At 44.9% G+C, this 72,089-nt stretch overlaps 1 protein-coding gene across 1 annotated transcript; it reads left to right on the top strand.

Moving 5' to 3' along the window:
• Positions 1–33,620: 33,620 nt before the first annotated feature.
• Positions 33,621–66,621, top strand: LOC147716994 (protein HEXIM1-like). Its single transcript, XM_086923866.1, has 3 exons — positions 33,621–33,727; positions 64,099–65,018; positions 65,749–66,621. The coding sequence occupies exon 2, from the start codon at positions 64,153–64,155 to the stop codon at positions 64,999–65,001; it is 849 nt and encodes a 282-aa protein (XP_086779992.1). The 5' UTR covers positions 33,621–33,727; positions 64,099–64,152; the 3' UTR covers positions 65,002–65,018; positions 65,749–66,621.
• Positions 66,622–72,089: the final 5,468 nt, after the last annotated feature.

The raw sequence follows: 72,089 nt of genomic DNA, 5'->3' as shown, positions 1-72,089 counted from the left end.
ATGAGTGACATTTCAACGACTATGAGTGACACTTTTTGGCGAGCAACATCAAGCAATAAAGACGAGGGAAACATATAAATAAAAGCAATTACAATCATCTCAGCAATGAGAAACTCCATGAAGAGTTACATCATATGCCACAGGCTGTATTATTTCAAAAGGAAATAAGCTCATCAAACAAATTAGCTGACCAAGTGGTCCACCTCAATCCAACGCCCACCTGCTGAGCCCGCGGGCAGCAGTCACCATCGAACCAGCCGCATCTTGTTCCTACAGGCTCTACTGACTTCGTTCGGCATACTAAGAAGTTAAGTTGACAGGCACCACAGTGGCTCTCACATTCACCCGACCCCAAACGAGTTAGTGGATGCGACTACTAACAAAGCCTAAAACTGTCAGTGAGCAGTTCCCAGCTGTAACAGGGCAAGATGGAAACAGCTCAGAAGAGGGTCGAGACTGTCACCGTGCTTGCTGCTGAAGCACATTTTTATAGCATGATTAATAACACCGCCTCGTCATGTTAAGCAACAGAAATAACACTGCTCTTTAAAGTGAAACTGTAATAGAACATTACACACCGGTCACCAGTGTGGTTCATCGGAATATACCGATGTGCCGGTGACCATGGCAGACGTGTATGTAAGACAACATACACAAACATGAAGGTCACATGGCGGGGGGCTGCCCCAACTGGGAATTATACATGCACATCTATACAATAACATCATACAAATATGCAAATTGGTCGCTGCTGATGGTGTCTGCTCTAACTCCCTCTTTCACTCTGTTAGTGTTAAGCCTTATTAATACATGCAGGATTCGAAATTTAGGCCTAGGAGACATGAAGCTAAATTGAGGTCGCAATAGCTGCGAAAATGCTATTGCGGGCGCAATTCCCATAATCAGAATTCACCATGAAAAAAGCGAATTCGCAAACACAGAATTGCAAAATCGCTAAAATATTCGCAGAATCCCAGTAGTAGACCATTTGCAAATCGGAAATAGCGAGAAATCACGGATTCTGCGAAAATAATAGCGAATTTGCAAATTCATCACAATCGGGATTCATGAAAAATCGTGGACGTTCATTAGTTGCATGTATCTGTCACACGTGCAGTTGCTACATGCATGCTGGGTGACATTCCCTGACTGCCTATGGCTTTGCGTACTTTTGAACCTGTCTGGCTGCATTGGGGTGCTTCTACATTGTGGCCACACTACATGTCCCACAATGCTTTAGGGCATTACCTGATGTGCACCGATGGCATGACTATGGAACATTATGGGAGGCTATATGGTCATGGCCATTCATAGGGGACAGGGTCGCAGTCGCATGCAACTTACCTTGGATGTCTTGGGTGGGGCGGGATGAGTCCAGACGGGTCACTCCGATGCACTCCTCAGCCTCCAGCGTGTCTTCTAGAAGTTGGGAAAATGTAATCCAAGCTGACTTGCAGGAGCTCTCTCTGTGGCTGCCTCGAGGTCTGCCTCACTGTGGTGAATGGGGGTGGGAACTGGCAGCTTCCTGGTTGTGATGTCATCACTATGCTCGAAATGCGACTTCCCGTTTTCCCGATCTCGCGATTTTGCGTTCTCGCTTTTTGCGATCTCGCAATTAGCGATATCGCTATTTGCGATATCGCAAATCCGACACGGATGTAGCCGGAAATAGCGATTTTTCAGCGATTTTCGATAATCGCAAACGGTTTTTGCGGCCGCGTGCGAATCGCTTTTTTTTAATCGCAAAACATCATGAATCCCGTTCTGCGATTTCTCAATTGCGATTCGCAGTTAATCGCTAATTGAGAATCACAGAATCCGGTTTTCATGAATCAGGCTGTATCTCACTGAGGCGAGCCTGAGCCAACAGCAATTGGCTGGCCGTGGCCACAACGACTTGTGGACTTCCGCCGTAACGCCCGGCAGCAGTCCGGCTCAACTGTATGTGTCTCTGGGCTGCTAAGAACCGCTCGGGTTGGGTCCGGTCGCGGAACCACTTTACTTCGGTGTGAGCACAGCAGCCCTGCGCTGCCATGATTGTTAGAAAAGCACTCACTGGAGGTTCAAGTCAGCCACCTACAGCGGAGGCTCAAATCGAGTCACCATTACATCCAAAATAAACTGATTGCAACTTCTGCCTGCTAAGCTCTCGCGCTGCAGGCGGCAGGGCAAACCCGCCTATAAAAGTGCGTCTCTCCAACTGATACTCTCTCATTGGGCACTGTCTCCTGGCGTAATTCCTCGCTTTTGAGTGTTATGTGTAACATTATAGCTGCGCAGCATCTTAGTCACCCCCTTAGTCTGCCGGGAACAGTGCGCACTGCGGGCTGCCACAACTTTCAAAGCAGTATCTGATTATAGCAACCTCAGACTTGACAGATGCACAGGCGCTATAATGCTGACTTTGCATTTCAGTGGGGTGATGGGCGCACCACACTGAAATGCATTAGTCTAACGCCTGTTGCGTGATACTTGGCAGGGCTGTATAACTCTGACTGTTGTCCTATTGTTTCCAATTCCCTAACCCCCAATCCTTGCTTTTTGCGCCCATTCCTTGCTTTTTTGCGCCCATTTCTTGCCTTTGCATAATGCTGTACGTAATGCGTTTATCCCTGTAAAGCGCTCTGATACACTAACGGGTCATGTTCACGCTCTATAAAACCTAAAATAAAATAAAATAAAATTAGAGTGGTCTATTCCAGTGATGCGGAACCAGGTAGGAGAATGATCTTCCCCCATATCAGTCTGTCCTTATTCGGTGAGGGCGTAGCAGAGCTAACCCACTGGACCTAAGGTTGTGCGTTGGCAGGTAGAGCTGCAGCTTGTTTTGCAGGTAAAGGGGGCCAGAAAGAGACCTGTGGACTAGAGAAGTTTGAAGAGGAAACTCTTTTTTATTGGAAGCCAGTGCAGGAGTTTGAGAGTAGGTTCAGAGGGGGTACGCAGTGGAAGGTTACAAACAAGGCGGGCCGCAGTATTTTGTACTACCTGAGGTTTAACTAGAAGGGTTTCATGTGCAGCTACCATGAGGACGTTGCCATAGTCCAGGCGACTCACAAGGAATCCTTGAGTAAAGGATTTTCTGGTCTGAAGGGGCAGCCACTGGAATGCCTTCCTAATTAGGAGCATTATCCCAAATCAGGTGCCTTAGGTGGAATTTACCTGCTCTTTCAGAGAAGGCTTATCATCTATCAATATGCCCAGATTTCTTACTACCTTTTTAGGGTTGGGACTGGCCCCAGTTCTCTGGACTACCAGTCCTCTGACCAAAAGATGTAGGCCTCGCCGAAGAGCAGGATTTCTGTCTTTCCACTGTACAATTATAGGCAATTGGACAACATCCAGTGAGCAACATTTTTCATGCATTCCCTGAATCTGGTTTTGATGGATTCAGGATTTTGTCAATGGAGATGATTAGTTGTGCGTCATCAGCGTGGATATTACTTTGAACCCACAGGATCTTACCACTTGAGCCAAAGGGGCTACACAGATATTAAACAGAGTGAGGCTCAAGGATGAGCCCTGTGACACCCCCTTGTCTAGGGCCATCATTAAGGAATTGAAGGACTCCAGCTGCACAGTTTAAGTGCAATCACTCAGGACGTGTTTAAACCAGTTGAGGGCTATTCTGATGACACCAATCTCCACAAGTCTTTGAATCAGAATTGAGTGTAAGATGGTGTTGAATGCAGCAGATAGGTCAAGGGATACCAGCATAGTTGGAAAACCTTCATACAGGGCGAGTTTGAAAGTGTCTAGTACTGCCACCAGTGCAGTTTCTGTGCTCTATGCAGCACGAAGACCTGACTGGGAGGGGTCTAGCAGGGATTGATTTTCCAGGAAAGATGTGCACTGGTTGTTGACCAGTGTCTCCATTATTCTGCCAAGAAAAGGGAGCTGCAATATCGGTCTATAGTTAGTAACCTCTAATAGGTCTGCCGTAGGTTTCTTTGTGATAGGTCTGACCTGGGCTGCTTTCCATTTTTCAGGGAGAGTTTCTATGCTCAGAAACTGGTTATACAGACCTGTGATCTTGGGGAGAAGTGCTAGGGCCAGGGTTGCCATGATGTGGATAGGAGAGGGATCCACTGGTGAGCCTGATTTTGTTTCCTATTCATTAAGGCCAGATTTGCTCGGAGGTGATTGGATCAAGTTCTCTAAGAGGGATTGGTGGTTAGTGATTGGAGAGGTGGGTAAGGACAGTTCTACCAGTGTAATATCATTTGAAAGAGTGCAGTAGATTCTGGATTTTTTTTTCCTTAAAGTGGTCTGTGAGGCAAAGAGACTGGAATGCTGGAATGGGAGAGGCACAAGCAGAGGGTTTGGTGAATTTGTTAAGAAGCTTATAGAATTCTGTTGTTGAGTTTCCTGCATTGTTAATTCTGTCCACTATTTGGGTCTTTCGTGCTTCTCTAATCTTTTTAAGATAGGTGCTGAATACAGCTTTATAGGCAAGTTTATTGGGTGGGACTTTGTGGTTCTCCATTTCCGTTCAAGCTTTGTTCAGGCTGCTTTTTCAGTTTTGAGAGACTCCGAAAACCAAGAATAGATGGCTTTATTAGGTTTTGGGTGGCTAAAGTTGGCAGGAGCAATGTAAACTCCAAAGCCCGATTGAAAGTGCTCTGGAAATCTTCTAGAGCAAGATTGATATTTTAGTGCAATGTGGAGGGTATGGTGGAAAAGTGCATCGTAAAGGATGGGAGTGATACCTTCATCAACGGTCTCATCATTCTAGGTGTGACTGTCTTCTGGTCTGAAGATTTTCCTACTTGGAGATGGAAGTTTAATGAAAAAATGGTCTGTCCAGGCCTTCGGGATAGGAGGGTCTACCTGTAGATTTGGCAAATTAGTAAATATAATGTCCAAAGTATGACCTGCTATATGAGTGGAGCCTGAGACTTTTTTAAAAAGTCCCAGTGATTCAAAGTCTGACAACAGCTGTAGGGTTTCTGAATCTAAGTCCAGCTCTGCATGGTAGTTAAAATCTCCAACCAACATGAAATTGTCTGATGCCAGGATGTGTGGTACCAGACATTTAATCAGTTTATTACTGAATTCCTTTTTTGGACCTGGAGCATGGTAGACTAAAGATTACATTTGTGTGTGAGCTCCAGTTTGAAAAAACATAGCTCTGCCCAGTCGGTAAGAAGTGAGTCCAGTACAGCGATTTTAGCGGGGCTGCGAAAGGCATTTGGACTCTCTATCTTGTCTGATCAGTCTGTATTCGGGGAAATGCTATCGGAATACAGTGAAGTGCTGCACGAAGAAGCCATGTTTCAGAAATGAAGCAGATGGCTGGTTTGTCAGGTGCAAGGAGATCCCATAGTTCTACAGCTGTTTGGGATGGGAACGGGTGTTACAATAGAGGCCAGGCAGCTGAGGTTGGTTTGTTTCGATGGTATGTGGTAGTTCTACTGCTATGTCCTGGAAGGAAGAAGCTAATTTGTGCTCTGGCTGACTGAGATTATTCTCACTAAAACGCTGGTAGATCTTCGTTGGGGAGAAGGGAGCACACATGAAGTTGCAGTGACTGCATGCATGAGGGCCATCACGATCCACATGTAGAAATGAGGTGCAAAGTTGACTTGGGGTCTGTGAGAGGATGGACTGATCCCTAATATCTTTAAGGTTTGAGCTAGAATAAAGAGTGGGAGGCATTTACTTATTATTTTTTTAACCACATGGCTGCTGGGCGTTTTCCCCCCCTGTGCTGGAAAATGCCATTTTAGTGGCACCATGACGAGCTCAGCTCGTCATCAGCACACAACACCTTTTGGTGATGACGAGCTGAGCTCGTCATCAGCATCGAAAGGGTTAAAAAGGAAACTTTTAAATGTCTGGCTCAGCTTGAGGTCCTCTTGGAATCTCATCCCCAAATCAAGGACAGCCTTCATGATGCTTCATTGTCCAAGGCTCTGTTGTATAAACTGAGTCTCTAGCTCTGCTTTACTAGGTTTGTTTTCACACCCACAGGTGACACAATCATCTTAGTTCAATGCATCAATTGCTGAATGTGACAGGTTTTTGTATTCCCGCAAAACCCCACCCAATACATAGTTGAAGTGGCATCAATGCTTTTGGGTTACCTACAATCCCTAAACAGGGATCCAGGGACACTGTGGTGATTGGAAACAAACCTATTTCGTTCTCACCAATATCACACACACAAACTGCGGTAAGACAATACACTTGAAGTAAAAAGCATGTTTATTTCAACAGGTGCACCCTGTAGCTCAATACATGTAAAACCAACACACAGAATATGATTAAACAGCCAATATTCATGTTGCGAACAACGAGAATAAAATTAACCTTTCTATCATGGTGAAAATGCCATCTAAAAATGTAACACCCTAAATCCTACTTTTAGGCGCTACTCAGGAAGAACATGGAGTAGAATAACCTGCACCTAGGTTTTCTTAGGGAGAATCAATGCCTAGGAGGAATCAACTCACCGTACACCTGTTTAGAGCCAAGCACTGTAATTATCAGCTGTATGGAAGACAGTTCTTTCATACTATATCTTATCTAAGATGGAATTTTCAACATCACTTTAAGAAAGGTAAGAATACGTCAACACCTGCTTCAAAGCAGACAAGTTGATGATTCTGCAAAAATCAGAGTAAAATGGAGTGTCAGCCCAATTAAAATGGAGTCAGCCTTATAGTCTTTATGTCAGTTGCCCCAACTCCTTTGGCAGCAGAAGTGCTGCCCAGCTCTGTGATCGTTTTACACATGGCAAGATGCTGGAGACCAGTGGAGAAAAAGCTGGAATTGCTAATGATTTTTCCAGTGTGTTGGAAAATCGAACTATTGCCTCCAGTGGCGGCCGCTACAAAACAAAAGTGTGGAGGCAGGGGGAGGGACTGGGAATTTAGGGCAAAATAATTATTAAAAAAGACTTACCTTTCACTGCTTCTGCCTCCCAAATAGACAGCCATCTCGATCCTTCAATCCCAGCAGTCTCTGGGAAGGCACAGGTTCCCCACCCAATCCAGACGCTGCTCTCATGTGCATGTCTGTTTGGCCGGCCTAAGACGACCGGCCAAACTTACTTGCACACTGGGGCATGGCCACGCAAGTGTCCAAGATGGCCGCTTACTACTGAACCTCCGTCAGCTGATGCAACATTGTCTGCATTATCCCCCTAATGCCCCGACGTCACTGTCCTGTATGCGACATTGCTGAACGCATGAGGGGATTCTGAATCTGGCGAGCCGAGTATTGAGATGGGCGAGACCTCCGTTCCTTGTTTCCGGCAGCGGCGTTCTGAGGCCGCAGAGTGTTGAGGAGCGATGCCCTGGACCCAGCTGAGGACGCCTTACGAATTAAGATCCGCCCAGACGGAGGTGAGCGGGGGTCAATGGTCGTGGCGGCCGGGCCGGTTACGAGCTGACCGATTTGATTTCCCCCCTGCTGCGCAACATCGTAGCACTTGAATCGTGTTGCATAGCTGCACCCGCCTTGCATTAAGCATTATCATTGAGGATGGGAGACCGCATTGGGTACAGGGCCCATCGGTCTACATGCCACACCACTGTGAGCGGGTGCAGGGGCGCAGGAGACAGAGGGGCAGCCCGGCTGATCACGTCCTGGTATTCGCCTCGGCCGGCTGTGCGACTACGCAGCTCCTTCTCCCTCCCCCCATCCGAGGCCTAGTTGCTGAAACGAGCCGCCGCCATTGCGCCACTACTGGATCGAACTCTAGGGCCTGACTAACTCTCCTGGGCTCTTATCGCTGGACCTCCTAGAGCCCGGGACCTCCCACGAAGACAATATTCTGCACCTAGCGGCCCCGGCATGCCAGCTCTCTTGTGGCAATCTACCTCCGCAGACAGGGCACTCACGGCCACCCTGCCTATGATGCCGCTCCAAGGTTTGCGAAGAATAGGCTAGCGACATGCCCCCTGAGTTTCTTGGTGCACCACCTTCAGAGGCTCCTGGCGGTAGGGTGAAACAAACAGCAATGACGGGCTATGGACACGCTGTCTGCTCAGGTCACGGGATCCCTATTATCTGTAGCTGTACTCCGCTTGTGACACTCGCGGAGCTCCATCAACGCGACTGAGATTCATGGTGCTGCCTTTCTTCTCCTCTTCTTCAGTTCTTCTGTACCACCCCGCTTGTGAATGGCCTCAGGCGCGATCTCAAATTCACCTATTCCATAGCATTCCCTCCTAACTCAAGGCCCTCCGTTGAAATATAACGGGGTCACAGGTTTCTCCTTAAGCCACGGCTGCACTCATCCTGCTAGGTGCCTGGTTGGGTTCTGGCCCTGCTGACTGAATCCGGAGCCTTGCTGCCACTCTGCCTCCGCATTACATTCCTGTGCCGCAGCAAGGGCCGTAAGGACCTTAAACAAAGGACCACACCCTTCAAGAAAGTAGCGGACAACACCTCTGAAGAGACCCCCACCATGGCGAACAGTGCCCAGAGTGCGGACAACGTGGATGATCTTTCCTCACTGTCTGGATCGATGCTCCAGGAGATGAGAGCAGGTTTTAGGGCTCTTGATGGTAGATTTGACGTGCTGGACAAAAGCTTGGTCGATATGGGTGCCAAAGTTCAAGCACATGACCAATGCCTTGATGTGGTGGAGGCCCGCGTATCGGACATTGAGGATAGCTCGGCACAGTCACTGAAACGCCTGGACAGGGTGGAATACATTTTGAAAGAGGCGCAATTAAGAATGAGGACTTGGAGGCACGCAGTTGGCACAACAACGTGCGCAAATAAGTAGATGTGGGGGGTTGCTCTTGCATATTCGACACTCCGACAGAGGCACAGGAATTTTGTCAGACTCAAGATGAAGGTCCTTTCCCCACCACATAGCGGTTTGGATGCTAGTATGGAACTCTTTTCGAATACAGCGACTGGCTGAAGTAGCATTCCTAACCTTTCATTTTGACTCTGTGGTAATATGGGATAATGCTTACTATTCATCTGTTTTGTCATAAGTCAGTTGCCCGGCCGGCATGGCGTTGCCACCCCTAAAGGTGTACACCTTATTCTAGTTTGTGTTTCAGTGTGTATGGATGTGTTTTTCCAATGGTTGTTCACACATTCGTAAAGTTAGTTGGCACTTCATGCTGATTATTGGGTCATGGTATTGCCTTACTTGGGATTGGGTGAGGATGGGTAGTGGGAGGTGGGGGGGAACTTTGCGATGGTTAGGTATTTTCAATGATTATACAAAACGGTCACTTTCACATGGCGATTTCTTAGTATGAAATTTGTCCACATATTTTTTTCTGTATACCCGCTATGGCTCAGCTAGATAATACTGTTGGACCCTCTGGTTTGTCCCTTATGTCCTGGAATGTACGAGGCCTTAACAACACCCACAAGTGACGCCAGGTACTCAATTATTTATTGCGACATAAGATCGACATCGCTTGTCTACAGGAAACACACTTACACAAAGCCGATGCCACCCACAAGGCTGCTAGTTGGGGGGCACACAGATACTTTGCCAATTATAGTAGCTACGCTAGGGGCATCGCTCTCCTCATTCATCAAAGGCTCCCCTTCAGCCCTGGCAAAGTGGCTGAGGAAGGTGAGGGCTGGTTCCTTATTGTCACAGGCACACTCATGGGCCATTTTACAGCCTTGATAGGCGTCTATGACCCAAATGTTGACACTCCGGACTTCTTCCACTCCCTAAATGTACACTTGATGAAACTCGAACTTAGCCTAATTATCATGGGAGGGGATTTCAATGTACTATTAGACCCCAGGCTTGATAGCACTTCCTCATCCCCTGACTCTAAACCACGCTCCCGTCGTGCACTGCAGGAAATTTGCAAGCAATTTTCTTTAATAGACATCTGGCGGAAGCACAATCCCAGCAACATGTCATATACCCATTACTCTGGTTACCATAATACATGGACCAGGATAGATTATTGGCTAGTTTCTCTGGGAATTGCTGGTTGGTTTCGAGACCTAGAGATATTACCACCAGAGGCATAGCTAGAGCTTGTTGCGCCCGGGGCTATCCTTCAGATTGACACCCCCCTGGGGGGGTTCTGGGGAAAAAGGACAGCGAGCACCTGAAAGAGGTCCGAGAGACACGGAGTATCTCCGCTAATAGTTACCTCGATCGTGCAAGTTACATGCACATATATGACACGGCCCAGGGCTAGACAGCCCTGTCCCCAAAACAGTGCCGCCTAGGACAGACGGCCCCCACCTAGCTGCGCCGATGAAGGAAAAGCAGAAGGAAACCCAAAACTTATATCAGTTCTACCTACACTGTTTGTGACATCTCATTCATAACATCACAGCTTGTGCAGGACCCATGTACCCTATCTGCCTCATCCATGACCTCAGCAATGTCTGCAGACCTGTCCACCACACTGGGTTTGACCACAATTCTCCTGGCAGCACCTTCAGGATACTACAGGTGAGTCCAATGCACCTGATCACTAGACCAACTTGAGTTCTGCAGATGGGACAGTACCAGGCCGGATGAGGGTGAAGAGGGTTGGGAGGGGCAGTAAGTTAAAAACAAAGCTGGAAGGACAAAATATATTTATTCTGTCCCAAGTTTCGATTGTCTTCACCTTCAGGTAACAGCATATAAAATAAAGGCACACTGTATGTTTAAAGATAAATCAAAGTTAAAGTAATCGGTAGGAAATGCATTTGTTTGCATTATGATATTTAATTGATTAATTCAGTTACTACAGATGAGTGTAACCAGACAGTAAAGGAATAGATTCCTGGTGGTGGTGGTGGGTAAGGAGTGGTGGTTAACGACCTCTGTATTTAAAGTGCTACGATGTCCCAGCCTGGGACTTAAAGCACAATGAATATGCAACTCATTATTTTAACACAGTATAAAATGTTTTTGAAGTGTCACATTTCGCTGTGGAATGTCTTTCATAAGTCTGCATCAATGGAAATGTCACATAAGGAATGCAAATACTTGGCATCTAAGATATTACCACCTGCGCTACCTCACACAATTGAAACCTGCCACTAGATGAAACTCCCATCTCTCTACAGCAGGTAAATTAATCACCAGAGTTTACTTGACACTGTGTGTTGCCCGATAACTGCTCAATATACAAGGAACATTGTAGTACTTTTAACACCTCTGTAATGCTACAAAACTCAGATTCCGAAGCAAAAGTTCCGTTACTGAAGAGAAGAGTATTTTGAAGTGAAGGCCCATTTAAAACACTGCCTCTGTTACTGTGCCGGTTTGTCACTGTGTCCAAGGCCAGAGCCTGCAACCCACTCCCTCTACACATAACAGAGAAAGCACCATAGCTGCCAAGGTTTCAGACGGCTATGTGTGACGTTTCATAATTTCAGTCAAATTATGAGTGACGTTTCACTGACAATGAGTGACATCCTTCACAAGAGTAACATTAAGTAATGAAAACAAGGGAAACACGCTGGGGTTGAATAAAAAAATGCTACATAAATGAGTAGAAATGTTTTTTTCCAAAAGCTAATTTGACTCCAACCGTGATAAAAATCATTAACCCCGAGAGGTCTGCGCCCGGCCCTCCCCAGTTAGGGAACCTCTATCTGCCCAAGGCACAGATCACACCATGACTCCCACATGCTGTCAGAGCTACACTAGGCTCTATTGACTTAAGTGACACATGGTGGCTCAGAAACCCCGAGGGTCTAACACGATTTTAGTGCGGGTGTATGTGGAGTGGCACGTCTCGTGAAAACTAGGGATTCAACAGACACAGGCTGTGAGTGACTGCAAAACTACATCTTGTAACAGAGCAGGCAGCTGAAGATAATCATGACTGCGCACTAGGCGCTGCTAGTTTAAAAGGCAAGCACATCTTTAATTTTATGAGAAACTAGCAGAGTGAGAGATACCATTACTTCACTCTATGCACTGACTCGAGATGTGCGGCAAGTGGAAGGGCTTTCAAGTGACCCGGCAAGAAAAGGTGCAGCACGTGCTGCCTCGCGATGTCTGTCACGCTTCACAGTACTTCATGTAAAAGTAGAACCTGGCTGTAATAACACAGACAGGCAGCACTGGATGAAGTTAAACAATAAGTCCCACAACCCTCTGGATGCGAAGTTCACTCCCGACATACCCTACACAATCTGCTAAATTAAACAGCGATTTCCTTGGACACATACCTCACAAAACTACAAGGCCATGTAAAATAGAATGGAATATAATGTATTGCATTTAATATGGAGTAGACAGGACTTCATATCCCAGAATGCACCTTACATCTCTCATAGAGCGTAAATATGTTCAGAAACCTGGGTTAGTATCATACACAAGATGGGAATTGACAAGTCACGACCTGACACCAAATACTACATGACGTGTGAACTCTCCTTTTCTTTGAGCCACATAATTATTACACCTCCTCTGGCTGTTAGGGACCGCCCTGCTTTGGTCAACTAAGCTCTTTTTCTGAAGTTGTGTATGGAAAGGCGGAGGCCTCAGACGGACACAAAGCACAGGGAAGCTTCAGGAGGCGTGAGAATCCTCCTAACATGGCCACTAAAGGGGCGCAGATGCAGAGAAAGGGCGAGGTCTAGCTGCAGGGGGCTTGGGGGAATTCCAGTGGCTCGAGACGGCCACACTTCAGTCAGACTCTGTGCTTTATGTCCATGATGCTTCACACAATCGAGGGACCATCGGAGAGGTAAACTGAGTCCTAGTGAAAAGCACTAATAAATGTGTGTGGAAAGTGGGGGTGATGAAAGCTCCAAGCCATGGTGTGGAATGAATATATTCTAGAGTAAGGAGACTTCTATCAAGTCATGAAAATAATAAATTCCAAAACAAGCATCCCCTACCTGGGTCCACCATGTCACGGGCAGCTCCGCGCATCACCAACGCACCCTGGCTGTGTGTCCTTCGGCACCGGTGGTCACCGAGTGCATCAGGCGGGCGGTGGTCGGTCTCCCACGCCAGGCAAGCAGCCCCAGTCAAGACCGAAGGGATCTGATGCTCACACTCCGCTGGGACTGCAGCATGGCCGAGTGCCCAAGGTACCCAAGAAGATGGACCGCAGCTAATCAAACAGGTGACCCGGGTACTGGCCTCGCCCTTTGGCCTGCCAGGCGACAAGCACAGGCCAGGGCAGGACTTTCTGCTTGTTTTTGCCAACACTCTGGGCAGCGCCGCCATAGCTGCCAAGGTTTCAGATTACGGTGTGTGACATTTTCAGAATTTCAGTATAATTATGAGTGACATTTCAACGTCTATGAGTGACACTTTCTCAAGCGCACAACCAAGCAATGAAGGTGAGGGAAACATATAAATAACACCTATTTGAGCAACCATAAACTCTTATGATCATTTTAAAACTGCAGCAAATCACCAGAAATGGAGGAGCTTGACATCAGGGTTTTAACTAAGTTGGTTGAAAGAAGGGGGGGTCTCTTAAAGGGGCATGCATGGCTTATGTAATTAAGGGTATGGCTTAAATACAAACTATATTCCTCCACTGGCAGCACTTTGTAGAAAGAATTACTTCTAAAACTATTTCATTGACAGCTTATATAACACTCCACAACTGAGCAGGAAATGTACATGGTGCAATCACAACAGAATGCCTAATTTTCAAGAAATGCTTAGAAATTCTTGCAGTGTTCTGGTGGCAAAAAGGTTGCCTCTTAACTACCATGGTCTGCAACTCTTCCTTATGAAAATGAGAGAATGAATGAACATGTCAAGTTCACAGGAGCTTTAAAGTGATTCCTATCTACCCCATTTTACTCAGCTGGGACACGTACGGAGGCCACCAGCTGGAAACTATAGCGCTGCCGCTCTAGCAAATCCCTTTTGTCATTAAAGAACAATTTACTGCCAAGACAGAAAAACAAGGGGAAGGGGGGATTTTTTTATAGGGCTCAGTCTATTAGTGTACTAGCCAACAAAACGTTACCAATCAGAGGGGTCAGGTGACATTTATCTCACTCGCTCGAGGTGTTCAGTACTCAACTTCCCACCAGCTTAGATCAAACCTTAGTTAGTTTTAAAATGTGTGCTAATGTAGAGGTGCAGAATTGAAATATTAAAACTGGGTACTTTTAAAAAACATGAAGCACTATCCAGGGTATAGCGTGGAAAAGCAAAGCATGTTGTTTATGTCTCATTTTAATCACTCGACTATTGTGACAATAGTAGCCTCATTTATGTCAAAAGGGTAATTTAATTAAATGACACAGAGTGTCAAACATCAGACCGAGAGTGCAGTAGGTTCATATCAAAAAGTCGAGAAGTGGTTTGTTACTTAGTCTAGTGACTGTTCAACGGCTGGTATGATCAAGCAGCAATATCACCTCAAGTAAACCACGAGAGCGAGGCAGAAGCGAGTGCCTTTCTGTTGTATTTGGGAAAGACACGCACGCTATGTCAAAGCAGTTTTGGCTGAAATGCTTCCATATCTGAAACCGCATTTTCAGTACAGATTGGAACACTTTTAGGGCCAGATGTAGGTAGGCTTTTACCGGGTGGTAACGGCCGAATTCGGCCGTTACCACCCGGTAAAAGCAATTTGACATGTAGGTCCCTGTAATTTACAGACTCGGTAAATTTACCGATAGGTAAATTTACCGAGTATGTAAAATACCGAGTCGGTAACATTATGGATACCGGTAAATTGGTATGTAGGTGGGACTCTTCTGAGTCCCACAAGCAGTACAAAATCGGTATTTTACCATCAAATAATACTTGATGGTAAAATACCGTTTCAGGTGTGCATGCACATGTGTGCATGCACACCTATGCCATATGACAGGCAGACCTGCCCTTAGGGCAGGTATGCCTGCCACATGGCACCCGAGCCTCTTTTGGGGGTGCCAGAGGGTGTCAAAGTGACACCCCCTGCACCCTTGTGGCTATCGGTATTTACCGATGTGGTAAATACCGACCGGTAAATGCCCGTTCATTCCTATGGGCTTCAAAGCCCATAGGAATGCATGGGCATCAACTGGTCGGTATTTACCGCATCGGAAATTACCGACTGTTTCCGATTCGGTAATTGCACATCTGCAATTACCTACATCTCGGTATTTTTATTTTCCGACCTCTGAAATACCGAGTCGGTATGACTCGGTATTTAAGAGGTCGGAAAATAAAAATTACCTACATCTGGCCCTTAGTTTCTAAATGCCGGCGTGCCTTCCGAAAACAGAGAGAACCACATGCTGGGGTTGCGGATATGTGCAATGTAATGCAGCTTTTCAAGCGATATGGCTAAAAATGGGGCCAAGGGAAGTATTTTCTTACTGTGATATACAGCCGAAAATGCGAACTGCCATTTTAGAATGATCAAAACCCTGTTTGTCGAGCAATACAAATCTGATTGTACATAACTCAGTACGATAACACCATTCAAAAGTAATTATTTAAAATTAACCTGCAGACCCTTCGCCGCCACAAGGAAGCCCTCACCTGGCAGGCTCGAGCGCGTTTGAGCCTCACTGGGACTGGAGGCAGAGCTGAGGAACTCGGGAGCTTCCGTAGTTAACTAATGCGCGTTGGAACTCTGACCCAAGTCAAGTTGGGGTCAGGAAAGGCGCTCGAGGGCTCCTGCTCTGACGTGCGGTGCTGCTGCACCTGCGCAGAGGAACAGCATGATTGTAACCGAAGCACAAGCATGCTGGAGCAGACCTTGCAAAACGGCGGCCGCGGGGCACTAGCCCGTTGCGGCGGCCTTTATAATTTATTTGAGGACACTGACTGACAGAAGTCAATGTCCCCAAATAAATTATAAAGGCTGCCACAACGGGCCAGTGTTGCGCGGCCGCCGCCCTCAAAATAGTGCCGCCTGGGGTGGACCGCCCCACCCCGCCCCCCACTAGCTACGCCAGTGATTACCACAGACATATTCTGACCATTCACCAGTAACACTTCGCTTAGATGTCCCTCGCCCTTAGGGCTTCGAGCGGCAGTAGCAGTTTCCATGCAGGGCGCTGCAGGCCGAGGTCTTTAATGCGGAGGTACAGTTGCCATTGAAGAGTATTTTACCATAAATACTGGATCTGTGGATACTTGGGCGGTCTTGTGAGATGGCTTTAATGCCTACATATGGGGTGTCTGCATCGCTAAGAGTGCTGAGGTGCTAAAAGACTTGCGTACCACACTGGCCCGCATTGAACAAGACATATCCACACTACATTCTGAGTTACTTTATAATGCCACAGCTGACGCTGAAAATCGACGTTTAGCACTCTTGGTAGATTTTCGCGAAGCCGCAGACAGGGAAATGTTATATCTGGGTAAATACCAATCTGCTAGAAGATACGGAGAAGATGAAAGACCAGGAAAAGTACTGGTGCAAATGCCCCGGCCCCCCCTTCATCAAGGCATACATAACAGAGATATGCACCCTGCCAAATCAGCCGGTCTCCTCCACCTCGGAGATCCGCGATACTTTTATAGAGTATTTTTGGGGCCTTATACACATCTAGGATTGGCTGTGATCTCAACGATCAGGAAGATTACTTGTCTGAAATTGCACTGGTGTATCTTGAAAAATACATGCAGGATTTTCTTTCAGAGCCCATATCTGAAATGGATTTTGTGGGTGCGATAGAGGCCCTACGTGGAGAGGTGTGGCGCTGCGGCCAGGGCGACTGACGCTGGAATCTGGGGATCACAGTTCGATCCTGGCTCCGGCGGCAGGTTAGCCCAGCACCATGTGACTCTGGGCAATAGCTTGCTTAATCTTCCTGACGGCCCCCAGCGCCTAGAGACCCTTACGGGTGATTGTTCGCGCTTTATAAATGTGGATTATTATTATTATTATTATGCCCCTGGTCTCGACCGGAGACTTCTATGAGGCTTATAAAGATATCTTTGCGCCCGAGCTGATTGAAGTCTACACAGAGGCTCTTGAGAGGCAAGTAATTCCCCCCACACTCTGTGAAGCAGTTATTATTCTCCTTCCCAAACCTGGCAAGGACCCCTCACTATGCAACTCCTATAGACCCCTTCCACTATTAAATTTAGATGATACAATATTGGCTAAGGTTATCGCTAGCAGACTATCTCAATTAATGGAATTTATTATATCCCCTGCACAGTCTAGATTCGTCCCACACGTTCCACTTCACTCAATCTTTGGACCCTCTTTACTATCATACACAGAATTGATCCAAAAGTGCCTGCTGCAGCTGTATTGTTAGATGCCGAAAAGGCCTTTGATTCTTTAGAATGGCCGTTTGTGGCTTTGTGGCCACTACTGCCTTATTGTATACCACCCCAACAGCTAGACTCTGTATAAATGGCACACTATGTCAGGACCGGCCATGGCGCCTACCTGAACTATAGGGACTACAACTCCCAGAAGTCCTTAGAGGGGGGCGTGGTCCTATAAAGGCTGGGCGAGCCCTTCTTACACTGTTCGTGGTTTTGTTGTTTGCAGTACTTCTGGTTTCCTTAGTTGTGTGCTGTTACCTGTCCTCTCCCTGTGATCTACAGAGAGAGGTTTTGACCCTTTCATTCCGCTGTCAGCGCGAGTGAAAAAAGAGACGCACTCTGTCATTTGGATATAACTCGGAGCTTGCCGAGTAAAGCGCGAGTTGTGTTTCCTGGTCGTTTTTTCCCCCTGGCGTTCCTGTTGTCGGCCACATACCGTGGCGGGAAGGAGAGGAAAGTTTAAGGAGGAAGAGCGGACAGTGATTGGAGTGGCACAAGTACTGTGAGTCGTTCAGCAATGCGTGCTCTTTAACGCCTTGTTGAAATTGTATTGAAAACATCTTCTTTAAGGACAAGTGATAAACGGAAGTGTTCTGCTAAAGGATTGTTTGTGTTAAGATAAAGGAGAGCGGAGTGTATGCGGGGCAAGCCTACTGCACACTGCCGCTACGAAGAAAGGCACTAGTGTCTACAGGGGTAATTGCCAAAACGGAAGGTAGTGGGGGGAATCCTACACCTTGCCGTGTTTGGAGCGTTCTTCATTGAGGACACTTTGATTGTTGGTTTGAGAGCGGAAGACTGTAGTAGGAAGCTACGTCTTGCCGTATCCATTAAGGTTTATCCTTGTACATTCCTGAAGGAAGAACTGTATTCCAAGAGGTTGATTTATTTGATTTTTGGATTCACGTATATAGGTGGACATATACACGTTTAATTTGAGCACAGACCTATTCACAAGGCGGGGTATGTAAAAATCCACTAGAGAGTATTGAACATTTATTCTCTGGGTTATTTGAGAGTAACTGGTGTTTATGTTCCATAGGGACTAGCGGTGCAGTTATTCACATTTCGATAAAGGGAGGAGGTGGAGTGCATTTCTTCTGGAAAGGTGAATCCTTTAATACACTTAGAGAGAATGCAAGAGAGTAGGTTTTCCCTGTGACCATTTATAACCTGTATGCTTGTTTTCTTGTCTTTCAGCCATCCCTTCCCTGCTGTCCCCTTCCGTCCCCTCCTTGTTCTATTCCTTTTTTTTTCCCTCGCCCTATCCCACGAACACGCTGTATTGTTAGTGCCAGCGTGTTTGGTGAGGTCGGGAGGTGGACTTATATGTGCAACGACCGTATCCAGCAGCGTGGAGTTTGACAGAATCACAAACCCACGAATTGCATACTGCCTGGTACGGTTGGAGCACATATGGCCACCTTGGATGATGTGTTGAGGGCTCTGGTTTTGGTCCAACAAGAATTGGCTTCGTCTAAAGCTGAGGCGGTTGCTCTTAAGGATAGAGTTGAGCAGTTATCAAAGAATCCTTTTTCTACCGGCCCCTCCCAAATTCAGGTTACAGTTCCTCCACCTATTCCGTTAGCCACCCCAGAACGTTATGGGGGGGATCCACGCAAAACACAAGCATTCATGACTCAGATCATGCTTCACTTCTCTTGTAAACCAGCCTCCTTCCCTACGAATCACTCTAGGGTTGCGTTTGCTATATCTTATTTGGTGGGGGATGCAGCCAATTGGGCAGTCCCTCTGGTAAAACGAGATGATGCCATGTTGTCCAACTGGACTGCGTTCAGAGAGGAATTTGAAAAAGTCTTTGACAGAAGGGCCACTAATTTCAGCGCTGACAAAGAGTTACTATCCCTGCGTCAGGGGAGGAGTGATCTGATAACCTACCTAACCACGTTTAATCGGTTAATAGCTGAAACAGAATGGCCAGAGGGCAAAAGAATGTCCTTATTTTATCAGGGTTTGAAGGATGAATTGAAGGACGCCGTGGCACACATAGACCCTCAACCCACTACCTGTGTAGATATGGTGAACTTGGTATTGAGGTTGGATGGGAGATTGACTGAGCGGAGTGGGGATCGGAGAAAATGGGACAGAGGTTATACCCGTAATGTAAGTTTCCCTCCTAGGGCTATGGGTACCGCAGAAGCTGGGGTAGAACCTATGGAAATAGGTGCTATTAGACCCCCTTTGTCCAAAACTGAAAGAGAAAGCAGAAGAGTACAAGGCCTTTGTATGTATTGCAGGAAGAAAGGACATTATGTCCGAGAGTGCTCTTCTAAGCCCAAGACTCCGAATACTTGGAACAAAAACCAACGGGTGGCGGTGTCCAATACAGCTAGAGAGATTGAAGAAGGGTTGGTATCCTCGCCTAGGGTGGAAGAGACACCTGACTGGAAACTTACATCTTTGTCTTCCTCAGGGATAGGGGAAACTGAATCCCACCTGGTGCTAGCTATGACATTGGAGTGTGAGCAAAAATCCCATCAAGTAATGGTTATGCTGGACTCAGGGGCCACAGGTAATTTTATAGATGATGGGTTGGTGGCTCGTTTGTTGATACCTAGGGTACCCAGAGGCAGTCCAGAGGAGGTTTTGGCTGTCGATGGGCAACCCATTAAATCAGGTCTCATAACTGAGAAAACCGCAGAAGTGGAATTGTCTATTGAGGTGTCCGAAGGAAGACATGTAGAAAAGGTGGAGCTGAATATAATTGATGCTCCGCAATACGAGATTATACTGGGGATGCCGTGGTTTACGTTCCATAACCCGTCCATCGACTGGAAATCACGCACAGTGCATTTCTCTTCAGGGTTTTGCAAGGAACATCTGGTGCCTTATGTGTCTTCCCCGGTAGCAGTGTTAGCCTTACAGTTTATGGTGGCCACAGCCGCTGAAAAGGAGGTGGAGCTTCCGAAACACTACGAAGCCTTTCAGGATGTCTTCAGTGAAAGCAGAGCGGAGAAGTTACCTCCACACAGAGCATATGACTGTCGAATTGATTTGGTTGATGGGGCAGTGATTCCTACATGTCGAGTATATGCTTTGTCGGTCCCCGAAACCGCTCACTTAAAGGAGTACATCGATCATTATGAGAGCATAGGCTTTATAAGACCTTCATGGTCCCCTGCAGCCTCTCCCCTTTTCTTTATAGCAAAAGCTAATGGTGATTTGAGGGCATGTGTGGACTACCGCGTCTTGAATAAAAACACCATCCGCAACCGATACCCTCTCCCCCTCATTACCGTTTTGATTGATCAAGTGAGGGAGGCTGTGATCTATACTCGCTTGGACTTGCGAGGTGCCTATCACTTGGTCAGGGTTCGTGAGGGGGATGAGTGGAAGACGGCATTCAAGACGTGGTATGGCCTTTACGAATATCTGGTCATGCCGTTTGGGCTGTGTAATGCCCCTGCGGCTTTTCAGTTCCTGATCAATGACGTTCTGAAGGAGTTTATCGACTTGTTCGTAGTCGTCTACATCGATGATATTTTGGTGTACTCAATGGAGGAAGACAATCATGTGGAGCATGTATGTAAGGTACTGGCCAAGCTGAGAGAACATAGTCTCTTCGTGAAACTCAGTAAATGCGAGTTTGGAGTGTACAGTGTAGAATTCCTGGGTGTGATGATTAGTCCTTTGGGGTTGCAAATGTCGGAGCGTAAGGTGGAGGCAGTGCGAAACTGGCCAGTTCCGAAAAATGTGAGAGAGGTCCAGAGTTTTTTGGGTTTCGCGAATTATTATCGTCGCTTTATTTTGCATTTTTCATTGCTGGCTGTGCCTATTACAAGGCTTTTGAGGAAGGGAGTGCCTTTTGAGTGGACATCTGCAGCAGGGGATGCTTTCCAAACCCTTAAGACTTCATTCACTACTGCTCCGGTACTGTCCCATCCCAATCTGGAACACCCCTTTGTGGTAGAGGCTGATGCTTCGGATGAAGCTATCGGGGCGGTGTTGTCGCAGAGAGATGTAGGTACAGGGCAGTTGCACGCAGTGGCCTTTCTGTCAAAGAAATTGAGTTCGGCTGAACTCAATTATACGATAGCAGAAAAAGAATTGCTGTCTATAAAGAGGGATTTTCAAGAATGGAGGCAATATCTATGGGGGGCCCTTCATACCCTCACAGTATACACTGACCATAGAAACTTGCAATTTATGTCATCTGCCAGACATTTAACACAAAGGCAAATGAGATGGATGCTCTTTTTTGCAGAATACAACTTTGTAGTCACTTTCCGCCCGGGGTCCGAAAATAGAAAGGCTGACGCCTTATCTAGACAAACCATGCCAGTGGAAAGTGTGGAAGAGAAACAGGCCATCATACCTACAGGGAAAGTCTTATGTGTGGTGAGAGCAGAGACCTTTTTGGATGACGTGAGAAGTCATCAGTATCCTGGAGGGTGGAGGTCATGGGCTCAAGGCGTAGTGGAGAGGAAGGTGAGAGACGGGTTGCCCTTCTTTCAGCAAAAGCTGTTCTTGCCCTCAATTCCATTGCAGAAGAAGGCTTTTTGCTGGTGTCATGAGGGAGAGCTTGTGGGACATCCTGGTATACGTAAAACCCTCGAAACCATTCAAAGGCATTTCTGGTGGGCTACCCTGATTAAGGATGTTACGCTGTGGGTGACCCGTTGTGATGTTTGTGCTAGAGCCAAGGGAATAACCACTAAAAAAGCGGGGAAACTGATACCCATGCCTACACCCAGTCAACCTTGGCAGCAAATCAGTCTGGATTTTGTGTCTGGTCTTCCGTTGGATAAGGGATTTTCAGCCGTGTTGGTAGTGGTAGATAGCCTCACTAAAATGGGACATTTTATCCCCTGTAAAACCCTTCCAAATGCCAGTCAAACGGCCCAACTGTTAGCCAGCAATGTTGTCCGGTTGCATGGTATTCCCAGGGTGATTGTGTCAGATAGAGGGCCGCAGTTTATTGCAAGGTTCTGGCGCATGTGGTGTCGCGCCTTGAATATCGAGTCTAATCTGTCCACCAGCTTCCACCCCCAAACAGACGGGCAGACAGAACGTCTAAACCAGACCCTAAAGAAATACTTGAGATGCTTCTCTAAAGAAGCTCATGAGTCCTGGGTAGATCTTTTGTGGATGGCGGAACTAGCCTATAATAACGCTTGGCATAGTTCAACGGGGATGTCACCCTTCAAAGCTAATTTTGGTTTTGATGCTAACACCTTACCGGTTGACATACCCGCTGATCTCCACGACCAGCCTTCTGTTAAAGAAAGGGTCTTGCTGTTGAGGAAGGTACACAAGGGGGTGCAGGTGCATTTGAACAAGGCAAAGGAGGTGTACAAGAAGTGGGAGGATCGCCGCAGGATAGAGAGCCGTCAGTATGTAGTGGGCGATAAAGTCTGGTTGTCCACAAAGAATATTAAGTTTAAGTTGCGCAGTGTATTCCATCCAAGGTACATCGGCCCTTATCCCATTATGAAACAGGTGAATCCCGTAACTTACAAACTGAAACTGCCAGGGTCATTGCGCATACACCCAGTGTTTCATGTACAGTTGCTGAAGCCTGCGCTTACATCTCGCAGAGCGACCCCTCCACCGGTCTTGTGTGACGGGGGAATGGAATACGAGGTGAGGAGCATTAGGGACTCCAAGTGGAGCAGGGGTGTCCTTAAATACCTGGTGTCATGGAGGGGCTATACAGCGGAAGATGATTCCTGGGAGCTCAGTTCGGATGTGCATGCTCCTGCGGCGGTGCGTTCTTTCCACAGGAGGTTCCCTGCTAAGCCTGGCCCTAGAAGGCGCTAGGGACGGGGACATATTGTCAGGACCGGCCATGGCGCCTACCTGAACTATAGGGACTACAACTCCCAGAAGTCCTTAGAGGGGGGCGTGGTCCTATAAAGGCTGGGCGAGCCCTTCCTACACTGTTCGTGATTTTGTTGTTTGCAGTACTTCTGGTTTCCTTAGTTGTGTGCTGTTACCTGTCCTCTCCCTGTGATCTACAGAGAGAGGTTTTGACCCTTTCATTCCGCTGTCAGTGCGAGTGAAAAAAGAGACGCACTCTGTCATTTGGATATAACTCGGAGCTTGCCGAGTAAAGCGCGAGTTGTGCTTCCTGGTCGTTTTTTCCCCCTGGCGTTCCTGTTGTCGGCCACATACCGTGGCGGGAAGGAGAGGAAAGTTTAAGGAGGAAGAGCGGACAGTGATTGGAGTGGCACAAGTACTGTGAGTCGTTCAGCAATGCGTGCTCTTTAACGCATTGTTGAAATTGTATTGAAAACATCTTCTTTAAGGACAAGTGATAAACGGAAGTGTTCTGCTAAAGGATTGTTTGTGTTAAGGTAAAGGAGAGCGGAGTGTATGCGGGGCAAGCCTACTGCACACTGCCGCTACAAAGAAAGGCACTAGTGTCTACAGGGGTAATTGCCAAAGCGGAAGGTAGTGGGGGGAATCCTACACCTTGCCGTGTTTGGAGCGTTCTTCATTGAGGACACTTTGATTGTTGGTTTGAGAGCAGAAGACTGTAGTAGGAAGCTACATCTTGCCGTATCCATTAAGGGTTATCCTTGTACATTCCTGAAGGAAGAACTGTATTCCAAGAGGTTGATTTATTTGATTTTTGGATTCACGTATATAGGTGGACATATACACGTTTAATTTGAGCACAGACCTATTGAAGACCTGTGAAGTAGTGTGGCTCACTGGTTAGAGGCGGCAGACCCGAGAGCAGAGGACGGCCCGGGACCAGGGTTCGATTCCCGGCGCGGCAGGTTTCTGGACCATGGTCAGCGGACTCGATAATTCTCTCGCCTCGGTGCCCACTCTGATCAGCGATCACACTCGGCAACTCTGGGCATTAGCTTGCCTCATCTTCACTAACGGCCCCACCAGACCGCTGGGGATGCCTGGTCTCACCCTGGAGATACCCATTAAGGGACCATCTATCAGGGAAGCCAGGAAGGGTTTCGCAGCGGTCGAAGCGCCTTGGGACCCTCCGGGTAAGTAGTGCGCTATATAAATGCCTATACATACATACATACATACACCTATTCACAAGGCGGGGTATGTAAAAATCCACTAGAGAGTATTGAACATTTATTCTCTGGGTTATTTGAGAGTAACTGGTGTTTATGTTCCATAGGGACTAGCGGTGCAGTTATTCACATTTCGATAAAGGGAGGAGGTGGAGTGCATTTCTTCTGGAAAGGTGAATCCTTTAATACACTTAGAGAGAATGCAAGAGAGTAGGTTTTCCCTGTGACCATTTATAACCTGTATGCTTGTTTTCTTGTCTTTCAGCCATCCCTTCCCTGCTGTCCCCTTCCGTGCCCTCCTTGTTCTATTCCTTTTTTTTTCCCTCGCCCTATCCCACGAACACGCTGTATTGTTAGTGCCAGCGTGTTGGTGAGGTCGGGAGGTGGACTTATATGTGCAACGACCGTATCCTGCAGCGTGGAGTTTGACACACTATCACATCCCTTTTCGTTGGCACGTGTGTAGTGATTGAGCTATTTTATGGATATAAGGCTCGATTATGACCATTGCTCACTACCATCTCAGTATATTTGGCCTATTATAGTGATGATTAGGCCTGTTTCTGACTTTGTCTTGCTTAACAGCAGTGCTGGCTATTGCCTTTGACATGCTCTCATGTCATCTTGCTTTGCAATTTATACTGTCACATAACATGGTGATGTGTAGGCCTGCCAGGCTACAAAGTAGGGTTTGATTATGTCCTTTTCTGTTTCTGACTTTATCCTGCTTAATGGTCAGGGCTTGCCTATTGGCTTTGGCATAATCTTATGCCATCTTGCATATTAATTTTGGCTCTTTGCGGGAGTAGTGGCCTATGCTTAAGCGACTCCATTTTCTGAGCTGTCTCCGTCTTCTGAGCCTTTCTAGGTGAGAAGTTATGTTTTGCTTTCACTTGTTTTCTGCACTCTGCATGCTGGTAGAAACCGGTTCTTATCGGAGGAATGTACAGGCTCTGTCTCGAAGTCATAGCAAAGGCCTGATCAACCAATGCTGTGGCCTTGGCACGGAGTGGTACGGAATCTGATGAGAGAGAGAGAGAGGTGGCGAGGCTCACAGGAGCTTCGTCCTACGTTTCCACTTCTACTAAAGGAGCTGTCTGAGACCTAATCTCTGGTAGTTCATCACAGTACAGACGTGTAGCTGTGACGGTGGAGCAGAGAATCCTGTTTTGGCTGGAGAAACTGACTCCCCTCTGGCGAAGTGGAAATGGGATGTGTAGAAACTTGGTGAGGTGTTCCATTAACTCTTATATTCTAGCTGTTCTTGCCTTAACTATCCTCTTCTGTTTTCAGGTTCCATACATTTATATACATATAAGTTCTATATATATGTTATTCTGATTGCATTTAGTGATCATATAATTGGTAGTTTGAAGTTGGTGCTGTAAGTTATATAAAAGGCCTATCGTGATATATTAGTGATTCTTTTCTTTTGTCATTCTATCATTGTGTAATAAAGAAACCCCAGAGCATATAATTATTTGTCTGTGTTCCTTGGGATGGGAGGTCAAGGCCTTTCTGACCCAAATGCTGTAGCACCGGAAGGATGGTAAGTTTCCCTTCCTGCAGGTAATTTTAGATAGAGGGACGTCCCGCTCTCATCCAGGGAAGCCTAAAGTGGTAAGTATTCTACCCCGAGGCATTGTTAGGAGGGGCATGCGTTGTTTATACAGTCCCACCTGGGTGGGCTTTGTTGCATTGTTTAACTGAGTGGCCCCTTGTTTGCGTTGTCGTCCCGGGTTGTTTGCGTTGTTGTCGCCACTGGTATTGTTCTTGCGTTGTTGTTGCTGTTTGTGAGCTCCTCGGCAATAGCCATATATCTTTAGTTAGTTGTTAGTATTATTCCTTTCTTGGGTAAGTATAGTGAAGTAGTGTGTCTTTTTGGGCCCCAAGAAGGGATAGGGTCAGTATGCCTGGTGATTGGCAGAATTATCAGGTCATTACACACGTGGCACGAGGCAGGGATGCCCTCTCTCCCCCCTTTTATTTATATTAGCGATGGATCCACTGATCAGACATTTTCAGGAGCGGCATCTCCACAGGGTCTACAATTCAACACAGGTCCCTTATTAGTTTCGCTCTATGCAGACGATACCATTCTATATGTGCGCCACCCACAGGACAATCTCGAACTAATCATAAGGAAAATACTCAGATTTGGCCGCTTTTCAGAACTAGGCATCAGCTGGCATATATCTGTAATTTTCCCATTAGCGGAGAGCGCAACTCCTTGGGATTGTGGATTTCCTCTTGAATGGTGCCACGATTCTGTCAAATACCTAGATATCCACAAACACCTAGACGCTGCTAGTATTATTAGCTTAAATTATGGTTGTGCAGTGCACTGATTGGAGGCACAGGTGGAACGCTGGCTGCGCTTTCCGTTGTCAATGGCAGGAAGGGTCGCTATACTCAAAATGATAGTGCTCCCCAAATGTTTGTATATATTTAATAACATCCCCATCCCTATCACTAAGACTTTTTTTTACAATTACGTGCACATCTCATAAGACTGGTCTGAGGGGGTAAGAGGCCTTGTGTCCGTTGGCAGGTACTTACTCTTCCGATGACAGAGGGGGTTACGGAGTTCCCGACCTCCATTTATATTATCTAGAGGCTCAGTGTAGCTATGCATTTGCGTGGTATCACCCAGATGCATGTATTCCTTTTTTGAGACCTGAGGCTGACTTTGTGCTTCCTCTGAAGTTGTCCACTGTGCTGCCAAAGGGCATCCCCAGAGATCTGTGTGACATACAAACCGTCTCCACTATTAGTTGGGCGTGGGACAGGTTACGGAGACTTCTAGGACTTAACACACTATACTCACCGGCTCTACCTCTTCCAAACCGTCTATGGCTCCCCATCACAGACCAAACGCTTGTACAGCACACATTAACCAAATTCAACATCACAAAGATAGGGGATATTTGCCCAGACGATCATATCTTCTCAGTGTCCGAAGAGGCCCGATTCCAAGACAGATCTTTCATGGTACTTTTGTACTGCTACGCATTCATTCAGCATTGAGAGCAAAGCTACCCACTTATCCAATTGCACCTGAACCTATGGCTCCACTGAGGCTGACTTTGTGCTTCCTCTGAAGTTGTCCACTGTGCTGCCAAAGGGCGTCCCCAGAGACCTGTGCGACATACAAACCGTCTCCACTACTAGTTGGGCGTGGGACAGGTTAATGAGACTTCTAGGACTTAACACACTATACTCACAGGCTCTACCTCTTCCAAATCCTCTATGGCTCCCCATCACAGACCAAACGCTTGTACAGCACACATTAACCAAATTCAACATCACAATGATAGGGGATCTTTACCCAGACGATCATATCTTCTCAGTGTCCGAAGAGGCCCGATTCCAAGACAGATCTTTCATGGATACTTTTGTACTGCTACGCATTCATTCAGCATTTAGAGCAAAGCTACCCACTTATCCAATTGCACCTGAACCTATGGCCCCGCTGACATTGATAATTGAGAGCGACACGGGTACCCACCTAATTTCCAAACTGTATAGTGTTAGTCCTGGCACCATTCGATTGGGTCTCCCTTCCATGTTTTGCTGTTGTCTCCTCTGTTTTTGCTGTTATTATCTGCAATGGGCGCTGTGCCACTGCCATTCAGTCCCACAGCGCGAATGATCCCTGTGTAAATATAACTGTGAATTGGTATACCCCTGATTGGCCTATTTGGTTTACCTGTCAGTCCCTAGTAGTGTGGTCTGTGTGTGCCCAGGGCTAGTAACCCAATTGCTGCGGGTGGGCCTGCAGCGCTGTTTTGCGCCACCCACAGAAGCAGCTTGTAAAGTGTATCTCAGACCTGCCACTGCAGTGTCTGTGTGCAGTCCAGAACTGCGATCTTGGCTGTGAAGGGCCAACACTTCCCAGCCCCTGAACCTTCCCTTGGCATCATATTAGTCACCCTTATGGTAGGGTGCATTGTGTGTGTAAGGTAGGACATGGATTGATAGGTGTACAGGCCCGGACTGGCCGTAGCGGGCACCTGGCAATTCTCCGGTGCGCCGCAAAGGTGGGGGCCGGTTTGGGCCCCTGGAGGCAGTTTTTGTTATAGGGCCGTTTTTGCAGCATAGCTGCAAAATCGTCCCTGTAACAAAATCGGCAGAAAACCGGCCCTGTGCCCAAACCCCTGATTTTTGTACTGCTCCTGGATGTCAAGAAGAACCTCCGTTCGTTTCACTGAAGGAATCTGCAGGAGAGGACTGTCCTTGTGCTTGTGTGCTATTTCTTGGATTGACCTGCAGTAGTTCCCCCTGGACTTAGAAGAAGAGGGACTTTGAGATAACTTTTATTTTGCAAAAGAAATCACCCAATGGCTAGGAGAGAGCTAGCCTTCTGCGGAGTCACAGGCACATCTGACTCCCCCACCAGCCTCATGATTCCTCCCAGCGAGGATTTCTATCCGAAGGTGAGGCCACTGTGAGTTCCATGGCCTCTAGTTCTACTCCAAAGAAGAGAGTGCTTTAAATTGTCGCTAAAGCCTGTTTGCGAGCCGCCGCAGCTGAAGAGCGTAAGAAAAATCCCTATTTTACAGTATTGTGGCTTTTTAACGTTATTGGTCTTGTGTTAAGTCTATATATAAAGATACTTATTTTTTAGAACTACTTGTGTGGTGTCTCTTTGTAGTGTTCCTCACTGTGTTACTGTGTATGCTCATAAATGCTTCACACACTGCCTCTGAGATAAGCCTAGCTGCTCGTGCTACGTTACCTCAGGGTTGAGCAGGGGTTATCAAAGGGTGTAGCCCCCTTACTCTGACTTAGGAAGAAGGGTCCCTACTTGGACAGTGGTCAGCCATTGCCAACTAGAGACCCCCATTTCCAACATATAGGTCATGTTCTAGTTTGCGGCCGGTGACAGATGTTAAAATACGCACTGCATGGGAACAAGATCTGGGCCGTCCCATTACAGTCGAACAATGGGAGAAAAGCTGCATGGCAACGAGGAAAATCTCCTGAACAGCAGGCACAAACTTATTCACTTTAAATTTCTCCGCCGATTATACCACATGCCAGCTATGTCACATAAGATTAACCCCTCCAGACCCCACCACTGCTTGAAATGTTCCGCTCCACACGCAGACTTCGCCCATCTTACATAGACTTGCCCCAAACTACAGACATATTGGGAACAAATTCATGACACATTGGGTGCCATGATAGCGCTGACACTTATCCCCACACCGGAAATTGTGCCCCTGGGATATACAGTTAATTTTCCCAAGAAGGTTAGGAGATTTGCAGCACTTGGGCTATTACTGGCTAAACAGGAAATAGCGCTGCTATGGGGTCAACGTACTGTACCTTCCCTGCAGAGATGGCTATGTAGCTTAGCCTATTGTAATGTGAACTGTGAACTATTTGCTTCCCTCATGCCAAGTTTGTCGCGCCCTAAGGACATATGAGGATGTAATGGCAGGGTTTTTGGCTCTATTTAGCAGTGATATAGACTTTAATCTTGCTCACATCTAGGATAGGTATTCTTAGCTTGTGTTGGCCCTTTTAAGCCCTTTTTTCCAGACCTAGAAGAGGATAGCTGCTTAATATGATGATAGATCCCTTATTCTTGACTCTAATCTGTCTATTGGCTTTGACATACTTGCTTATAGTAGAGGTTGGATCCTGTGGTCCTGACTTTATATTACACATTGGTATGGTTTATGTAGGTACTCTGACAGAGCTAAGGGGTATTTCATCCCTCTCAGGCGTATAGGCCCAGAACTAGACAGACTCCATGTTGATGAAGCTGAGAGGCTTGCAGGGTAAAGGTAAAGTTTATAGTTAAAGCTGTTGTTCGCCCTAAGCGGACCGGAGAGAACCGGCCAGAGCTGAATCTAATCAGGAAGTGTCCCTGGGCTCAGGTCGCTAGACGAAACAAGCAGCTGGTCACTGTGGGAGCGTCTAGCGCAAGGAGCCTGGTGCATGGGATTGGTGGGAGGAAGCTGCTGGCTGGAACTTTCCATGAGGAAACAGCATTCTATATCAGTGAAGTGCAGAGGCGGAGTCAGGGAGTCGAGCTGGAGTGGTAGAAGAGTGAGGAGCTGTTGGAGTAGGAGAGAGAGAGAGTTCAAGCTAGAGAGAGCTGAGTTGAATTGGAGAAGCAGAGAGTGTTGGTAGAGTTGGAGGAGTGGAATTGCAAGAGGAGAAGAGATAGAAAATGCTTGGAACAGAGAGAAGACAAACAGACAGTCAGTGAGCTGGAACTGAAGGAAGCGGTCAGAAGCAGTTGCTTATCAGGAGGAGTTGTGAATAGCTGGAGTCTGAAGTAATGCCTTTTAGAAGAGACTGAAGTAGAGGTTGGATTAACCTGTGGGAGCAGCTGGAGTTAATTGGACATTGGCACAGAAACCTTGAAACAGAGTGAACAAGCTAGTGGAATGAACGGTGATCAGAAATGCAGAAACCATTAGATTGAAGTTGGAATGTGGAGAGAGAGTCCGTGGGGGAGAGAAATCCAGTGCAAAGTGATCAGCGCAGAGGTGTATCCAAGAGTGCAGGAGAGAGAGAGAGTCTGAGATGAGCCAAGACACAGACGAAAGAGGAGCCCAGATGACAGCTAGAACAAGACTTCACACTAATCAGGTGATATCAGCTCTGTCATATTAGTTTACTTTACACTTACATCTTAATCTTGTCTTTATTCCCTAGGCCATTCTATTGCTAATCCTTTTCCTTGCAGCGGTGTGTTCTATCTATAGTCTTTGTCAGTTACATGTGGATGTGTCCATTATAATACAGATCTGTGTATGTGTCTATATTGTTGTAATTAAAAGATAACCCCAGTTCTTAGTGAACTGACATGTGCCTTGTATTCTTGTTCAATCATGGTAACTGATCTTTCTCGCTGAAGCATTGTTTGCATGAACGGATGTGAAATCCCGATCAGGTAAGGAGTGATCAGGCAAATAGGAGGCGAGGGGACCTTTGATGCCAGGAGCAGAAGGCACATATTAGTAATTGGCTAACTCCTAATATTGTAGTAGCAAGCCCTTAGTGAATAGTGAGAGAGACTTCCCAACATATAGAGAGAAAACCATAGGTGTCCATAGGAAAGTGGTCGTCATTGGTAAGTGGCGTTAGTGAGAGCACCGGAAGGAGACGGTGTGGAGGCCTGCCGGATGGCGGGCCGTGTGTAAATGAGAGCGTTGGGGAGGAGACCAGCGTGGAGGTCTGCCAGATTGCGGACCGTGTGTAAATGAGAGCACTGGGGCTGCAGACCTATGTGTGTAGACACGCCGGATTGTGTGTCATATCTGCCCCAGGGTAGATTAGTCTGGGTCTAAGTGGCCGCAAGACTAGCTGATATGAATAGGATATGGTAGAAAACCTATGCATGTTTATTGCTATTTCCCCATCCTTAGGTACGAAATGTACATATATGTATTCATACCCATTGTAAATACGTTCTAAGGAGGGAGGTGATTACGTTTTGGCTGGGTTAGAGGGGCCCCTAGGGGCAGATCCCATCTAAGCAGAAAATCCGGTCATTACAGAGGCCCATGCAAGGCATACATTGAGTGTGAACGCCAGAAATCTGCCTCTCAAGTGGAAAGTGGAATAGTACCGGAGGGGGTAGGATGATGTAAAATGACTTAGAGAGTGCTAATTCCTCGTTATTTGATTCGCTTCCAAATTATTCTTCAGGTGCACTGTTGGGGATCCCCATATAATTGAAGGTTTTTTTGAATGGGCTTTGCAATTTTGAGGGAGGGGAAGGGCGGGCCCGGAGGTCTGACACTAACGAAATTTGTTACTATGAACGTCATAAGTGCTGTTGTGCCTGAGCTTCATTTCATATAACTCTGTGTATGTGACGATTGCTACGTGATATACCTGAAAGTGTACCACTTTGAATCCTTTTTGATTAGTGATGTATAAGAAAACTTGGAAATAAAGATTAACAAAAAACAAAAAACTTACATGCACACTTCTAAGTGCTCACCACTCCTCCCTTTCATGGCCCAGCCTGACCTCACCCCGCCCTACACAGACATACCAGCAAGTCACAGAAAAATAAAATGGTTTTATTATCATTTTATTTGTCTGTGACTGACTCTGACGAGTGGGACGAAGCTCCTCCGACATTACTCCTCAAGCACATTCTCAGCACTTTAGATTTTCCTAGGATTGAAACCACCACCTCCAGGGGGTAATAAAAATACAAAAAGCATGGGTAAAATTAGCTCCATATTAGTCTGCCTGCAGTTTGTCCACAGCACAGCTTTGCTTACATTGGAAGACCTAACTCTGTTGTGCTACCCAAGCCTTTTATTTTGCTGATATGGAAAATTCCCTTTACTGGAATGTTGAGGTAAAATTAGGCTCTTGTGAAGTTAGAGGAAACCGATAATGTCCACATTAAAATGAAAGACATTGTGTCTCCTTACCTTAAACTTGATATTTTTTCCCCAACAAGTCTTCCTGACGTGTAATACGTGTATTAACACAAAGAATTAAGCTTTGATTTTAAACAGAAGCAAAAGAGATAAAATACGTATTGACTGACTTCCACAACATACAGAAACCTAGCATCAACCCAGCTTCTGCTTTACCATATAGTGTGAGCCTAGGCAATTACTTGTTGCAGTATCTCGTTTTCCTTTGTCAGTTCAGGGTCCGCGTTTTACATGGTTAAATAGAAGTTCAATAGGCCACATATAGGGACATAAGACAACAGACTTGCCTCTTGGTTCACTATTGGCTTCGCTGTCAGGTAGTGTGGGGGATGGGAGGAGATGGGCATTGGTGTTACTATGTTCGTCTTTAAGTCTATCACTTGCTACTCAAGAGAATGATATACTCGTGTATGCGTATGTTATCCTTTTTGATAATCAAACACTTACATCAAATGGGTCATATTATAAAGAAATACACTATTTTGATAAGCCTCTACGATATATGTATTGAACGTGAACAATTTAAATTCTAAAACGCGATGGGCCCTCGGCTTGTGGTCGGTTTCCTAGAGCCACGCCAGACTCTTGGCTCGGCCCATGATATTCATTTGCTAGGTCGGCCACCTCTTTAAATCACATAGAATGGATTATACGAACTAGTTGGCCGTTTTAAAATTGTAACATCTCGCATACGTTGAACAGGCCGAAAGACGATAAAATTAATTTTAACCCCCCAAGCACTTAGAATGCTGCGAATGTCGACCCGTTTTATACTCTAATGTCATTTGTATTTACACGGCTCAGAAATAAACACAATCACAAGAAAGGGAACTACAGTAGGATGGCTGTCTTCTTTCTATTTTCATGACATGATGACTGCTGGGTAAACACTAGAAACAAAAATGCTAGAAAATTGTAGTTCCCGTTTTAACGGAAAGCCATTACTCCAAAGGTACACAAAGGTCTCTAAGAACTACAACTCCCAGAAAACGTATAAAGTCGACTGGCGCTGAGACGCGAAGCGCGGTGATTTTCGCTGCTATATAATAAATCCTTGTGGGGGCGGAGGATTGCCAGCGAGGGCATACTTGGGTCTTCAGAGAGACTGGACCCTGTGTAGAGACCTTGTCTCCGTATGAGCGTAGGTAAGTTTTGTGAAAAACAGATAAGCTTACCCTTATTGTTTTTGCAATTGTGATTTTTATCAGCATTCCATCGAATGGTACGGTCCACACGAAGGTGCTTCATTCAGTGTTTGGGCGAGTCCATGCAAAGAAAGACGATGGGTTTGTTGAGCTATTTCAGCACCAAAAATCTTGCACTTTATAAATGGTCCATTCTCACAAGTGACAAAATTAATCCAGTCTAGATTTTTCTCCATATCTTGTGTTGTGGGACTTGTAGTTATATCTCATTAAAACTATAGACTTGAAAGTACCAGTACGGTAAATGCTGTTGGTTAAAATGCCATTACTGGATAATGGGTAAGAGGATATCGCAAAGTATGAGTCTATTTGGCTATGTGACAGATTTGCGCTTTTCCCACTAAGTCACGTTCATGGTATAACAACAATTCAATAGACTCATCCCCCTGTAAGAAATAGAATGCACAACAAATCTACACTAACTTGTGTGAAAGGGCTGTTTATATGATGAAGGTGACAATGAGTTTGAAAATAAGACATGCATTGACAAATCCTATAAGTTTGACAGTTTTTTGAATGCTCAATTTGTAGACCTCCCCATCTCGACAAAGATCATACAAGCATACATTTAGGGAAGCAGTATTTTTACAGACATCACTGTATGCACATAACCTTATGCAAACATTCATTAACCCTTAACCTACGAGTAGATATGATATGCATGCCTATCTATGCATAGAACTTACATGCATGAATGAAAAGAAAGCAGTGTTCCTCCAGACAATTGTACACACACGCACGTTCAGTCACACACAACCTGCATGCACCCATATACCATTTGACATGTAGACACACAGATCAATAGACATACGTTATACTGGTTGCTTGTATAGTGCTTTTATACCTTTTAGACCCACTAGACACCATGGAAATGTTTTTGGTGAAAAGCCAATGGATTGAGGGTGGTTTTTTCTGACATCAGACTAGCACTGCCTTAAGGCCTAAACATGTATGAGCTCGTCTTACCTCACCACTCCCCCCATCCCACCCAAAAAAGTAAAACCCCCACTCCCTCCAAAAGCCCATAATAAAACAACCCTCCCTCCAACCCCCCCCCCCCAAAAAAACTACACAAACATTTACAATAAATAACATTTAAATAAAAGGTACTTAACCTAATACTGCACGTCCTCCTCAGCATTCTAAAACTGCAGTCTGCTGTGGAGCTCCCCTTACCAATCCAGACGCTGCTCTCGTGCTGTTAACCAGCATGAGAGCAGCACCAGGATTGGATGGAGTGGGCTGATGCTCCTTCAGGCACCGGTGGCATGCGCTTGGTCTCCACCCAGCTCTCTGTCTACCACCAAAATGACATGCTCACTTTGGCGTGTCCAATCAGCCACTGCTCCAGAGGACAAATCCCCCCCCCCCCTTCCCTCCCCGCACACTCCATATCTTCTGACTCTGGGGCAGGCTGCTGCACTAACTTAGTGAAAAATAAAATGGCAATGAAATCTTTTCATTGTCCTTTTTATTTTTGTGTGTGTCTGTACTTCTCTGTGTCGTTCTCCCGCCCTTATGAAGACCAAATAAGTACGTGTGGGAAGCCGCTCTCCTTGGATTCGGGCTGAACCCCCATCTCATAAGACCTGAACCCCTTTCAGCTCCCCTGAAGAGGTATAGTTGGAGGAGGTCCACCCACAATCTGCCTTCCTAGGGGATGTGATACAACCACTCGACTCCAGGGAAAAACATATAAATATATTTAATTTGGGATGGTCCCTCCTAACATTGAGCCTTGTTCCCCATCCTTGAATGGATGAACCTATTTCGGCGCATCTGTGGGTGAAGATTTAAGGATTTGGGCTTCTAGTTTAGCATTCCAATTTGTGACATTATTTTTTAGCTTTAGTTCCAAATCGCTAAACCACTTTGAGTTCCCCTGGTAGATGATTGGAGAATTTTTCTCCAGTGTCCCCTGCACTTCTTCCAGGGGCCTAAAACCTCAATTGGACACAAGGGAATTATCACATTAAACTGAGTTGGAAGCCTGCCCTTCCTGGCATCTGAGTGCAGCACTCCTTACAACCTTCTTGTTGCTGATCTCTTTTCAGCCTTTCCTGGACACAAATTAGTGGGGCTGTCTAGCTCATACTCTGCTTCCCAGGAGCCGAAATTTGTATCCAATACCATGGAGATGGGGCTTACTCCTCCTAACAATAAACTTGTATCCAAAGTCTCTCCAGAATGCTAAATCCAGTTCTACTCCTCTGGTCTGTTGCCTTAGTCTAGTGAACAAGGATGCAGCTGGTTCTGTGCATTCTCATTACCTCGAGTCTTCAACAAACAGCCTCTTGTACTAGCAGAATGGAGATTGGTGAAAGGAGGATAGAAGGGCAGGTGAAAGGACAGAAGGGCAAGTGTATGTGTGTGCTTGATTTGCATGTGGAGATTTGGAAGAGACGACCTACGTATCCGTTGACAATCTTCTGGCTGCTGCTCCTGTCATTTGGTGGCCACAGCCTCACCCTTTGTTTGATAACCACCTCACTCTCATAGGCCCCCCAGACATTAAGTGGCTCTCTGTATATTATGGGCATTCTGTTCCTTCATATTTTGCTTCCCCTGGCACATGGACGTTCTGGCAAAAAGCGGGCATCCTGATGTGTGGTGACTATTAACAGTACACAAAGAGGATCTCTAGCATATGATTGGTCACAAACACCATTGAGGGAGAATTTGTTTATTTTCCGAGAATGTCAAGTTACTGTTTTGGGATAAAACTATTGATTTTCTATAATACCTGTAATGCTGATGGAGTGCTAATTTATGCTGAGTTAGGAGCACTTACTGCGTATGTTATTTCCTTGATGCCAGATAGCACCTGCTGAGCCTTCCTATTCTAGCGTGAACCTGAAATCTGTGGCTCCCTTTCTGCTACCTTGCACAGTACATTGTTAACAAACTGAATCAGTTCTTCAGCTTGTCAGAAGTTGTTTCAGTGAAAATAACCGCATAACATTTGACATTGGAGATGGGGCTTTGGAAAGGTGGAGCTTGGTAGTGGAACGCTTGGGTTCGTGGGGGGTACTAAGTTTTGTTCTCCATGGCACAAAGGCTGTCCCTGCCTTTGGTGATAGAAAGCGAGTTGGCGTTGAAATGTGATGTGATCAATTAGCTGACCAGGTATTATACACTTGGAGTATGTTATTTGAGTCAAGTCAAGTGTTTCTTAATTGCAAATCATAAAAGTACATAAAATGTCATAAAACAGCAATAATAAAATTACGAGTAAAAAATTCTAAAACACATCAAACACTAGATTGTAAAACACCAGATAAAAACCGTGATAAATAAAAACCCACAGTTGCCATGGGCAGGGATTGCAAATACAATAAAGCAGGATGTACTTGTTTAAAGTTTAGTGGCTTCAGGCGTGGGCGAATAATTTGCTTGGAAGAGTATTGAATCTAGGGCATATGAGAACAATTTCCAAAGTGTCGGGCTAGAGAACATGTCACAGACACATACATGGCTGTGGCGGCTGGTGACATTTGAAAGTGGCGAGGTGTAAACGTTGGGCATGGCTTTTATATAGCGAGCGACGTGAGCCGGTTTAATGGACAAACCTGGGATCCAGGGTGGGTCCCTCTCCCAAGAAAGAAATTAAAACAAGCATTTGCAATGCAATAAGTCGCTCATCAATTAAGTTTGAGCTATTGGCATTGCTAAATTTTGCAACACCAATTGCAACAAAATTCTATAAATTGTAGGCCAAAAAAATGTGTATTTATTTTTGTTCCAATGGTGGCACGCTGCGCTTTAGATGAATATGTTTAAAAGTAAAGTGCGCCATAATGCGATTGCTACAATAGTTAATTGTGGATGCGTTAACAATTGATGTGTGCACTGATGGCTGGTGGTGTGTGTGCCTGGTGAAAGCGTGCACTGACGGCTGGTGGTGTGTGCTTAGTGAAAGCGTACACTGACGGCTGGTGGTGTGTGTGTGTGTGTGCCTGATGAAAGCATACACTGATGGCTGGTGTGTGTGTGCCTGGTGGAAGCGTGCACTGACGGCTGGTGGGGTTTGTGCCTGGTGGAAGCGTGCACTGACGGCTGGTGGGGTTTGTGCCTGGTGGAAGCGTGCACTGACGGCTGGTGGTGTGTGTGCCTGGTGAAAGCGTACACTGACGGCTGGTGGTGTGTGCCTAGTGAAAGCGTGCACTGACAGTTGGTGGTGTGTGTGTGTGCCTGTTGAAAGCGTTCACTGACGGCTGGTTGTGTGTGTGCCTGGTGAAGGCGTGCACTGAAGTCTGGTGGTAGGTGCCTGGTGGTAGCGTGCACTGACGGCTGGTGGTTTTTGTGCCCGGTGAAAGCGAGCACTGATGGCTGGTGGTGTTTGTGCTCAGTGAACGAGTGCACGGACGACTGATGGTGTCTGTGCCTGGTGAAAATGTGCACTGACGGTGTGCTTGTGTGTGTGTGTGTGTGTGTGTGTGTGTGTGTGTGTGGTTGACCACTTAATGACACTTGCGCAGTCAACTACTCAAATGAGTCTGGCAGTGGGGGAGTGGCCAGCTATGAAAAGATGTTGGATGTGTTTTAGAGCTGCTCTACACCACGACCCATGATCTCCCATCGTCCGTACTGATCCCGGCAGTAACTACCCTTACACAGACAGCCCACGTTTTACCGACCACCCCCACCCCGGCATTGTTTGAGCCTTTTGCCTGGGCTGAAAGCCCAACCATTCACCCATTGTGCCCTTCAGTGACTAGCTGTGACTGTGTGGCCTGGACTGGCACCCCGAGATTGCGGGCAAGGCTTGGCTGATTCCGCGGCCCGGGCTGATTGTGGGCACTTCTAAGGAGGAGGACACATTGTCCACGTGGCCATCCGGGTCTGCAACCACACATCGTAGACTCACCATCAGGCCGGCACAGCTGCCTGCCACCCGTTGTGAGCGATTGCTGGAGCTGCTTATTGAGGACTGAAAGGCCCACCAGGCCCGCGCACCATGTGGTGGGGGCCAACCTGTGCCTAGCCTCCCAGACCTACACGTCGAGATTAACACCCATCGCACCCCGGCAGACGTGGCAGAGTAACGTCTCTCAACACGGCCACCATCGCACCGCCCATGAGGCTGGAGCGACTCCTGGGTACACTAAACGGATTGCGGAGGCTGGGTGCTGCGCTGTCTGTCTCCTCATCCTCTCCTAAAAGATCCAGTGCCTGTGCCGTTCCCACATTTATTGGTTTTGCAGCGAATACCTTTGCTGGGGGAGCCCAGCCTGCACCCAGTGGTCCGACATCCTCCCTTCTTTCATCAGCATCCCTGTGTTTTGAGGGAGTGAGCGGTATGGGCCTGACATGTTGCCGGAGTGCCCGCAAATCCAGCTCAAATCTATCATGGAGGCCTACTAACATGGTGCTCCGAGGGACACAGGTGGCCTGGCTGTTGAGCGGGCATCTGCCTCTTCCCTCTCCTGTTCCATCTGACCTAGATGGCGACGCATTCTCTATCTTAGCCCCGATCCACTTGTGTAATAGCGAGAGCGGCACTTCTCACACAACACGCTGGCTCCTGCTGCCCGCCGCCTTTCGCCACTAAGACATAAAGAAGAACATCAGACTCTCCAAGGAACGGGGCTGGGAGAAGGCTGGCCCCCACCGCTGAGGGCGGAACTAACATATCTAACAACGTGATCTTCAGACGTGGGGAGCAGCGAAGGCCTACTATCCTCATCATTAGCCGTCCAACTATCACCCTCCACTTCACCGTCTGCCACCCCGTGGGCCTGGGAGCTGTCTGGCCTGCTCGTAACCCCCCCCCCCCCCCCCCCCCCCGGACGAAGAGCGGGCTTGTCTGTGCTCATTCACGGCTGGAGGAGGTCGAGCCAGGCCCCCTCTCATGGCCTGGAGTTTTCTGCCTTTGGGTTTTGTATTCTAACCAGAGTGAGATGGTCCCCTCTAATACGGTAAATATGGCGAAAAGGAAGACTGCACCGGGGGTCGCAGGAGGGGATATGATGACCAACATTGACTCCTTCTTGGTGCGTGCAGCAGGCGTTCTCTCGAGGGAGATTGAACTCCATAAAAGACACCATTCCTTAGAGAAGGTAGGGGGACATTCACTTACTTGAGATGTTTTGACTGACCCGCTGGGCCTCGAAGGTTTTACAGATGCCCCCCGTCCGCTCATCTCCCCTTTAAGGTTGGACAGTGCTTGCATACTCCATGTTGATACCTCACCTTGTATTTGAGCCCTCAGTAAAACAAGCAGCACTGAAAGCAATCGCTTTTGCTATGAAAAAAAAAAAACGCCTGCAAGTGGTGCGCGCCACTGCAAGCCATATGTCTTCAATTATCGCTTCTGGGCACGATAATTGAAGACATATGGGCTATGGTGCGCGTACCAGACACCAATTGGCCATGGGCGGAGCAAAGCGACCTCCTATGGCCTATTGCGTGTTCTGTTACAAAAAAACACGCACTCCAAGCCCAATCAGAGATGACCATAAGAAAAACACACGCACAAGCGTGTTCATTTCCAGGGTCCATTTCTGAAGCCCGCGCAGTGTAACGCTAGGAGCGAGACCTAAAAAGATTCCCAAATGGTACATTTTCAAAGCAAATGAATGTAACGATAAAGCCAGGCTTATAAAGCAGTGGGAAAGTATAGTATTGAAATATTAAACACATTCAAAACTGCCCCATATCGTACTGCATTAATATGTTCACCATTTTATGTAATGTGTAAATTGTACAGCGTGACAACTTTTGCACTTTAAAATGTGTGCTTGCCCACTGTCTTGCATTGCATGCAGTATTAACTTTGGAAAACAATGCTCTAACCAACAAGCTTCGGGAAGCATCGGCAGCTGCTGTATGCAACTAGTCATATATAGAAATATGTGCAGACAGGTCTTTAAGTGGGATGAAAAAAGTAGGGGCCCTCTATAAAGGAATAAGTCAAATACATTTCTATGAATCCCATAGTGTGCCAACCGACCAGTATTTTGGTTTACTGGTTTCTCTCCGAGATGTAATTGTATCCAGATAAATGACATGACATAACTAATCTACACCTAAAACCTTACACTACGATTGGCTTTGTCAATGGGTGTTAGCGGTTTAAAATAAATGAGTAACAACAATGATTTGGTATGAATAATTAACAATGGAAATGTTTCAATTCTGAAATAGTGAGTCTGTGAATTAAATACCATTGAGGCCTGTGGATGGAGTTTTGGTCTTCAGTTATGTGTGCTTTATGTTGGATATGTATCCCCTTTTTATCTGCACATCTTCTCCATCTGCACATATTCAACCACCTCTCTTTCCTCTTAAACCTCCTCTTTTCACTCTTCCCTGAATGCACTTCCTTGCATCTGTCACTTCACTGCCCCCAAGCATACACTGCACACCCCCAAATGCAAGCACTTTATTTTCTCTTACTTTTGCCTAAAGCCACGGGCGGTTTTGTCACATCAGAGAACTGTCAGCACATATTTCTCACCTTGTTTGAGTGGTATTTAAATCAACTTCACAAGGGAGCTAGTACGAACCCTGCTAGTTATTTGGATCCATTTTGGGGTGGAACAAATGCTGCAGTTCCTATTCTAACGAGGCCAGCTACATGCAGTCAGGGCCTGGGGTGTCACTATGGGGGAGATTAACGTGATGAGGGGTCTCTGCACAATATACGTAACGCAACTTTAGCTTGCAAACACTTACCATTGCTGAGAACAAGGCACAGGATTAGACGTGCTTACATCCACTCGCTTATGACGAAGGGTGGGATCTACGCCTTTGAATGACGGACATATGAATTCTCACACGCCCACGATGTTAATTGAGTTACTGGCCTACAGAGTGCATGCAACCATCGACACAATGGCAATGAAGGGCTTTACAACAGATAGCCCTGCGTCCTCCTTCACAGTTCCGAAAGTTGATTAACTGCCTGGCTTTTGACTCCTGCTTCAGAGCCAGGCAGGGCCGGCAGCCCGAAACACACACCCCAGCCCAGAATTTACTTAGCGATACGATCGTATCATATAAATCTATTTAATATGGTATGTAAATGTGTAGGAATGTCAGAGGGGCGCAGCGGCATTGCCCTAATAGAGAAAATGCCCCTGATACAGGGAGCTCGGAGATCTTATGCCACTAAGCGTGACTGTACATAAGCAGAGGAAGCTGATTCAGCCTGAAATGGGTTAAAAGCCTGCTGTGGTAGCAGGGCACATCTAGGGTTAAATTCAGTTCCGTTACTGGTGGATTTGATCCAGTGATAAGTCACTGAGCACTTTCCCATTTCAAGAACTTTCTTTTCTGCTCTCATCTTAGCAATGATAGCATGTTTAACCCAAAACATATCTTTCTTAACAATACCCACTGGGTCAAAGAACAATTCAGGTCTTGCAAGGTCTCTCAAAAGTACTACTAATGCAGTGCAGCCATGTAATACTAGATATGCAACCCTGACCCAAACAGTCCCTTAATATCAATTTATTAAAACCAAGTTTCTTTCAACCAAATCAAGAGCCACAGGAGTAACCAACGAACACGATGAAAAACTGAACTGTATTCCAGACTGAATTCCTCATGGACTATTTCGGAGGGAATACATGAGGGAGCCTTTAAAAAAACTCCTCAGAAATGTGGTTTCTGCATTCTAGATGGAAGTGTAGGGCGTGTAACTCTAGATCTCACACACAAAACTAACAGTGGAGATGAGTTTAGCTTTGTATGTGGCCTTAATAGATTCAGAGTGAGAACACCCCAAACACCTTGAGCAGGGGCGGTGGGTGAGATTTTAAAGTGATTTGCATACAGCACCGTAGCGAGCGAGCGCAGTATGCGATCCCCCCCCCCCCAAGAAAATCTTGAAAAAAAAGAAGAAAAATCGTGCATTTTCAAGCAAATTTGAGAAAGCAGGAAGGTTAATAAAGCAATTGTGAAGTGCAGTTTTTACATTAATAGATGGCATAACATAGGTAACTGCTTATTCAGTATAACCACAGAGCTTCATACATTCCGTCCTATTATGCGCAGGAGCTGAATTCGGACTATAAGACTTTCATGGAAATCTCAGCTCTAAGAGTAGAAGTTGCACAGCAGTGTAATGGTTGCCAGGCTCATTCCGCAGGAGCGTCAGGAACTTGAAGAAAAGTCCACAGTCTTCCCCTACGGCCTTCTGACTCTATTAGACTCTAGAGTAACGAATGGCATGCCAGGGGAAAACAGGGAAACAAAACAAGGAAAGGCGGGGGAAGAAAAACAGGTCTTGAGCGTGGGAACCTCGTCGTGAATTCTTGAAGAATAGGCACTGGCAGGCTGTAAAGGAAGGAAGATGTTACACTCTATTCTTATCTATACAACCGAGGGTATGAACACACTTGTATATACAACCTACACAGCTTTCAGTCTTGGTTCTAGTAGAAAAATGGCAGGTTAACATGGGTTGTACCCCTGTGCAACAGAAGGATAAGATTATGAGCACTATGGTCCAACACAATGTCAGTTTAACCTCTTCGCTGCTGATGACGAGCTCAGCTCGTCATCAGCTACGGCGCTCGTATGCTGATGACGAGCTGAGCTCGTCATGTAACGCAGCTTTTTGAAAATTGCCGCACACAGCGGGAAAAGCCGCCACAGCGATGCGGATATACAATGATAAGGTAAGTATGGCTCACCACTCTATTCCCAGAGAGGAGTAAGAGGAGTGCGTATTCTTCTGTAGGTTATACGTTCAAAGAATAATCTGCCAGGAAAGAGTGGTCATGAAGGACTAACCATATACTGAATATAAAAGAGGCAGAGCAACGCGCTTTTACCGTGATTCTGGTTGAGCTGAGCCTTGTACACACACTTCACATAGGTCCATGCAAGTACCCCAAACATAAATGGTATAAAGGTTTTCGCAATTTGCCAAGGGGAAAGGTTTGATAGGCACCACAAGCAACGAATCGTTCACCCTGCTGGAGACGGGTCCAGCCAATGAACAAAGGTGAGCAAATCTGTGTAGTCTCCAAATAGAACAAGCACTACAAAACTTTTAAAAACAGAGATAACAATGCATTTCTTACCTCTATCAGAATTTTTTGTATTCAACAAACAAGTAGCAGCGTTCATTTTTTGTAAATGAAATCAGCATGTCTGTCTTTCAGTGTAGCAAACTTGTCAATTACTTTCATGTTGAAGTCCGGTATCTTTTGGACTAGCTTGCTCTCTACAGATAGCATCGCCAAAGCATTTAGTCTTTCCTCTAGCATGGTGTTCATGAGGAATGTCTGTATGCGCTTTAAGGCCGAAAAACATCGTTCAGCTTCTACTGTTGTCATTGGAGTCGTAATCACAATTTTTAGTAAAGTCACTGTCTCTGTAAGTGAGTTTTCCATATGCAGTTTATGAATTAAACTCAGCAAAGTCAAGGCGCTTGTGGCCTTCCGGTACACAGGCATTCCGTAGAGTACAGTTAACTCAGTTCTCAGCTGCTCTTTTTTTGAGCATAGGATATGCTTCCACCGCCTGATTCAGAGCACGCTCAGGGAAGGATTCATCATATTGTGCAAACTCTTTACTTTGCAATAAAGTGGCACTCACCAAATGTTTTGTGAATGAAAAACGTTCTTGTGCCTGCACAATTACAATGTCACATATCTCCTTTCCAATTCGAACCAGAGAGGTGATGTTTTGTCTGCGGTTTGCAAAAATAGAATGCTCCGGCAGTTTGCTCTCTAAATTGTCAACCTCATCTCTCACTTTCTTTTTCTTTTGTACAAATGTAGGTGTATTGGCTTTCACAGAGACAGTATCTATGTCTTTTCTTTGTAACTGATCGTATAACGCATCAACATGACGCATTATGTCATGAAATAAAAACAGTAAGAACTGAAACTCTTTTGTCTTGTAGTGTTCTAATAAAGCCATGTGCTTCATTCTGACTTGTGTGATCAAAGTCTTCTCTGGATGCTATGGCGACAAAACATTTCTCAAGGCCCTCCCTCTGTTCAAAGTTGACTGTACGAATGTGAAAGTTCCAACGAGTTGAGGATCCCCTTGGTACGCTTTTGTCCACAATCTCATGAAGGGCTTCTGTTCTTTTGGGGGAACGTGTGAAGAATGCTGCTATGCCTACTTCAACTTTGGATAAAAGACAACAATATAATACCTAAATTCCAAACCGGTTTCAGGGAAGGTATGGGCTGCTTAACCAACCTGTCAGCACTGTCGTTATTAATCGAAGGAGCAGGGAAAAGAAAGACTGGACTAATAGCCTGCTACATAGACCTGAAAGCCGCCTTTGACCGAGTCCCCAGAAAACGCTTATGGAAAAAACTGAATCTTTGGGGTCTACCGCCGGCATTAATGGAAACGTTAATGGCACTATATAGCGGAACATGGGCAAAAATAAAACTGGGAGACGGAAGAAGAATATCTGCAAAATTAAAAATAACTAATGGCCTCAAACAGGGCTGTGTGCTCTCCCCTAGCCTTTTTAATTTATACCTGGCCGACCTAAAAGACCATCTACAGAATGCAAACGGACATCCGCCAAAATTAGCCAATGAAAGTATTCAGTTTCTCCAATATGCCGACGACATAGTAGTCTTAAGTCAAACGCCAGTAGGCCTACAAAAAATGATATCAGAATTAACAGATTATTTTGAGAGAGAAGGCCTAGAACTAAACATCAAAAAAACAAGTGGTGAGACTAGCGGGCAATTGTAGAAGATCTTTCAAATGGCACACAAAAGGCAGACAAATCGAGGAAACAACTGCTTATAAATATCTGGGAGTTACAATAAGCAAAAACATGTCACTTTCAGACCAAAAAAGAATCATCACCGCTAAAGCTCAATCATTGAGCTTCGCGTATAAAGTCCTCCAAGACAAACTGCAATGTCCATCATACGACCACCTGTTAAAGGTAATGGCAGCCCAAGTCTTACCATCACTCTCATACGGACTGGAAATATGGCATGGAAAAGAAGCAGCAATTTTAAACACTCTCCAGACAAAAATATACAAATCTGTGTTCCATCTATACAAAGGATCAGCCCCGGCCCAAATTAGACTGGAATTTGGTTTACAAAATCAAATATACCAACGGAAAGCTGCGCTAGTAAAATGGTGCTGGAAACTAAGATCTGCGGAAATGGGCTCTTTAAACAACTTATGTTGGCAAGAAATTAAAAAACAATATGACCGACATGAAGCCAACTCATGGGGCAATGATCTACGAGCATCACTAGAAACCCTCAAAATAGAGGAGATCTGGAAGAAACCACTGGAAGAATGATCTTTCAAAAAGATTTGCAAATTAAATGCAAAAGCTTTATCTTTGACAGAAGATAAAAAGACTTTGGCCAAGCGGCGCCATGCATGGACCGTTTTAAATTCTTACAAACAATTAAAACCTCAAGCCTACCTCATAGCGCACTTCCGGCTATCTTTAAAAACAAAATTCATGGCCCTCAGAATGGGAGACCACTGCTCCAAAGACTTGATCCCATCATGGAAAGTCACACATCAGGGACGAAGCTGTAGGTTATGTGACTACCACAGTGAGACCTTGTGTCACCTCCTGTGCACATGTGAATCTTCCATAGAAAAAAGGAAGAATTTATTGAAACCTATTTTTAAGATGCAACAGATCCGTACCTGCAGGCAAGCTGTGACCAGTTGGATGGGAGCAGGTTCAAACATTCTAATATGCCGCGGGGTAAAATTTATGAACTCTGTAGAGAATTTTCTCCAAAAAATAGAAACAGACCACAGATAAGGCATGGGAGGAAGTATTTAATTAATGAATGCAAAAACAAATTTTAACTACATGAACTTTTAACCTGCCGTTATTTTAATAGAATTTTGTACATGTATGCTTTATGGTTGTGATAAACCAAATAAAGTACATTTTTGACTGACTGACTGCTATGCCTCCGGTATCCTGAAAGAAAACTCGTGTCTCTGATCTTTGATATCGCCTGTTGCATAATAAGATTGAGTTGGTGGGCGGAACAGTGCACAAAATGAGCATTAGGGTACACATCTCTAATTTGTTTCTGTACTCCACTAAGGCTTCCACTCATTACGGACGCACCATCATAGCTTTGTGCGATAAGTTTTTGTTTTTGAGGCAGGTCCGGGAAAATTAAGTCCAGTTGACACAGTATAGCTTCAGTGATGGTTGCTGCACTAGAGTCTCTTAAATGTGTGAAACCATAGAACCTCTCCACAACGTTTCTGTCACTGTCAAGGTACCGAAACACTAACATGGACTGTGTTTTAGTGGCCACATCAGTGGTGTCATCAGCCTGAATAGCCACAAAGTCTGTGTTTCGCAACTCTTGCACAATATGGCTTCCTGTAATTTTGAGCATACAGTCAAGGAGTTCATTTTGTATTGTATTAGAGGTGCCCTTAAAGACTGTACAAAAGGGGGTGGTGGTGATGGACGGAGCATCTGAATCAATCAAACCCTCACACCCAGTCAAAAGATCTGGGTTTAATCCATCACCGTTCTTTAGCCCACTCTGCCACCCCAGTTCAGACATGGCCACATGCAAATCAGTCTGACGCTGTGCCTCATGGGAACAGTCCAGCCCGAACTGCCAAGCCATGTCTTCCCTGGACCGGAAACAAGCTTCCGAGGACCGGTTTCTGGCATTCCAGCTGTCTTCAGCCCGGCTTGCTTGAATCCAGTGGCAAAGTGAGCAAGCTTCCGGTCCTCGGAAGCTTGTTTCCGGTCCAGGGAAGACATGGCTTGGCAGTTCGGGCTGGACTGTTCCCATGAGGCACAGGGTCAGACTGATTTGCATATGGGATGTTTGAACTGGGGTGGCAGAGTGGGCTAAAGAACAGTGATGGATTAAACCCAGATCCTTTGACTGGGTGTGAGTGTTTGATTCAGATGCTCCGTCCATCACCACCCCCTTTTGTACCGCTTAAAGACTGTAGCACGTGCTAAATGTGTTTCCAAATCCTTGTCAATGGTTGACATTAAATCCACTAGACCTAGGAAGATCCCAGGTTTTGAGGAAGTTTCTGATTCGTCATGGCCTCACAATGCCAGTTCGAAAGCACCACAGAAACAATGCAATCAATGATCTTGGATAGATTTTGTCTGTTCTTATCAACAGCTTCATTGTGTTTTTGAATGGATTTGCGATATGCATCATTTATCTGCTGCTCAATTGGTGCGTCTTCCCCCAACATTCCCAGTCTTGTCAGGTTTTCCAGATTTCTTGTGAGCGCATGCTTTATTTTTTCAGAAATATGCTTCACGTCAATTAGTCCTTGACGTGTCCAAGAAAAGTCACCACCAAACGGCAAGCAGGGGAAGCAGAACAGACAATTTTTTATAGGGCACCCTGTAAGCCAATCAGCTTTTGTGTACCAGGCATTTGAGAATGTACGTTTTGACATTTTTCCTCTGTCCTGGGTAGTTTGTTGTAGGTTTGTTTCAGGCTGATGAGGTCCTAATTGCTTTATCTGTAGTTTTTGTTCAAGTGGCCGTGACTGGAATGACCTTGCAATCAGCTCTTGTACTGTAGTCATGATGGTGTGTTGCTGGCCTTACCAATATATATATATATATATATATATATATATATATATATACCTGTCAATAATCAAAGTACAACGTATAAGGTGCAGTGCAATAATATCAAATTTCAGTATAAATACATATATCTTGTGCATTATCGTAATACATCTCAAATGACTGCTAAAAATAGAGCCGTACTCGCTCCTGCCTCTCTGTGCCACAGTGGTTGCTGGAGGCACTGAAAGACACTGCTTGAGGGCCTTGAGTGACCACATACATAGGTAGCCCTAACTCCCATGTAAAAAAATATAGCATCAGTTTGCTTACCTTTAACACTGGTGTTTGCTGGGTGGTAGCCGGGGTGAAAGAGCAGCAAAGAAGGTTGGGGTCCTCTTGTTGTTTGCTGAGAAATGGCACCAAAATGCGGTAATGTTTTCAGGTGCTGAAATTGAAAGATAACAATTTATTTTTGAAACAGTAGGGTAATCAAACAAAGACTGTGGGGAAAAAACATAACGCTGTATATTTTTCCTTGCAGTTTGCATCCAGCTCTTACATGACAGTTAATAGCTCGCTGTTGTATGTTAGGATTGTAATTTAGAAACTGCAAGTAACAAAAGGATCTCTCTGACAAAAGCAGTCACTCGCTGACCTATTTACATAATTTGCTCCAACCGGGGGTCAAAATAAATTCTCCCTGAGGATGTTTGCCAGCCAGAAAGCTGTGCTCATTTCATTTTTGAAAACCCACTAGATACATAGAGTATGTGGCGGGCTGACTAAATTATGCTGCAAGAAGAGGCAAATTATGCTGTGTGATGCAGCATAGTTTGTGATAGTATCTGTTTCATTTTGTTTGCTCATTGGTTTCACCTCATTAGCACTACCTTAACATCCGCATGTCACAATAAACAACAAGCATTGCCATAGCAAATAGGTCTTGCTCTTTGGGACCTTATAAGAGTTCAGCCAGAGCTATCGCCTTTGCCACTGCGGGTCAGTGTTCAATTTGGACAACTGTTCAGCTTTAAACAGCATATTTCCGTGGAGTATATTCAACGTTTTTAGTGGGTACAACGTGTTTCTGACAGGAATCTCAGAGCTAGAGGGGCCATGCATTAAATGTTTTGATTAGAATTGTGAGTATTCACTGATTTCAGGAGAACCATGTTTTAAACAGTCCATTATGGTTTGTGAAGTGCAATTAAGTCTTGATTCTGCTCCAAAAAACAGACTGAGGCGGCTGAGTGGTTGTTTCCTCTGATTTATTAGCAGTGCCAATATGCCATTATGGTACAGAACGAGCTTGGTTTTTTTTTAAACATTACCTATCATATTATACAACAAAACCACCATCAGCATTGTGGAGCATTGCGTTTACAGAGCACAAAGGAGTGAGAACAAAACACGTTATGCTGTATGCCAGGGTACCATACATGCATGATGGTACAAAACACAGAAAAGTTCAGCCTGAATCAATTGCCTTTCCCTGTACAATGTGACTCCTATCGTATCGAAGAGACAACTAGCATACCCCCATCCTATGCCAAAAACGCCTGTGCAACAAGCCAACTAATCCCACTTCGTTGTGAGCACAGCTCAGGTCACAGACCAGGGCATATCCACTGGGAGCACACACAGCCATCCAACTCACAAATAATCAACCCTGTCACACCCTACCCCGGCATGGCGTCCACCACGGACCTCTCCGTTTATCAGTCACTACTCTAGCCAAGTACACATGGTACGGACTCCCAATATCGCGCGGTCTGTTCCTAATTTGCATGAGTTCATAGACATCATTCTGACATGATATTACAAACCAATCAAATAAATCGTGGTAGGTTCCGCACTCTTGGTAAGTATTGTAAACAAAGTTACTTACTAAGTATTGATATTGTCGTTGGTGCGACGAATGGTAATCTTGCTGGGCTTCCAAGATTAAGGTATTAATAGTTTAAAGGTATGAATCCTGTGAGACAAGATGCATTCCATTCATGCACTTCTTTATAACTTTCATAAATTTTCATAAAACAATGTTTGATGATCAGTAACTCATTTATTCATAGCGAAGTTTTTTTTGAAGATTTCATTTTTTTCAAAAAGTGTAATACATCATATTTCCAAATTATAGTATTGCCCAATGCATTTCAAGCATATAGCCCTTCCTCAAGGGACTTCCATTATATCTTAGTACTCGTGGTGTGGCGTGTAACTAGTTAGCGGGTCCGTAGTGTGGTTGTGCATTTCTGATGGTGCAAGGAACCTTTTAGCTCAGAAAATATAGAATGCAAATAAATTGTGGTAGGTTCCCGGTAACTCGTTACACGCCACACCACGAGTACTAAGATATAATGGAAGTCCCCTGAGGAAGGGCTATATGCTTGAAATGCATTGGGCAATACTATAATTTGGAAATATGATGTATTACACTTTTTGAAAAAAATGAAATCTTCAAAAAAAACTTTGCTATGAATAAATGAGTTACTGATCATCAAACATTGTTTTATGAAAATTTATGAAAGTTATAAAGGAGTGCATGAATGGAATGCATCTTGTCTCACAGGATTCATACCTTTAAACTAATGATATTACAAACCGTCATGTCTACATGCCATTCCTTGATTGTGGGAAGGGGCCCCTTCGCCAGTGCATAGAGATCCGATACTTTGCCAGTAACAACCCAAAAGCCACCAAACGCCTATAATCCTTCGTAATCTCTCTGTCGTAGCCCAAGAGCACCAACAGTTTTGTAACCTTAATCTGCTTACCTTTTAGCTCTCTCTATGCCCTATGCTCGTTAGACAACCTTTTCATAGCAGTGTGAATTAAATACTCAGCTGTGGCCCGCTGATCATTAGAAATGCATGTTATATAATTCCCCATAATATCACTAGAAACGCCCCACTACCTGTTCTGAGGTGCAAACTCCTAAGAATCAGCTTTAACATTTAATATCATGGCGTCTTCCCATCTGGGTCATAGGAGGGCTGCAAGGGTTGTCCACGGCCGCGCCCCCTCACCATAGAGCCTAGCAGACTACAGTAGTATATTTACCCATATGTTTTATTTAAAATCGGCCACGTCATAATAGTGCTCTAATTTTTTCCATAATCACTGCCATGGTGCCCGATCACCCACTGTACCATGCACGGATTCCAGTCCAGCTATCTCGCCTTCCAATTTTTGCAACCGACTCCGAAGCGACCTCAACACTCCTGCATGTTTGCAGATAGTGACCCCACCGAGATGTAGACTTTAAAAGCCTCTGAAACAGTTTAAAATCTAGTCATGCAGCCCACGTGATTAGCAAAAAAATCATCACCAGTAAAAGTTCTCCCCGAAACACTACATCAAGAAGGGAGTGTGACAGGAACTTCCAAGGAAAAGCTGAACAGTTACAAGCATCTAACGCCAATTCCAGCAATGGAGACGAATGATCAGAATAGGCAGGTGCCCGGTAAATGTTTACAAGGAAGGACCTTGGTGGCCAAGCCACTAGACAGCAGCCTATACTCAATGCTGGTATGAACGTCATGCACGTTGGAGTAGTGCGTGTGCTCGTGCCATAAAAATATCCGTGCTACCAAAATCCCAAGGGTGCCTTGGGGGATTCTGAGACGTATGTAGTTCTGGGCTCAGAGCACAATTAAAATCATCACCCCATTGTTGAGGCAAACTGCTATATTGCGCACGGCTAGCGTGCAAGTCATGATAAAACCACGGATCTTCAAAGTGAGGGCCATACACGCCAATCAAAACAGTACCATGTCGTCTTTATAGCAGTCTGCAAATGCGCTACTACTTTATGCACCTTCCTATGATCATATCTATAAACAGGACAGTGGTCCCTAGACAGGGCAATGATGTCAAGTCAATATAGGCTAAATAGACACTATTCTTAGTCCAGCCGGACAGATTTATTTTGTAATAGACAAATTTTAGAAACCTTTATAAAAAAGTGTTACAGCAGGACACCAGCCGATGTCAACTGACACACTAACAAAGAAAACAGACAAGGCAACTTAACAGTCTGTGTAGTAAATTCACAGTCAGACAATATTATAAACACACTATTGCTGGAGTCAATATATACATTTCAACTGCATATAGTGTGGTTCAGTCGACGACGTTTCGAACCTATGATTAATACAGGTTCATCCTCAGGACATTAAATATATGCCTTTTCACTTTTAAGAATTGTAACAAGGTTTAAATTAACTCGCTCAACCCCTGTGGGGATGGCGCCAAAAGGTCGCTGTCCTAGGGGTGTGGGAGCTACCAGATATGGCAAAAGTAATGGCTCCGTGATAAGGGAATGTGCTGTTGGATACAGTCAGGGGCCGATAATACGGTCCACATCCGAGGATAGGGTGAATTTTAGTCCTTGTGTGCCCCAACTTTACTTCTTCAAATATTGGCAAATGACCCCAAAAGGCATCCTCCTTAAAACAATTAGCCAAATCAGATTGAGTATCAACAACCAGATTATTTAAAAACTCTGCAGGGACAATCCTTGCCCAACTGATCCTGGGGCCTTGCTCTGTAAACGTAACTAACTGGCTCCTTTTATGTACATGGTATTGCATGCCTTGCGCTGTCCCAACGAAATGCAGCTAGACTTGGATTATGTTCACTACGGGATCCTGGACTGTCCCAAAGTTAATGAGAAAATGGAAGAAACTAGCGGACACAAATATAATCCATAGTTGTGCTGTGACCTCAAACCTTAAAAGTCGGTACTGTGTCGATTGCGCTGAGACCATCCCATGAGAGAAGATTGACAAGGTTATATTCTGAAATAGTCTGTTTAATAACGCTTTTTGACGGGTATGTAGGAAATTAACTTTTGTGAACCCCAAGATGGATTGCCATAATACTCGTTCAAAACGCAAGTGGTACAGTGGTGCAAATTAAGATCTCCTAGTAACATAATATGGGTGAATTCGGCTAGACCCTGGAAATAGCCATCTAAAAAAGTTCCGAAGCGACTGCGTCACCCATCGAGCCACCCATTGGCAAATAGGAGTCTAAGGTTGTTAGACAAAGACAAAACAACACACAATACATTCAACAAGTCAAAGAGGACCCTCTCCACCGAGACACCCAGGGCCAAGGTCACAAAAGTTACTAACCCTCCCTTTGGTCTCCCCTGTGCAGAGGGTATGGCATTGATGGAGAATGTAACAAAACTATCTAAGAACTTAGTCTCCTAGGCAGCCCACAAGTCTTGTAGACCAACCATATTAAAGCTTCTTAACTGTTTTGAGCAAGACTTGTCTAGGACTTTGTCCCGCACGCCTGCTATATTCCAGCTGACTAAATTTAGAAGTCTGGGAGAGGTAGGGTAATGAGCATCGGCCAGCAGGGCAGGTGTGACAATGCGGCAGTCAGTCTTGATCCTCCAGCTGCGGCAATAGTTCAAATCTATTATTTAACTGGACACTAGGATTCAAGGCCTTCGTAGAGAAGGCAGAGGTCCCATCAATTAGGTGAGGGCAATGGCCCAACCCTCGGAATTCTAGCATAATCAGGGGGTAGACAAACCCAAGGGTTGAGCTGCAATGTTACTTCTCACTGCCTCAATTGCCCAAAAATTAAGCAGAACATACTCCACCTTTTGGGGATTACAAAAATGTACCCTTATGCAGTCGCCATGACCTGTTTTTATTCTGTTTCCCACGCATCCTACTCTTTGGGTCCTAATAATGTCATTAAATAATGGGGAGATTGTAGGGAGCTGAGTCTAGAACCAGTGGGTGACCTTATTTTTGCGGTGGGCATAGCTCTCAGGATCATTGCTTTAAGGGAGATGACATTAGTCCTTACAAGAAAGCATAGTGTTGAAGCAGGGGCTAACTGGAAAGCTTCCTTTGACATATTGGGACGAATTAACGGATCCCTAGTGTCTGACAAGAAGGGTGGGAAATGGGCGGTAACCCTCTGAGGCTGCCTGCAGCACTATGTTGCAGGTTGATGGACGGAGTATTGTGGGATGAGTGACTGTTCCCTCTATGGGTCAATGCGTGTGGATCTGGTTGTTCTGTTATTATAATTTTATAAAGCGCCTTATCACCCCGAGGTATCTAAGCGCTAACAGTGGACACACAACATCGGCAGGAACACCACGCCACCCACTACAGCGGCCCCCATGCTTCCAGGAAGAGCACTGTCTTCAGATTCTTCCTGAAGATAAGAAGATTCGTTTCTTTCCTCAGTTTAACTGGAAGAGTTCCATGCTCGGGGGACCGTGCTTGAAAAAGCTCTGCCGCCCTTGGATACCAGGTTGAACCTAGGGCACATCAAGTTACACGCCTCAGTAGACCGCAGGGTCCTGTTTGGTGTATATTTAGTCAGCCGATCCTTGATATAGGCAGGGGCTGAGCCATGGACAGCTTTATGTGCAATACAAAGGCTCTTGAATTTAGCTCTTTGAGCAATTGGCAGCCAGTGTAGGTCCTGAAGTAAGGGCGTTGCCCTAGTACGCCTAGGTTTATTGAAAATAACCTGGCCGCATCATTCATTACTACCTGGAGTCTGGCTAGAAGGTTATTTGGTAGACCCAAATATAAGGAGTTACCATAGTCCAGCCGCGCCAGAATCAGAGCGGAGACAGCCTGCCTAAGGGTGGAGACGGACAGCAGTAGGGAAAGTTTCCGGAGCTGGCGTAGTAGACTAACACAGGTGCCTACCACCGCCGACACCTGCTGTGTCATGGATAGCGGGGCATCAATTTTGATTCCTAGGCTTTTTACTGCTACCGCTGGTTCTGGACATGGCCCTAATTCAGCTGGCCAGAACAGATCATTCCATAGGTTGGCTGCTGTCAACTGCCAGGACTTCCGGTTTGATTTTCGAAAAATTGTCCGACATCCAGTTAATCGTAAATTTGAGAATGCCTTGCATTCTCAAATAGACCGCAGGTGAGTGTTTGATCTGGATCAAAATTTGCGTGTCGTCGGCATAATTATAGACCCTGCAGTCCAACTTGTTCAGGGCTGTAATCAATGGCTGAAGATATATATTAAAAAGCAAGGGCGAAAGGGCTGAACCCTGGGGCACTCCACATGTCAACTTAGCTGGATTTGACATGAGGTCAGACGGTTGGACTCGCTGTGAGCGATCTTTCAGAAAGGAGGTCAGCCAGGCCAGGACTGTACCCCGAATCCCTAAGTCCTCAACCCGCGACAGAAGTTGACAGTGATTCACGGTATCAAATGCCACGGATAAGTCCAGAAGGACCAGGGCACATGGATTTATTTTGTCAGCCTTTAGTCTCGGGTCATCCAGCACGGAGAGCATCACCAATTCTGTGCTGTGATGAGCTCTGAAACCTGCCTGATTAGACTCAAGAAGATGGTTGCTTTCTACGAAGTGTGTAAGAGAGTGCTAAACATGTTGCTCCAGGATTTTAGCGAGAAAGGGTAGCTGGGAGATTGGCCTAAAGTTCTTTAAGTTTCTAGGGTCGGCACCAGGTTTCTTTAGGAGGGGGACCACCCGTGCTTCCTTGAAGTTGGAGGGGACAAGTCTCTCTTCTAAGGAGCAATTCAACAGGGTGCGATTCAACAGGGTGAGAACTTTGTCTTCCATACCAGACCAACCCAGCTTGAAGATCTTGGGCGTACAGGGGTCTGCTGGGGATCCTGATTTCACTCGGTTCATTATAGTGAATAGCGACTCCTTTGTGAGGGCTGGCAGCCCCGGCGGGGAGCCCGATGTTGGTCTCTGGGAGATAAGGGGCACCTCAATAGAGCAAAGGAAGTGCAGGGTCTGCCTGATCTCTACCATCAGGTCCTTTATTTTATTTAAAAAAAAAAGGCCTGAAAGTCTTGACAATCCTTCAAATTAAAAGTCGGATTTGGTCCTTTCACTGTACGCAGATCATTCAGGACTTTGAATATTTCTTTTTGCGGGTTGACCGCCTCCGAGATAGCAGCTTCATAAAAATCAGCTTTCCTCAAGCGGATGGCTTTTTTGTATGTTGCAAATTGTGCAGTATAGGCATCCTGTGCAGTAGGCGTACTAGATTTACGCCAAGCTCTCTCGCATTTGCGAAGGACTTGTTTTTTCTCTCTAAGAGCACTATTGAATTATAGTGCTCCTTCGCCCTTGTCCCTCAGTCTAATTTTATGGGCCGGTGCAACTACCTCAATAGCCTCCTTAAGTATAGCCACCAAGGCAGTGCTTTTACTTTCCAAATTATCCACCAACGGGGGGGGGGGGGGGGGGGGGGGGGTAGTCAGAGTGTGATAGAATAGCTGTCAAATCTGCAGCCTTAACCTGGTTCCAGCTGCGCAACCATTTCTAGTCTGGTTTGACTACCGGCCGTTTTATGGAAAGTGGAACGTGACCTTCGATCAAATAATGGTCTGACCAGGGACAAGGGGAGATCACGAGCGGGGCTAAGAGTGGACAGGATGACCAAAGCAGGTCCAGCATGTGACCCCTCATGTGTAGGTTCCCCCACCAGCTGAGTAAGACCTAGGGATACTAGGACCTCTTCCAATTGTTGAATCGGACCATCTTTCGGGGTCCTTTCCCAGTGAAAATTAAAATCACCAAGCACCACCAGTCCTTCATAGCGGGAACGAAGGTCGTGCACCACCTTCAAGAAAGGTTCCATGAACCTAACTGATGTGCCAGGCGGGCAATATACTAACAGGAATACCACACAGTCCACACACTTACCTTTCAGGGAGAGCGCCCTGGCCAGTCTGTCTTAAATGGCCTCCTGTGAGCCTATCTCGTCAGGCAGCAGCTAGCCTGCTAACAAAAATGTTTGCCGCAGCCGGCACTACCTCACCCAAGATGTCCCCTCACAAGCAGAAGCAGCTAAAGGGTCGCTGTAACAGCGGTGAGATTCAATAATTATTGTGCTAGCTATGTCCTAACATGCCCCGTTTACCCCCACATAGACACGGCGGAATTAAAGCGGCTGAAAAGCCGAGAAATTAAAATGGTCAAATGTAAAATAAAAGCGCGACCAGGTTGCGCAGATCAAGCGTTAAGCAGCGTTTTTTAAAATATGCAAATTATCCTTAGGAACCGCCGCGCTTACCTTTATGCTTGCAATATTCCTTGCATGCTCCTCGGGATGTTAGCGTCTCGGCTCGGGCTTCGCCGTCTCTTCTCGCTTCTATCCTATCATTAGAGCACAACCGGATGAAGCAAGAATTGTTACACACGGTTGAACATCGTGTTAGAGTATGGATTACTTGTGAACCTACAAGTCTCAGAATGAAGTGCTGTTGTTTAAAATGTCCGTTTCCCACCTAACACTGAACCCCACGTTAGTCAGAGAAGCATACACTATTCCCCCTCCTATATCTAAGGCTTTCCTGCTTCCAGCAAACCAGCCATCACTGTCAGGATATCAAGCAGCCTCTCTTGAAGAGGTATGAGCCCTACCTGCGTATACTATTGCTGCACATGATAGAACCTTTGGGAAGGGTCTTGCAACCACTTAAAAGCACTAGTCTGTAGCCCTGAATGAGATGGTGGAATCTACATCTGCTCACTGATTCGCAACAAAGTGAGGGGTATTTTTGGAGGAAATACTTTTTGAAGATTGTAAATCAGGAAACTGAACACTCAAGGTTGTGATAGGTGCCATTAAATACCCCAAGCCACTCTGACCCAATTACACTTCATACTTCTGTACTGGTGCCACCATCTTCCCCAAACAGCAGCACCTGTGGGAAAAGGCATGTAAAACAGGAGTGGACTACAATAAATCTTCAGCTACAATGCTTGTTCATCCCCATATTGGAGCATTGAGGAGGTTTTTAATGCCTCACCACTGACAACTTCAGGCTGGTGGTCCTTAAGAAAAAAAGATCTCGAACCACTACTACAGATTTGGTTTCTGTTTAACCACAGTTAATCAAATTGATACATTGTGCTACTGTGCAATTCTAGTTAAGTCTTTTGTAAATGATTTAGAGGTTTAACATTTATGGTGTTTATGTAGTATTTAGAATAAAACATTTGCTTTCTCTTTATTAGCATGCAATGTAACGGATATTATTTCAGGAAGAGAATGTAGCAATTGCATAAACTCCAGTGCAAAATATTACAATTGCATTAAAATGAAACAGTTACTCATTTAAGATGTCCGACGGTTTGCTTTTTGCTCTCAGGATCTGTGACACTTGTGAGCCTACGGCCTTTTTTGTGCTTTGGAATGAGAGACGACTCTTAAAAATGGTAGGGATGGCAGTGCTATCCAGCCCAGATTGATACTCTGGACTGGATGAGACCCAGGAGTGTCTGGCTCCTCTCATGAGACTCTGGAGGAGGAACAGTACTTTCTTTCCCTGCTGACAAATGGATCCACAACCTTATTTGTCCGCAGTCATTTCAGGAAAATGCCTATATAAAATGTTACCTTATTGACACAGCTGTGCAAGGCTCTTAAAATATGCATTAAAAAAATATATATACTAGGGTAATCTGAACTGCCATACAACAAAATAATTTTTTTCGAGCAAATATTTAGGAAATTAGAACCAAAAATACAGTGAATTACACCTATTTTACTAGGTTTTGGTCTGTGGTTACAGAAATATGGGGGTATTATCCCATTTTCTGCCACACCCAATAGTTAAAAGCATACTAGATGGCAGGGAGGCTTTGTGTATATAATGAAATGGATGATGGCCTTTGTCTTCTAGAATAATGCATACCTACCTCCTTTATCTCAAACACCCATGTCTATTTCATCTCCCATTGTTGGCCAGTTCAGATTGGATTGATAAAATTAGACTATTGACACATGTCTTCTCATTGCCCCCACATGGGGAAATCACTTCTGCCGAGTGACCGAATAACCATATCCAATCCTTGACATATTTGGAATAGTCATTTGTAGGTACCAAGGCAGTGCATTCCCTCTATCCAGTACAACTATGGCCTCTTATTTATTATTATTATTATTATAATAATAATAATAATAATATCTATTAATCAGAGAACGCTGTTTCCTTAATTTCTTTCTTAACATATGTCACATTTGGATTCACTCCTACTGGTAACTCGTTTTGTTAGCGCTACTTTATCAATAGTTTCAAGCATCACCTTTAAAATTTAGTCATGTGATCGAAAAAGGAATTTCCTGCGTGGATTTCTTAACGGTTGAAAACTAAATATTTTGATGAATAAGATATTTAGTGTATGCTAATGAAGACAATATTTTCTGCAAAAGTACAGTTGGCAAATAAGAGTTTTTTAAGACCACAGAAGTTAAAATTTGAAACTCTGTTTCAAAGGAAAGACACAATTGCTTAGTATTGGCCATTTATTAAGGTACTCCCCTTTATAAGAAAGGGTAGATTTGACTGTAAACTGAGCCGTATTCAAGACCAGAGGATACTCCTTCATAGCACAATGGAAGAAGTTTATAAATAGACCACACACATAGGTGTGCTACTTATTTGCACATCATTACCAATACAGAATGATAGGTAATTTGCTATTATATATTGAATTCCTCCGGATTTGAGGCTTTCTATCGTAAGTCTGTGTCATTGGAAACACTTTTTGAAATACTTCCTCCAGTTTACCTTGCATCATGGATAATTCGGAGTGGTACAGATTAACGTTATCCCTAAACTCAGATTCTTTAGTACATTTAAAAAATTTAGATTCCATTTATCGACATGTTCTGTTAATTCATTTTTCATTATCAAATGGTGCGTGGTTATACACCATGAAAGAAACAATCACGGCTCGATTGACACTGGGCATGGTGGGCTTTTTAACATACTGCAGACCGTGTACATCAATGCGACAGAAATAGACTCAGGCATATTAGTATATATTATTGTGGATCTGCTTTCTGTGCAGAAAAATGCAGGTGAAAACTATATTACCTATTTCTCTTTATCCACTTGTATTCACTAGGTTTCGGTGTAACTATCAGTTTCTTTGGGAAATTTTTAAGCAATCCGTGCAAATTAATACTTGCAGAATCCCGAACTTTGTCTACTATTCAGCAATCTATAGCTTTCAGCGTTCTCCAGTAAATTTCACATCTGTTCTCCCAACAATTTGCAAGTAGGTAAACACTAAAATAGGAAATCTCACTTTTCTTAATCTAAGAAAAATTCCAAACCGCATTGGCCCCCTTCTGACTTCTTTCAGGGGCACAGACACACAAATGTGTGCCCCATCAAAGACCCACCAGTTTTTGTTCTCTCTCTCTTTTTTTTTTTTAATAGCCTAAGAAAAAAATCATTAAATATAATGGGTTTACCTGTGTCCCTCAGAACCTGAGTATATAGTTATAAACTACAAAGATTTCTATCAGGTGATACAATTCTTGGTGAAGAATTGTATCACCCGATAGAAATCTTTGTAGTTTATATCAGGTGATACAATTCTTCACCAAGAATTGTATCACCTGATATAAACTACAAAGAGTTCTATCGGGTGATGCAATTCTTCACCAAGAATTGTATCACCCGATAGAACTCTTAATGAGTTATAAGAGAAAATCGGGCCGCATTTGGCTACTTTCTGGGGCACAGGCACACAATTCCTTTCTCGCAATGCTTTTCTCTCCATTAAATGCATTGTGAAAGGAAGGAGCTGTTAGTCTGTGCATTACAAACCTTTCCATACAGCATTGGGCTCCGTGCAGCGCACAGATGCACAGTTCCTCCCTCTCTCAGTGCTTCTCATGGACAGAGAAGTACTGTGAGAGGAAGAACCTCATCACAACATTCAGTTTTATTTGGAATGGTGATACATTAGGAACAATCTTTCGGCCCCCTCTACCAATCCCCCACCTATTTGTTCATTTATACTGTTTGACTGGGAGGTATGGAGTAAGGGAAGGTGAGAGGATCTGGTTTGATCATCCTTCACGCCTCTAGAAAAACTGAATCAGACTGGTAGACGTGCTTGGGGAGTAGTTTGAGCCAGTGATGGCTGCCCTTGGTCTTTCCTGTTTCCCCCTCACATAGCCCTATCGTGAGAGGGGCAAGGGAAACCTTCCAGGTCCATCTGTACATGCCATAAGAGCGTAACGGGTCCACCCTTTCTTTGTGCGTATGTGTGTGTGTATGAACATCAGTAGCGAATTGAAAAGCTTAATGAGGGCTGATAGGGTGAAGACCTAACAATTTATGCTGAATTTTACCCTCTGCCAAACCCTAAACGATCCACAAGGTCTCTCTAGGTTTCTGAGATCTTTTCTAGTCTACCAACATGACGCAAACTTCAGTTTACATTCAAAAATAGTCCCTCATTAGTTTAACAGAGAACCCAATAAACTGTGTTTCTTTCTTTCCATGATAGTGATTGTGCTGGTGGCACAATACTTTTCAGGAGGAGTGATTTGATTTAACTACCCCATTACATTTGAAAGGATTGTCTTTTCCAAGTAGGCCAGCATTGGTATGGTTTGTCTGCCTTATTCTGGTCGACCTCTAGAGGTTTGAGATCGAAGTTAAGAAGGTTTGGGTGATTTTCAACCTTTGACAACTCCTAGCCCAGTTCGGTACATTGCAAGTAGAGATGTAACATCCACGTATCTGAATACAACATTATGATCACTGTTTTGCATTTTGACATGTGCAGTCTTGAACTTTACAGCTGTGACAGTTTGGCTACCACTTTTCAGGAATAAGGACAACCAGTTAGTTCATGACACACTGTGTTATGCCTTAATGCAGGAAGTCTGCCACTTCTGGGTGATCACCATAGATTTTTCAACTCGATCATGGTTGAATTGGCAAATTCGCAATTGGTATAATAAATTCAACAAAAGGAGGTGCACCGAACAGCGTACTTTCAGTCCATTTATATTTTCTTTGTTTTCATCCTTTATTATAACATCCACATGTGATCATAGAAGCAGCCAACGAGTTTCGTTCTTTTAAGGCACACACCTTTATAACTTCTTCAGGGCTGCAACAAACAACATAAAACATGCATAAGACTAACCATAAGGGCATTAATTTCACATTAACAAGCCAGATTTCACAACATTCAATCAACACATTTTTGTTCAACCTCAGACAAATAACTGACGGACATGACTCTTAATTTCAACAGCCTTCATTTAAGCCAAGAAGTAACTATACAAAAACAAGAATGCAGTTCAACACTTAACATAGTTTTAAAAGACCACCATAAATAAGATGTTTAAATGAAATGAGAACTCTAAGAAATTCTTCCTGATTAAAAAGCTCATACACCTTTGAATTTTCTTAGGAAAGCGGTGGCAGATTCTCACAGGAAATTCTAAAGAGAAAAAGGAAGGAAAAAATACATACCTACAGTGCCTATGTGTTAAGATAGTGTCATCATCCATATCCATGGCATAATCCCTGATAGCTTGGATGGGGAAAATTAAGAAAGGTTGACAGTCGCATAGAAAATTCTACATTATAAGAATAGAGGCCAAAGGTGAATTCCACCCCAATAATCTATTAGTATCTATATCTAAGCACCCATAAGAGAGGGTAAAAGGAATGCCAAAACAATATCCCATATCTATTTCAAACAGTGATGCGAACTGTATACGAATGCTGTTTCTATCAACCGTCAGATCAGTAGCAATAGAATAATCAAATTGAAAGCGAGGGTGAAAAACAAAATAGCAATCCTGTACAGAATGTAAAATTTTTATTTATCGTAATCGTTAATCCCGTAACCGGAGGCGAAATGCGGGTAAACATTTAGTGATGTGGTTGTACTTCCATAGTCCAAGTCATCCCACCTGAGTGATAATGCAGGAATGCACCGAATTATTTACGAGGAATAGAGTAAGCTTCAATTCAGAATTACAACACCTCCGTTCTTTAGACCAGGGCTGCCCCCACTATGAATGTGAGTTTGCCCCCTAATGATGGTAATCCCTATTGGCGTTGCCATTGTTTATAAAGACTCCTACATTATTACTAATGATGCACGTATTATCCTTGGCAGCTGCTATGAGCAGAACAAACCTCAGTTGGAAAAGCGGACACATTTCCTGGCTCCGAGGAGAACTTGGAATGCTTTCTGATTTGGATTGTTGTGTGACCAATTTTTTTTAGGTACTTCGCCCCTAGTGGAATTACGTTGGGAGAACCTTGATATTTTGGGAAATCTCCCTCTGTTGATTATCCAAGTGCCCAAAGGTAACTAAAACGTGTGCTGAAAATGAGAAGAAAAGTTATTTTTAGGTGCCGCAGACTTCCTTGGAACTGGAGGAGCAGGTCAGAAATAAGATATGGAGAAACCTGACCTGGAACAGCCCTTCGCATGAGCACACACACGTTGTTGTTTTATGATGATTCGGAATTTGTGCTATGCTATAAATTATATGAGTAAGAGTTAACATAGTAATGAATACCTTAGTAGTTAAACATAAGATGAGAGAAAGCCAAATACAACCCAAACCTTAGTCTAAAAATCGTTATTGCCTTTTATCATTTTTAGTTGTAATAATTGCTGAGTCATGGATGGAAAATCTCGCAAGTACCTGTATGCCCGGCAGCCTCAGATTATATCCCCATTGGTGTTTTTCCCCGAGCAACCAGTCAATCTGCTAATCCTACCACAATTTCCAGGATTTGTCTTTATCTATATATTTTCTGCAGTATGGGAGTACCGCTAAGTTGGATGACAAACATCTGTTTCACCACCAAAGTGCCCCAACAGTTGAACATGCGCTACACAAATAAACGCTGTATTATTTGTATTTTAGCTGATGACCAGTTATGATGTCTTGTTCTGTTGGTGTTGATACTCTAGAGAGAGAACCTATCCTTTAATTAGTATTGATTTGCCTTTTCTTTCTCTTTTTACTCCAATGTACCACTAGGCTGGTGACCTTTTCATCTTTTTGACTTATACCATTAGCAATTGTTCTTTTGCTATGGCACACCCGCAAGACCATGGACCCAATGACAGCCTTTCCTGTGACCAGGGACCTGCAAACCATTTCAGACCTGGGAAAGGATTCCAACCAAAGCTACCTAATATTGATGAGCTGGCCTGCCAAAATGGGGGACCTTGGCTTTCTACATCTATGGACCCTAAGACAAATGAAAGCTTGAGTGAAGGTGACAACTGTCATGAAGGGAGATCAAAACGCAAGCGCAGGAGAAGAGCTCATCGGAAAATGAGGCGTTGGCGACCTTATGTGGAGCTGACATGGGAAGAGAAGAAACTACTTGAGGAAAAGGAGTCCGAACGGGCAGCGAGGATCCGAGCAGAAATGTTTGCAAAGGGTCAACCCATTGCTCCCTATAATACCACCCAGTTCCTGATGGAGGACCACGATTTGAAAGAACCAGATTTAAAGACCGGGGAAGGCACACCAAGAAAAGCGGCTGTCAGGAGAGAGGACACCAGTGAGGATGACTTCAATGATGAAGAAGGGGAGGGAATGTCCAGTGATGACCTGGATGGAGGAGGAGAGTTCTTGCAGAAGGATTTTTCTGAGACCTATGAGAGGTACCACACCGAGAGCCTAGAGGACATGAGCAAGCAGGAATTGATAAAGGAATACCTGGAACTGGAGAGGTGTTTGTCTATAAAGGAGGAGGAGAACCGCTTGTTAAAGTTGAGTGATGAACAAGGCCGGAGGGTTTCTTCCGACCATCGCCGAGTGCAAGAGTTGGAGCGTGAAATAGAGCGCCTCAAGGAAGAGAACCTGAGGTTGACCAAAGAGAAGGAATCTCCTAAGCTGAATAAGGAAAACTCACAACATCTGAACTCTTAGCTACATTCTGTAACCAGGTAACACTAGTCAATCTATACATGCCTAATCTTTTGACAATCATGTCACAATTTTGATTCAAATATAATACTAATATTTCTTTTTGTGTAACTGTGCTATAGTTTTGGGCACAGTAGCCATTTGGAGAGAGGCTGCTCATCAAAGTAAATGCATGTAGTTAATCAAGAGTATGTAGAGCCCTGAAACATTAATTTCATGGCACTAGTAATTCTGAATTAATTTTATATTTGAGGCATTAGTTTTAATCGTGCAATTGTACTATAATGGAAGAGGTGAGGTACTTGTCAAAGCAGAAAACTCCTGTTGTCAAATGTTATATTGTATTTTTTTTATCACTTTATTAAACCACCTTCGGTGGGGGCATGTGGAGACACAGACACCAATCCTTTGGTAAACAGTGCATCAAAGAAGACTATATTTTTCATCCAACCGATTATAGAGTACAATCATTTCTTAACCCAGTCAATGTTTTCTGAAGCGAAGCAGCTAAATAAAAAAAGGTAGAAGTGCGTTTCTCTTTATTAAAATGTGGGATTTATAACATGCCAGTCACTGTAGCTGTGCAGTTATTTAAAGGCCATGGTGTTCTAGGATTTGAAGGTGCGAGTGGCCACTCGCAACTCATTAACACTTTTGCCATTTTTGGGTATTTCTGTGAGATTCAGGACTTCAGAAAAGAAAACTGCAAGTTCCTGGATTTGATACAAGTGTTGCCTTTTGTTTAAACAGGTCACGTTTGGGGTGAAGAGGCTGTGAACCCTGGACCCCTGTTGATTGACATTGGGGAATAAGTACAGTGTAACCTGAGGCTGAAGAAAACCGTTCTGTGTCATGGAAGTTGTCATCTTCTGGATTCAGCATCCCGTGGTCCCGCTGATTTTTCTATCCCGCTCACATTCCTGTAGAACTTTGACCAAACTGCTGGAAATTCTGATGCCTACTACCAGAGGTGACGATGCAAAAAAAAAAATCAGGTTCCTGGCTATAGAGGAAGAAGCATTAAGCTACGAGTTTATTTGCCTATTTGTTCACCAGTACTTATATAGAATATAGAGCGTCGTCAAAGCCTTCCATGTTAAGTATTTTTTTTTCTTATTTTCTTTTTTATTTTTAAACGAAGGGTGAGACGGTTGAATTAACTTATTTATGTTTGTCACTTAGTGCACTGCATATTGATGTATTTACCGACTGGAAGGAAAAGCATAAACCGTTTTGTACTACAAATCTGCCTGATCAATCTTCAGGACAAAGCCTAGAGTTACAAACCGCATCAAGGACCAGTCTGCCAATGCAGTTTCTTTTCTTTATTCCTTTTCTTGGGGCACAGTCCTGTGGTGTGGATGAGCTGGTGGTTTGCTTTTCTGAATATGGATTTACACTCCCAAACGTTATGGATGACCTATTTTGGCCAAATGCATACTTGATGCTCAGTATAGTCTCCCCTTTATTGGCCGTTTTTAATCCGTTTGTACACGGTCTTTGAGGCGCCATATTTTACTTTCTCTAGCAACGCATTGACCTGAATGTTGGTAGATGTGAAATATGTACATATGTAGTATCTAATGTTATGGTTTTTTTAATTAAAGCTATGTTTTAGCAGTGTGTGGTTTTATTCTTCCCGCTTTTTCGGTCTCGCCTACGCAGTGCCCAAAAACATGCACGTGTTGCATTGCTTTCAATGGCAACGTGTGCATGTTTGGCTGTTCCCTTGCGGGAACGAGCAGCTGTGCCATTTGTTATCAATTATTGTGCCTTGCTGCCGCTCGCTCCTGCAAGGGAATTGCGCAGGCCCCCCTTCTCTCTCTCCTCCCCCTGCTGCCGTGCACGCTTGTGCTTGTTTCACCCTGTTGCTGGAATCTCTCTCTGAAAAGGACCATGACTTTTCTGGGCTCTGAACACGCTCTGCTGATCAGGAACAAGTTCAGATCAGGTAGGGCTCGTACCCAGGAGCTGAGCTGCTTTTTAAACAACCCATCTCCCATTAACTGCTTGGACTCTCCGCCTGTAAGTAGACAAAATAACTTCCTGTGGAATAATCACTGTTCGTGTGAACTTAACTGATGATTGCAGTTTTCTTGTTTCATGCTAACTGGTCCCATTAAAAACTGCAAGTCCTATATCCTCCCGCTCTCTCCATCAGCTGAGGTCTACATGGGAACACGTGCTTGCCTGGCTGCATCCTTGCGGTTTCAGCCACTGCCGGGTGAGATGCCCTTCCACCCAGATGTGGAAGCCAGATGTTCCAGGGGCAGACATCTGAAATATGGTCTGTGCAATTCCAGGATGTTACCACTTTTTGAGTTGGCAACAATTTAGGCATAACTATACAAATTAAAGTGGTGCGCCCGTCATTTCCCACTCATCAGTGAAAGGGATATTATGTCTGAGGATGGCTCCCTTCTCTAACTGCCTCACATCCGGAGCCCGTGAAGGCGCGTGTTGCGGAGACCCGATGTGTGCACAGATAACACAGTCCTAGTTTATTTGCATTCTGGCATTTGTAGTTTTATTTTCCTGGTGGTAAATGCTAGAGTAAACATGCCAGAATGAAAAAGGAGAGGGTAATGATGTGTTCCTGACAGTCCTAATGTATGACTAGAAAGACGGATGTGTGCACTGTGATGTAACTGTCCATTTTCAATATAGTGATTCGTGCGTGTATTTAGACTGTTTCCAGGCGCTCTCACTTTGGTCAGAATCTGGAAGTGATTGGCAGAGAGAAGCTGTTTTGCGTTCCTTATCACCCAATGTAATATTAGTGTAGTGTTACTGTAACATTAGTGTAGTGTGCTACTGCTAGATCAGTGTAGTAGTGTGTAGTGATATTCGAGTAGTGTAAGTGCTGCTATAATATTAGTGTAGTGTAAGCGTTGCTGTAATATTGTGTTACTGTAATATTGGTGTAAGCTTTACTGTAATATTAGTGTGTTACTGTAATATTAGTGTAGTCTGCTACAGTTAGATTAGTGTAGTGGTGTGTATTGAGGTATTAGAGTAGTGCAAGTGCTGGTGTAATAGTGTGGTGTAAGTGTTACTGTAATAGTGTTACTGTGATATTAGTGTAGTGTTCTACAGTTAGTAGTGTGTACTGTGATATATTGGGGTAGTGCAAGTAGTAGTGTAAGTGTTACTGTAATATTAGTGTAGTGTAAGCGTTACTGTAATATTGGAGTAGTGTGAGTGTTACTGTAATATTAGGGTAGCCAGTATCAGAGCCAAGGACACATAGATCTCGACTCCAGTCAACGCGCGGTAAGTGCATACTGGCCTTTAAACGTTTTCAGATCATACACTTTGGGGGAGTTTTCTAAGTTTCACAACAGACATCTCCCGCAGTCAGGCTTGGGGGCTCTTTTTCGTACTGCAGTGTGGTACTTGATGTTTGTAGTTTATGATGGGCCCTGGGGATTAAAGAACAGCAAGAACATCGTAAAATATTTGATTCAATGCCTATGTAGATTTCCCCTTTTGACTCATGTACTGAACTGTTACCTTCCTTTCCCTCAAATTGTAAAGTGCTCCGATAGCCTTCGGGATCAAGTTTGCGCTATATAAAACTTTATAAATAAATACCAGAAAGATGTAGGGACCATATCGCGCAAATGCATTGCCGAATTCATTCTGCCCTGGAGCTGGGTATTTTTGGGGTCAGAATTGGATGACCGGCTAAACATTTGCACCAGCTGACAAGAGGAATCTACATTCTGTCCTAGTCGGTTATTGCAAACCTCTGTTCACCTGTGAAGTAAAGTAGCCAGGAACTGGCACACAATTACCCACCACATCAAAAAACTGGCAGCCATTGGTGCCTTTTACTCGATCAGACCCAGGACTGTATGCGATGCTCTCCTCTGATATGATGAAGAGATTTATACCGGGCACGTTCACCAACGGCTTCTTGGCGCTTTAGGACAGACCTGGGGCTAAGCTGCAAGGAGGGGACACTTAATTAAATGCTTGGGAAAACAGCAAGTCTTTAAGGCTCTCCTGAATAAATGGTAAGAAGGGATGAGACGAAGATCAGGAGGGAAGGAGTTCCATAGATGAGGAGCTTGAAAGGCAAATCTTAGTCCCCCAAGCCTTTTCCGTTTGAAAGAGCAGGTGGATAACAGATTAGAGCCAGACGAGCGCAGGACTTGGGAAGGAGTATATCGGTGAAGACGAGAGGCAATGAAGGCTGGGCCTTGATGGATAAGGGCCTGGTAGGTCAGGCAGCCCACCTTGAAGAGGCTGGCCTGGACTACAGGGAGCCAGTGCAGGCTCCTCAGGAGAGGTTTAACAGAACTGGTCCTTGGCTGTCGAAAGACCAGTCTGGCTGCTTGATTTTGGATAAGTTGGAGTTGATGAGACTGATAGAGGGGGATTCCAATATACAATGAGTTCATTTAGTTGATACAGGACATCACTAGACCCTGCGTGGCTTGAACTAAGGCATCATGAGTAAGGAATCTGCTGATCTTTCAGATGCAGCGACAATGAAAAAAACAGGCCGACATCACTGATTTAATTTGAACTTTCATGGACAGATTCTTACTAATGGTAACTCCAAGGCTCTTGACCGATCTCATCGGACAGGGAGCAATGCCCAGCGAGCGCGGCCAGAAATTAGAGTTCCAAGGGTTGCCTGGGGGTCCAGTGAGCACCAGCTCAGTCTTATCTGGATTTAGCTTGAGCTGGTTCGCATTCATCCAACTACTGATGTACGTCATAGTCGACTGAAAGTTCTCAATGGACTCGGGGGAGGAATCAATATTAAAGATAAACTGGAGGTCATCCGCATAATTGAAGATGACCACTGGTTTCTCCCGCAGCTTGGAAATGAGGGGAAGAATGTAAAGGTTGAATAATTACGGAGAGAGGGAAGAACCCTGAGGGACCCCACAGGTTAGGCCTTTGGCTTCAGACATGAAGGGGCCAGGACGAACCGCTTGCTTATGATCTTGTAGGAATGAGGCAAGCCACCTAAGCGGAGTGCCCCTGATGCCGGGGTTCTCGACCCGCTGAAGAAAGATGGAATAATCAACGGTGTCGCACGCCGCCGACAAATCAAGGAGCACCAAGGCCTGAGAGATATTTTGGATCTCCCCTTTTCTAAGTTCGTCATGAACTGCCACAATCACAGATTCGGTGGAATGTTGGGGTCTAAAACCCGCCTGATGTTGATCTAGGAACTGTGAGCTTTCTATGAAAGAGCCAAGGCAGCTGAAAACATGGGCCTCTAACAGTTTGCCTAAAACAGGGAGCAGGGCTATTGGGCGAAAATTGTTCAGGGTCGCTGGATCTGCCCCAGGTTTCTTGAGGATGGGTGCAACAACTGCAGATTTAAATATGCTTGGCACCACCCCCAAGCCGAGGGAGTTATTGAGTAATGAGAGAGGTGCTTCAGGGAGACTAAGGAAAATCTTGCGGGCAATGTGAGCAGGGCAACTATCCGTAGGAGAGCCAGAGTGGACTCTACTGAGGAGTGAGAAGAACATCTCTTGTGTGATCAAGGGAAAATTCAGGAATGAGGAAGGATTGATTAGGGAACGACCTATGTCACATCTCAAGTCAGATTTTGGGATGCTCGCTTTAATTAAGGCTATCTTCTAAACTAAATAATTAAGGGATTCCCAAAGATACTGAGAGGAAGGAGGGGTCATCGTGACATGATCAGGCTTGGCGAGTTCGTCAACTATGGCGAAGATATCATTCGATTTATTAGAGGAATTAAGAATTTTATCCGAAAAGTACTTAGTTTTGGCCCCAAGGATAGCTGATTTATATTCTTTCAGAGCAGTCAGAAAGACCAGTTTCTCTTAAGAGAGGAGTAATCCGCTCTCCACTTGCGCTCGATTTGTCGAAGGGCAAGCGTCATATCGATTAGTTCCTTTGAAAACCATCGCTGGGCATCATGAGGACGCTTGTTCCTAAGTTTCTTAAGTGGAGCAAAAGTGTCCCGGGCTTCTGCAAGCCAGGTGTAAATATTGTCGGCCTGGGCGTGAACAAACAGAGGAGAGTCTGATACCGCTAGGGGGAAGGGAGTGGTAGTGGCCAGCGAGAGACAGAGCGAAGGGATGTCTACTTGACCCCAATTGCGGATCAGAGGAGGGATGGTTGAAATTCTAGGTACAGTAAAAGCAATAAAAAAGTGATCCGACCAGGCACATGGAGAGATCTGTAGGTTTAAGACATCCTCATTTAAAGACCATAACCGGTCCAGGATATGGCCCTTAACATGGGTAGCCGCATGGATATGCTGACGGAAATTGAGATCACGTAACAGGTCTGTGAACTCTCTAGAGGGGGAGCTTTCATGCTGGTCATTGGGCCAGTAGTTAAAATCCCCTATTATAAAATTCTAGCGTGATTAATCGCCAATTCAGCCACCATACTTACAACTAAATGGAGGAAGCCAGGCGACTGACCGGGAGGGCGTTAGAAAAGGGCAGATGTGAGAGAAAGAACGTCCGACTCGAGTTTAAAAATTGCATAATCCACGACGGTATGGGAAGCATGGTGAGAGACTTGGCTTTAGAGGAGTGGGAAATTATAGCAGCGACATCCTCTAACATGGATAACTTTAGGGTCGTGTTTACTAAAGGTCTGTATTCTTTGATTTTGGATTCTGGGTCAATCCACCAGTTGGGCTTGAAGTCTACCCTTTCCAATGTACAGTTGGAAAAGCGAGTGTTTGTCAATGCTGACAACTGAGAAGCAAAATCGTGACTGTCGGCAAAACGCCAACTGCTGAAAGTAAGAGTGGGAGCTTTTTTGGTTATAATAAACAATGGTAATTTTATTCAACTTTTATTAACTGCCTTTGTCGAAGAATAACTCACTTCAGGCCAATGGCAAACCCAAAAGGCTAATACTCTGCTGCAAGCCTTTAAACCCCCTGCCCCCCCTTGTATAGAAGCCAATATCAAAGTAGGAGAGGGTGCTACATTTTCGATTTTAAACAGGCAACATTCAGCTAAAACACCCCAAAAGTACTGCGCGGCCAAACCGTTGGCATTCCCTCCGTTCTAGCTCTATAGCTTCTTAGGCTAGTTGTACAAATTAAGGTGGTCCCCACACAACCTCCCAAC

This window comes from Lissotriton vulgaris, chromosome 5, assembly GCF_964263255.1.
Source record: "Lissotriton vulgaris chromosome 5, aLisVul1.2, whole genome shotgun sequence".
NCBI lineage: Eukaryota > Metazoa > Chordata > Amphibia > Caudata > Salamandridae > Lissotriton > Lissotriton vulgaris.
The sequence above is the reverse complement of the archived record's forward strand: the minus strand, read 5'-3'. Positions and strand labels throughout refer to the sequence as shown.

What these genes read in the sequence shown, in the direction of transcription:
- LOC147716994 (XM_086923866.1), top strand. Translation starts at nt 64,153, where the DNA reads ATGGCACACCCGCAAGACCATGGACCCAATGACAGCCTTTCCTGTGAC.